General features: G+C 61.0%; 5 protein-coding genes across 6 annotated transcripts in view; 2 read left to right on the top strand and 3 right to left on the bottom strand.

Annotated features, from left to right (window-relative positions):
* RABEP1 (rabaptin, RAB GTPase binding effector protein 1) overlaps nucleotides 1–6,649 on the top strand; it is an 88,321-nt gene extending 81,672 nt beyond the window's left edge. For both annotated transcript variants that reach the window (XM_032840034.1, XM_032840035.1), the window contains 5 exons: nucleotides 3,064–3,253; nucleotides 3,739–3,794; nucleotides 5,170–5,268; nucleotides 5,758–5,874; nucleotides 6,392–6,649. In XM_032840034.1, the coding sequence (XP_032695925.1) occupies nucleotides 3,064–3,253; nucleotides 3,739–3,794; nucleotides 5,170–5,268; nucleotides 5,758–5,874; nucleotides 6,392–6,493 (564 nt within the window). In that variant the 3' untranslated portion in view covers nucleotides 6,494–6,649. The remainder of the gene's footprint in view (nucleotides 1–3,063; nucleotides 3,254–3,738; nucleotides 3,795–5,169; nucleotides 5,269–5,757; nucleotides 5,875–6,391) is intronic.
* A 2,136-nt stretch (nucleotides 6,650–8,785) lies between these two features.
* NUP88 (nucleoporin 88) lies at nucleotides 8,786–28,050 on the bottom strand. The gene is made up of 17 exons (XM_032839920.1): nucleotides 27,747–28,050; nucleotides 25,371–25,540; nucleotides 24,508–24,633; nucleotides 21,602–21,688; nucleotides 20,359–20,535; nucleotides 16,986–17,172; nucleotides 16,519–16,666; nucleotides 13,570–13,668; nucleotides 11,421–11,511; nucleotides 10,705–10,806; nucleotides 10,187–10,345; nucleotides 9,799–9,924; nucleotides 9,652–9,717; nucleotides 9,484–9,564; nucleotides 9,265–9,391; nucleotides 9,057–9,175; nucleotides 8,786–8,898 (listed from the first exon to the last, which is right to left on the bottom strand). Exons 1-17 carry the CDS (start codon nucleotides 28,026–28,028, stop codon nucleotides 8,835–8,837), a joined length of 2,211 nt encoding a protein of 736 aa, XP_032695811.1. The 5' UTR covers nucleotides 28,029–28,050; the 3' UTR covers nucleotides 8,786–8,834.
* A 504-nt stretch (nucleotides 28,051–28,554) lies between these two features.
* RPAIN (RPA interacting protein) lies at nucleotides 28,555–35,184 on the top strand. Its single transcript, XM_032839834.1, has 7 exons — nucleotides 28,555–28,649; nucleotides 29,806–29,976; nucleotides 30,973–31,033; nucleotides 31,772–31,883; nucleotides 32,013–32,076; nucleotides 33,105–33,245; nucleotides 34,967–35,184. Exons 1-7 carry the CDS (start codon nucleotides 28,569–28,571, stop codon nucleotides 34,994–34,996), a joined length of 660 nt encoding a protein of 219 aa, XP_032695725.1. The 5' UTR covers nucleotides 28,555–28,568; the 3' UTR covers nucleotides 34,997–35,184.
* A 70-nt stretch (nucleotides 35,185–35,254) lies between these two features.
* Nucleotides 35,255–39,929, bottom strand: C1QBP (complement C1q binding protein). The gene is made up of 6 exons (XM_032839833.1): nucleotides 39,644–39,929; nucleotides 38,933–39,083; nucleotides 37,100–37,193; nucleotides 35,913–36,008; nucleotides 35,621–35,743; nucleotides 35,255–35,529 (listed from the first exon to the last, which is right to left on the bottom strand). Exons 1-6 carry the CDS (start codon nucleotides 39,846–39,848, stop codon nucleotides 35,380–35,382), a joined length of 819 nt encoding a protein of 272 aa, XP_032695724.1. The 5' UTR covers nucleotides 39,849–39,929; the 3' UTR covers nucleotides 35,255–35,379.
* A 3,283-nt stretch (nucleotides 39,930–43,212) lies between these two features.
* On the bottom strand, nucleotides 43,213–55,325 carry DHX33 (DEAH-box helicase 33). Its single transcript, XM_032839832.1, has 12 exons — nucleotides 55,052–55,325; nucleotides 52,884–53,044; nucleotides 51,884–52,111; nucleotides 51,549–51,719; nucleotides 49,579–49,764; nucleotides 48,892–49,003; nucleotides 47,733–47,892; nucleotides 47,549–47,637; nucleotides 46,823–46,950; nucleotides 46,262–46,465; nucleotides 44,653–44,739; nucleotides 43,213–43,805 (listed from the first exon to the last, which is right to left on the bottom strand). Exons 1-12 carry the CDS (start codon nucleotides 55,302–55,304, stop codon nucleotides 43,497–43,499), a joined length of 2,088 nt encoding a protein of 695 aa, XP_032695723.1. The 5' UTR covers nucleotides 55,305–55,325; the 3' UTR covers nucleotides 43,213–43,496.
* Nucleotides 55,326–57,540: the final 2,215 nt, after the last annotated feature.

Here is a 57,540-nt window from a genome sequence, read left to right as displayed (position 1 = left end):
GTCCCATCCTGGCTGGTCCTGTCTTGGCTGCTGCCCATCCCTGCTGGTCCCATCCTCGCTGGTCCCCATCCCGGCTGGTCCCGGTCCCCACTGGTCCCGTCCCTGCTGGTCCTCATCCCCGCTGGTCCCGTCCTCACCAGTCCGTCCTGGCTGGTCCTCGTCCCCGCTGGTCCCCGTCCCCGCTGGTCTCTTCCGCTCTGCTCCCGTCCCCGCTGGTCCCCTCTCTACAGGTCCCATCCCGGCTGGTCCCTATCCCCACTGGTGCCCGTCCCCACTGGTCCCGTCCCCGCTGGTACCCGTCCTTGCTGGTCCCATCCTGGTTGTTCTCTGTCCCCACTGGTCTCATCCCTGCTGGTCCTGTCCTGGCTGCTGCCCGTCTCCACTGGTCCCTGTCCCTGCTGGTACCATCCCTGGTGGTACCCATCCTTGCTGGTGCCTGTCCTCACTGGTCCCGTCCTGGCTGCTGCCCATCCCCTCTGGTGCCCGTCCTCAGTGGTGCCCGTCTCACTGTTTTACTCCAGCCAGCGCGGCGGGTGTGGAGCGGCGTCTTGTGTGGAGCGGCGTCTTGTGGTTCTTGTGTGTTCCGTGCCTGCGCGGCGGTAGTGTCTTCCCGTGGGTTTATCGGCCATTCGTCTGTGTTCCTTGGAGAAACGTCTGTTCAGATCTTGGGCTCATTTCTAAGTTGGGTTGTATCTTTTTTACTGTGGAGTTACGCATGCTTGGTCTAGACCTAAGCCCCTCACCAGAGCAGCGATTTGCAGAGCCCCGGGAGGCACTGTGGAAACGGGAGTGCGTGGAGGGCTTGCTGGGCTTGGTTTTCTGTAGCCTGGAGAGGGTGAACGGCACCTGCCACCCTCCTGCCCTCACTTCACTTCACTGACACGTGGGGTTGCTCTGTTCCTGTGAGGTTGGGTGGATGTGGCTATGAAACTGCCCACTTCCCAGAGACACTCGTGACCATCTCCCGTCTGGGTCCCAGGCGGGCCCGAGATCAGGCGGGCTGGGTGCGCTCGCAGCCCCGCACACGCTCCGACACTCCCCACCCTCGTGATGCACCACTGGCAGGTCCTTCAGCGTCAGCAGCTGCATCTAAGGCCAAGCCCAGGAGATGCAGACAGTATTAGGCAAGGAGCAGTTGTTACTTGTGAGATCTTTTGTTTCCGTTTTTTTTAAAAAAAGAACTTACAGTAGTTAACTATCTAAGTATCAACACTACAGAAATTTATAATTTTGTAACAGTTTTCCCTGATCCTACCCTGCAGATCCAATCTCTACAGCTTGGGCCTTCTCCTCCCCCCCGTGTACATATGAACACGACCACTGGGTGTTATTTACTCACGGGGCCGCCTTGCTGACCTGCCACCAGCGCTGTGTCTGGCCCCTGCCCTCCCTACCTCTTGTCTCCATGCAGGCCGCTGGTGCTGCCCTTTGGGAACTGGTGGCTGATCTTGGCAGAGTTTGGGGACCCGTCTGCTCGCGCTCTCCCCACCGTCCCCCCGATGAGCGGTTCTGTGCCCGGGCAGGCTCCTCTTTTCCGGGCTCTCTAGACTTGAACTCCTGGACTGAGCACACTTCCTGGAAGGCCCGAAGGCTGTGTGACCAGTGCGGGCGGGGGCCCGAGGCTTAGACCTGCTCCAGGAGGAGATCTCGGGGCTTTCCTCCCATGGTCTCTGGGTGGTCTTTGCTCTGCCCGAGCTGACTTAAGGTGCTGCTGGCGGCGACCTGAGGAGTCCGCGTTTACCTCACAGTTGCCTTAGGGTGTGATTGGACTTTTTTAAAAGGAAGACAACTAGGATTTAGGGAAGTAAGATTTTTTTTTTTAATTTTATTTTTTATAAACGTATAATATATTTTTTCCCCAGGGGTACAGGTCTGTGAATCGCCAGGTTTACACACTTCACAGCACTCACCATAGCACATACCCTCCCCAATGTCCATAACCCCACCCCCCCTCTCCCAACCCCCCTCCCCCCAGCAACCCTCAGTTTGTTTTGTGAGATTAAGAGTCACTTATGGTTTATCTCCCTCCCAATCCCATCTTGCTTCATTTACTCTTCTCCTACCCCCTTAACCCCCCATGTTGCATCTCCTCTCCCTCATATCAGGGAGATCATATGATAATTGTCATTCTCCGATTGACTTATTTTGCTAAGCATGATACCCTCTAGTTCCATCCATGTCGTCGCAAATGGCAAGATTTCATTTCTTTTGATGGCTGCATAGTATTCCATTGTGTATATATACCATGTCTTCTTTATCCATTCGTCTGTTGATGGACATCTAGGTTCTTTGCATAGTTTGGCTATTGTAGACATTGCTGCTATAAACATTCGGGTGCACGTGCCCCTTCGGATCACTACGTTTGTATCTTTAGGGTAAATACCCAGCAGTGCAATTGCTGGGTCATAGGGTAGCTCTATTTTCAACATTTTGAGGAACCTCCATGCTGTTTTCCAGAGTGGCTGCACCAGCTTGCATTCCCACCAACAGTGTAGGAGGGTTCCCCTTTCTCCGCATCCTCGCCAGCATCTGTCATTTCCTGACTTGTTAATTTTAGCCATTCTGACTGGTGTGAGGTGGGATCTCATTGTGGTTTTGATTTGTATTTTAGGGAAGTAAGATTTAAACTGAATTTATTATAGAAAAATAGGCGCTCCCCTTGGAAAGCGGCTCTTTGGCCCACGGTGTCTGGCCCAGCGTTGCCCGTGGCCTGTGGCCAGCGCTCGGCAGAGCGTGTCAGTGCGTGTGTGAGGTCACTCTGCGCCGAAGCCACGCTTGCTTGGGGGCATGGCCTGCTGGGGCCTCACCCCGACTCCCCCAGGTTTGACCAACTGACCGCGGGGCTGCGGAGGCCTGCACAGCCTGCCCACACTGCGCGTCCCATGTGTTCTTGCTCTTCTGCTGAGGAGGCAGTCTTGGGGGAGGCGCATCCCACCGTGCCCATTTCTGGCCGGAGCATCGGGTTCTGCCGCGGATCCGGAACGGCGCCCGCGGATTCGGGGGAGGGAGCCGTCGGGGGCTTCTCGTGTCGCACAGCCGGCGAGCCCGGTTTCTCGGCTGCAGGCGCTGCGGGAGCTGGTCCTCAAATACCGGGAGAGCATCGTGCACGTGCGGACGGCAGCGGAGCACACAGAGGAGAAGCTGAAGGCCGAGATCCTGTTCCTCAAAGAGCAGATTCAGGCCGAGCAGTGCTTGAAGGAGAACCTCGAGGAGACCCTGCAGCTGGAGATAGAAAACTGCAAGGAGGAGCTGGGTGGGGCCCGGGCCGAGGGCGGGGCCTGGGAGAAGTGGGTGGGGGACCCGGGGCGCCAGCGGGCTGACTTTGGGATTATATACACGTGGAAGGCAGCAAACGGGCAGGGGAAGTGTAGGAAAGAACGAAGGGGTTTTCAGATGTTCTGATATTTCCGGAGTAAATTCAGATTTAATTGGGACTTGAAAATCCCCTATTCGGGGAGTGGAGCTGGCCGCTCCTGGCAGAGCCCTGGGGTGTCACCAGAGCCCTGCTGGGCTGCACCGGCCCCGGAGTTCGACCTGGCGCGGGACGCACTTTCCATGTGGCCTCTGCCTGCATTAGAGCTTTGAGCCACTGTGGGGGCTGGGGCAGTTGAGAGAGGGGCGCTGGTCTGCTCTTGGGGTCCGACTGCTTTCCTTGTTTGAGATCGAGCTTATGGGAGAAGGGGGCATGAATGAAGAAGACCTCAGCAAGGCTGACGCTTCCCCCCCCTTCCCTTCCAGCTTCCGTGTCTAGCCTAAAAGCCGAACTAGAAAGAATAAAAGTGGAAAAGGCACAGGTGAGTCTCCTGAGGTCCACAGGGGCTGCACCGCAGCTGGGAGTCGTGTGTGGGAGACGGGCGCGTCCCGCCCGCAGGGAGCTCTGCCTGGTGTCCGCTGGGGCTCGGGGACAGGCGGGTGGGGTCAGGGCGTGTCGGTGTGGAACAGGGGCTCCTGCAAGGGGGAGGGGGTTTTACAGCTGGCTCAGTCCTGACATCGACACTGCTGCCTGCCGGCCCCACCCTTCGTCCCGCGAGCCCGGCCGGCTGAGTCCCGTCCGCTCCCCTCCTGTCTCGCTGCCCGCGGTTTCCCCGTGGCTCTGCCGTCTCTCCTTCCCGGCTGCTTGCCCCTTCACGCGGTCTCTGGCGACACCCAGGGGCCCGGCTTCTGTCCGTCTCTGGCCCGGGCTGCCACCGGCCCTGGCTGAGCAGCCCTGTGTGTCCCGTGCCCGGCCGATATCCCCTCCCCGTCCCCCTCAGGCCCCTCACCCTCCAGCTGTGACAGTCCCGCCCGCCGTCCACATGACCTCGCTGCCCGTGGCCCTCCCGGCCCGTTCGGGTTCCTTCAGGGAGGGGACAGCTTCTGCTGGGTGTCGCACCGCCCATCCCACCGTCTGGGCCCCGCGTACTTGGTATTTCCCTCCCTGGAAACCGTCACCTCCTGACAGTTTTCCACCACATGCTGCGGCCCCTGGTTTGTCCCCGGCGCCACAATTCCGGCTCCTGCGCTGCGGGGGGCAGACGGGCAGACTGCACCCGCTTCAGTGCGCATCCGTCTTGTCCGCACGCATCGCCCGTTTGGGCTCAGACTTAAGTGCTTGGCCTGCGCACTCTGCCAGCCTGATGCCTCCGCCTGCCTCCGACACGGAGCCCTCCGGGGTCCTCTTCGTAGTAAAGCCCCCGGGGGTCTTTCAGGACCACTAGGACGCAGACACGACTGTGTCGCTGTCCACCCCCCTGTGGCCCCTGCCGTTGCCAGGATGGAGCCCGTGTCCCCAGCCCAGCTCAGGGCCTCTCCCACGTCCGCCCGCAGGGCCCGCTGCAGCAGGGCCTCACCCCGGTTCCGAGCAGTCTTACACGTTCTTACACATCTACCCGCCTTCACCCCTTCCCACTCTCCTTCCCTGGAAAATGTTTCTGTTATGGCAGGACGACATGCTGCTTCTCCGCGGTCACGTGCCGTGACTCACGCGCGTCTGTCTCCTGCCCTCTGTCCCCAGGCCTCAGGACCTAGTAGGGACCTGATGGGTGTCCAATGGGGCAGGAGGTCTTGGGGGGCAGCAGTGAGTGGGCGGGGCTGGCGCAGGCAGCCGGTGGCCACGGCCGGGCGTGCCTGAGGGCGGGGCTGCTTCTCGGGGCCCCGGGCCCTTTGCAGCTCGGCTTTCCCCTTTCCCAGCTGGAGGCCGCCCTGAGGGACAAGTCACAGCAGCTCGAGGGCCTCCAGGAGCTGAAGGTGACTTTGGAAGAGCAGTTAAAGAAGGAGACAGCGGCTAAGGTGACGTGGCGCTGGGAACACAGGGTCGCATGGTGCCCGTGTGGGAGGACGTGGCAGCTTGGGGCCGTGTCCCCCAAGGCCATCTGTGGGCGGAGGGGAGAGGACCCTGTCAGCTCCCTGTGGCAAGCGGTGCTCTGGGCCGTCTGTGGGGCCTGTCCCCCATGTACGCGCAGCCTGAGGCCAGCCCGGCGAGGCCGACTGTGGCCACGGTACTGGAGGGTGCTGTGTCCCGAGAAAGGCTCCGGTGATGGCTGCGAGAGGGCTCCCCAGCCGGGCGGACGGGCTCATGGGCGCCGCCGTGGCAGGTGCCGGGCCGTCCCCGCTGCTGCTGCGGTAGCTCCTCTCAGCCGCTGCTTTCTGCTGACCAAAGGCGGTCCCGGGGCGGTGGCTCTGTCCTTCGGCCGCAGGGGCAGCCGTGCGGGGCCGGTGTGGGGCCGCGTGGCTGCGTGGCCGCGGCTTCCCGGGCCTCACGGCGGACTGCGCTCACAGATGGCCGTGGAGCAGCTCGTGTTTGAGGAAAAGAACAAGGCACAGCGGCTGCAGACAGAGCTGGATGTCAGCGAGCAGGTGCAGAGGGACTTCGTGAAGCTCTCGCAGACCCTGCAGGTGAGGTCCGCGGGGACCCCACTCCCTGGCGGCTCCTTGAGAAAGTGGTCAAGGGCACAGATGTGAAACCCTTTCCCACTGGGCCGCTGCCTGCGCTCGGTTCCTCTCCCAACCCCCAGCACCGCCTTCCTACCGTGGGCACCCCATGCCCGTCCCCGTACCCCTTCCTTCGAGGCCCAGCTCGGCGTGGTCCTCCCCGTGGCGTCTTGTCTACTGCTGCAGCCGGCTGCGGGGCGCCTGTGGCCTTGGGCCCGGCGGACGCCTACAGGGACATTCGGGAGGTTGGAAACAACCCTTGAAGCTCATGGTTCGTTCGTGTGCCCCAAACTCAACCCGTGGTGTCCACGAGGCCAGGGGTCGGGGGTCATCTGTGTTGCGGTCCCAGCAGTCAGCCTGGGCCTGTCGCACGGCAGCCCCCAGAGGGCAAATTGCTCTGAGAGGCCCTGTCGCCTCGAAACCGAGTCCGCTTGGGAGAGTCCGGCCTGAGGCACATGCACGTGTCCCTGTTGCTTCCCAGGTGCAGCTGGAGCGGATCCGGCAGGCGGGTTCCCTGGAGCGGATCCGGGCCATCCTCAACGACACCAAGCTCACCGACATCAACCAGCTCCCCGAGACATGACGCATAAGGCAGACGCCGGCCCGCACCCTGGGATTTTACCTTCTCTTTAGAGCAACGTTAATTATTATTTAACTCTTAACTGAAGAAGTCACGAGGAAGGAGCCTGCAGCCACGCTTGCTTCTGGTGGGAGATGATACTACGGCACGGGAGCAGTGACCGGCGGGGGGACGTGCACGGAAGGACTTCCCGTGGCGACAGACGGACACGCTGGACTCCGGGGGGCTGGGGTCCGCTTGGTGGCGGAGGAAGTGCCGCTTTCTCCAACGTTCTCCTGCCTTCAAAGTAACATCCCGATCGTGTTTGGAATTACGTGTTCTGTCCTAGACCCGGGAGGAGCGCACCGGTCACCATGTTCAGCTCCGGAGGGGTGTCGTGTGCCGGACAAGTATTTTATATTAAAATATGCAGCTGGAGAGCAGGCCGGCGCTGGGGACTGCACTGCTTAGCTCAGCGCTTCTCCCTTTTTACTGTCCTGTCTCGTGTCGGAGGACCTTCAGCGCGGCGGAGACCTGCCTGAGAGCCACGGGACGGTGGCGACACCACCGACGCGGGCGCCAACTTGACTGTGAGACCCGAGGGCGTGCGGGGACGCCCGCACCGGAAGCCGAGGTTCACAGAGAAGCACAAGAGGCCGCGGAAGCACTTCCTGCCCCCGGACGTGCTCTGCAGGCCCACAGGTACCAGGGTTAAGCCGAACGGGCACGTCTGCTCTTCCGAAAACTGTTTTAGTTTAGTTATTGGATCAGTGGAAAAATAATATTAATAAAACGAGCTCTGTCTGACATCTAGTATGAACTTCTGCATCCGCTTATTTCCACCTTGAGTCCGCGAGCCCGTGTACCCTGTTTCCGAGCGTCCCAGACAGATGCCTGGTTTGTGTCCCTCTTCGGATGTCGCTGGGGTGTGGGGACTGCCCGTGGGAGCCCGGCCGGTCGCGTCTGTGCCTCGGTCCCCGCCCCGCTGCAGAGAGCTTGGAGAGCAGGTGCCGGGCTTGTGCTCACCTGCAGGGGGGATGCTGGGGCCCGGTGCGCACACGCGTCCTTGCAGACCTTCATGCTTGTGCCGCACGGCGGGGTGCGTGAAGGAGTCTGGCGGGCGGGAGTGGCTGCGACAGACTCTGGCTTGGCCGGTGTCGACTCACAGGTCCGAGCGGGTGGTCTTGCAGGGTGGGCTGCCCTGAACCCCTGCGCCCCCAGGACAAGAGGAGGACCGCCGCGCTCACTCCTAGGGTCCCGCTGCCGTTCTTAGCTGTGAATCCAACGGTAACTGCTGACTGGGGAAATGGTGCTCTAGACACGTCATGCACAAAACATTAAAATCCGTTTTTAAAAATCTCTGTCAAGTTTCTGTAGAAGGTGCTACTTTAAGGAAAGGAACCTACACCCTCACTCGGTCACGATGACCCGCGGGCGGACTTCTGAGGCGCGCAGCTGGCCACCACCTTCTGGAGCTCATCCACCCACTCCTGGGGATGCTGGCCCCGTGCCGACCGATTCCTCCTTCGGGCACCCACGGCAAGCTGGGGGAGCCCTGCTGAGAACTTCCTAGACGAGCCCCCATGGAGCCCTGGGGTTCTGCTCTGAGACTGCAGCAATGCTACCCGGGGAGGAAGCACTTCCTGCAAGCAGGCCGATGGGACCCGGCCAAGGACGTGGGGTTCAGTCCCCGCAAAGGACAGGTCAGCTGAGCTCCCCGGGCGTCCCTGCGCTCGCGCTCCAACTGGACATTCGTGTCCGCACACAGCTGACTTGTCCTTCCCTCTTGGCTTTCTGTGGTGGTCGCTCAGCCCCGCCCACCTTCCAGAACTCCCGCGGGCAGGTGCTAGAGGCGGACAGACCCATGTCTGGCGAGGCTCCTCTCCCGCTGAGGTCTGACCCACCTGGTGGCCGTCGGGGACCATGCACAGCTCAGTGCCAGGCATCAGTGGTCCCTGTGCCGGCTCTGAGCGGGCTTCGGGGGCGGCCGTCTGACCGCGCTCGACATAGTGTTGGCACGAAACAGCAGCCGCCTCTGTTCCGTCCCAAGGTTCTGTCCGCCACTCTTGGACACCGCGGCTGCTGTCTGGCTGGAGCATGGAGATGCGGGCCGGCGTGGGGAGGCGGGCAGTGCACGGCTGCGGTCCCGGAAATCCCTAGGTCCATGCCGCACGCAACCCTAAGCCTCAGCTTAAACGCAAAATCCATTCCAACTTCTATGTAAAAGCATTTATTTGGTAATTATACACACGGGCGGGAGAGATGCACCAGCAGGGCCGAGCGTGCCATCAAGGCCTCTTCGTGAGTCGGGCGCTAGCCCCCGTGGGAGCCGTGGCCACGTCTGCCCGTGGGGACCCGCCGCGGCTCAGAAGTTCACGTGGCTGCGGATGGCGTTGATCTGCTTCACCATCTCCCGGATGTGCTCGCCCCTGCGGGACCACACGGTCACTCGGGTCCGCGAGTGTGAGCAGCGAGCGCGCCAGTGACACCCGCGCGTAAGGGCTTCAGCGGAGGCGCTCGGGCGTGTGGAGGATCCCGCGCGTTGCCCTGGACCGTTGGGCTCCCGCCACCCCTGCCCGGGACTCACTCCTCCTTCAGCACCGACTGGATGCAGCTGCGCTGGTAGGCGCTGAGGGCCATGGCGGGCTTCTGCGGGCTCAGAGCGCGCGCCATCTTGCGCTGCTGGTAGTCCTTCTTCATGGTCACCTGCGGGGCGGGACGGCCCAGGCTCCGTGTGCTGCGCCACCGCCGCTGGCAGACCCCTCCCCGCCCTGCCCCGCTCCCGCCCTGCGCACCTGCTTGATGGCGCGGCCCAGGTGGCGCAGCTGCTCGGGGATGCGCTGCAGCTCCCGCCGCATGTCGCGCTCGCGGTCGGACAGCACCGGCAGTTGCGCGTGGACGCGGTGCAGCACCGTCTTCATCCTGCGGTGAGGCAGGTGGGCGGCTCAGCCCGCGGCGGGCCCGGCCGACTCCGGCCCAGCATCCGCGCCCCGGCGCACTCTGCGGCCACTGACCTGTTCATGAGGTCCTCCTGCTTCTCCTTGGCCTCCTCGTACTTGTCGGCCAGGCGCTCTGCCATCTCCCGCAGGTTCTTCCTGGCGGCACAGACCAAGGGGCTGCGGGCTGCACCCAGCAGCGGAGACGCGGAGACGCAGCCGCCCGCCCTCCCGCCCGGTGCTTACCTCTCCTCGTGGCAGTGGCTGAGGTCCTCCAGCTGCTTCTGCTTCTGGTCGCACAGCAGCCGGACCCTGTGGGGCCGCACGCTCGTCAGGGGGGCCGCACGGGCGTCGTGGGGGCCGCGCGGGGAGCAGGGGTGCACGGGCCGCTACCTGCGCTGGATCTCCTCCTTGGCCAGGTCCTGCTTCAGCACGTATTGCTCCCGGAACACCTGCGTGGCGCGGCTCAGCAGCTGCAGGCACTCCTCGGGGGGCGGCGCCACAGCCTTGTCCGACCACCTGCCAGCGGCCGCCGTCACCTCTCCGGCTTGCGCCGGGGTGGGGCCCTCGTGCCGTGTGTCCTTCCCGGCTGCCCCGCAACCCCTCTCCCTGCATCTGCGCCACCCCCCGCCCCCCGTGTCTTGCTGACAGACCACGCCCGGTTCCCCGCACACCTGGCTGGCAGCATGCAGGGGATGGGGGGGGTGGCCACGGAGGACGGACAGGCAGGAGGAACACGGGACGGGAATCTGGTGGAGCCCCGATGCCCCGAACCGCGTACTTCAAAAAGGCGGGATTCGCAACGCTCCGTTGCAAAATGCTTCTGATGTGCTTCTCGAAGGAGTCCGGGCTCTCGGTCAGGATGCGGAGAGGAGACTCGGCCGCGGCCTCATCTTCTCGGGTGCAGAGCAGGGGCGGAGACGCCGGGTGGACGGTGCTTCTGCAAGACACAGGGGATTCCGCACTGTCTTCCGCGCGCGCATCGGCGTGAGCCTCCAGGGCATCGACGCGGAGCTGGGAAAACACGGCAAGCCAGAGAGCGAGTCTCCAGGGACAGGACGAGAACACAGCGCTCTGCCCTGCAGGCCACCCTGGGGGAGCCGCCCCCCGCCCCGCTCTCCCCACACCGCCGCGGCATGCGTGCAGGGCAGGAGTCTGAACTGACCGGGGCGGGCACCGTACAACCGTCCGTCACGCAAACAGACTGTGCGTTTCCAGCAGGGTTCCCGGATCCACCCAGCCTGGCCGAGGGCTCCCCCAGCAGGACGGCGGAGCGTGTGGGGACGCGAGGGGACTTACAGCAAGGGCCGGATGAGGCACTCGTAGCTGCTGGTGACGCAGACCATCGTGGGCCCCAGGATGTCAGGCACGATCCAGAACCCTCGGATGGGCGCCGGCTGCCTGGAAAGACAAGGCTACAGGGCTGTCGCACACCCGGGATGCGCCGCCCCTGCAGGAGCATCGAGCTAGGGACCAGAAGGCCATCCTGCTGAGTCCCGGTCACCTCCCGTCCCCATCCTGCACCCTCTCCCGCTCTCCTTCCCTACGAGCCCAGCTCTTGCACCCACAAGCCCCGCCCATGCGCCTTCCGCAACCAACCCTTCCTCCTGGGGCCCACAAGCATGATGGCAGGACAGTGATGCAGGGACCCCGGGACTGAGCTGGGGTCATTCTCTACCCCTTCGTTCCCCGAACGTCCACAGACCAAGTATCCCTCAGTCACAAACTGAGCACAGTGTGTGTGACAGATGCAGTCTGTGCCCTCACGGACTCACTTTCAGTAGCGCACCCTGGAGCACACAAGGAGGGCCTCCGGCAGACGGGCCCACGGGAGCCCGCGCTGAAGCCCTGACATGAGCTCGGGGTCACACGTGAGGACGGGGGCACATGGCGGGTGGCCATCAGGCAGGTGGCTTGACCCAGAGCCCCTCAGGTCAGCGGTCGTGTCCGCGGGTGACCCGCGTGCACCCGGCAACGTGAGTTCAGTGGCCCGTGGGGAGGGGACACGGCCTTACCTGCAGGGCAGCGGCTTGGTGCAGAGGATGTGTTCCACGAAGCACTTCTGCTCGGCAGCCAGCTCCTGCAAGCTGTCCTTGTCCTCCTCGTCTGTGGGGGAGGGGCCCAGGGACCTGGGTCAGCGACCCGCGCACATAGCGCAGGCGCCCGCCAGACGTGGCCAAGTGCCTGTGCCAGAGCCCGGCCTCGTGTGGGCTGTGCTGGCAGAGCGGCTGTGTCCGGGCAGCGGCCTAGACGCAGGCCGGCTCTGCATCGGCTCCCCGAAACGCGACCCCAGCAGCGTGCCACCGCGGCACATCATGCTCTGGGGCGGGGGGAACAAGAGCCATACACCCACCACCAGAGATTTCAGTCTCTTCGCGAGGGCGCCTGGGGGGCTGAGTCGGTGCAGCGGCTGCTTTGGCTCAGGTCACGCTCCCGGGGTCCCGGGGTCACGCCCCACGTGGGGCTCCCTGTTCAGCGGGCGTCTGCTTCCCCTCCCCATCTGCTGCCCCCCGCTTGTGCGTTCTCGTGCTCCCGCGAATAAGAAATCTCAAGTCTGCTCAGTTCCCGAAAGGAAGCCGCACGCACATGAGCAACCACACGAGTCCGGCCGATTGGCCCCCCTCCCTGCCCCCGTGCGGTGGACCATCAGTGTCGTGCACCAGCCTGCTCTGTGCGGTCCCCAAAGGCAGAGCCACGCAATAGGGAGCCGCAGCTGCGTCGGACCTCACCCCTCCCCAGTGCTAGCGGACACCCTGTTGCACGGCTGTATGGCTGCCCACTTGGCGGCAATGGACGCCCGGCTGTTGGGCTACTGCGCCAACGCCGCTGCCAAGAGCTGCTTACTGGCGTGCGTGTGCACCGAGGAGCGAATCGCCGGGTCACACCATGCCGGATAACAGTGTGGGTCACCCGGGGAGGGTCTCCCTTCTGGGACCGACGCTGCCGAACGCGTCTCCCCGCGCTTACTGGCTGTGTGCGCCTCATCAGCCAAACCATGTCACTCAAACCCCCTGTCCTTCCCTGAACTGGGCTCTTATCTGTCTGCGAGTCTCCACGAGCCCCTCGCGTGCTCCAGCTACCACGTCCGCGAGCAGATCTGGGCCGGGCGCTTCCCCCCACCCCGTGGACAGTCCTTTCGCTCTGTCACAGGGTTTTCTTCCACGAGTTTTACAGTTTCACTTCTATCACCCGTCTGAGTCACTCTTGTGTCATGGTGTGAGGAAGGGGTCCAATTCCGTCCTGTCGCGGCTACATGCACACGTGTCCCAGCACCGCGGGTCAGGAAGACTGCTCTCCCCGGGCCAACCTGTGCTGGGCCCTGTGGAAGCCAACAGGGCTGTCCCCCCGTTCCACCAACCTACGCGGGTCTCCTACGTCCGCATGGCGCTGGGATCGCCGCACCTTCTGGGAGAGGCTCTGAAGTTGGCAAGTGTGGGTCCTTAAACTGGATTCTTGTTTTTCAAGACCGTTTTGGCTATTGTAGGGCCCTGGGATTCCAAACGAGTTTTCGGACCAGCTTCTCAATTTCTGCCAATTCAGACCCGGAGGGCACGGGGTCTGCACACCGACTCAGGAGTGTTGCCATTTAAAAGTACTAAGTTTTCTGATCCATGAACATGGGATTTTTTTTAAAGCTTATTTCTTTCAGCAACATTCTGTCATTTTGCGCTTATACTTTCACTTTTGTTAAATTCATTCTCAAGGGTTCTCTTCTGAAGCTAGTACAAATGGGACTGTGTTACTCTCCTTTGGATCATTCACTACTAGTGCGCGGAAACACGACAGGTGACTGCAGCCGCAAGCCCTCGGAAACCATCAGCACAAACGCCCTGTAACGGGTCCTCTAGATTAACCGCACAGAAGACCACGGTGTCAGAAGGGAGAATTGTGGCTCTGCCTTCCTAACGTTGAAGGCTTTATTTCCTTGGCTCCTTTCCTTGCCTGCCCGCTCGACGACGCTGAACACGGGGGCCAGAGCTGCAGCTCTTACGGGAAAGCGTGGGAGGCAGAACCTGTCACCCACCAGCCCGGATGTCTAGCCGAGGACTCCTGAGCCGGAACCAAGTGCCAGACACTCAGCGCACTGAGCCGCCCAGGCGCCCCGACTCCAAACTACTTTTGGAGAGAATCCAGGAAACACACTGTAAAGTACAGAAAACTCACCTGACCCAAGAAATTTGTGAAGTTTATGAATCCAAGTGAGCCCAACACTGTGCACGCCGGCCTCGTGAGTGCAGTGGTATCTTGAGGGACACTTGGGATCTGCAAATGGAAGCACGAATGATACGATGGCAGCCATCAGAGTACGGACAGTCGCCCCAGCAGCCGACAAGCACAGCGGGGGACAGAAGTGACCCTTGGTCTGCAGGACCGTCACACTACTGTGTCAGTGGTTTTGAAACTTGAAGATCTGAGTTCCATTTTCAAATACATTTTAGGTATTTTTAAAATAAACACAAGTCGTATTTTTCAACCAAAGAGTTCACCACACGTATACACGTGCTGCCTTTCTGTCCCCGCTGTGCATTTATTTACCGCTCTTCAAAATAAAATGGAGTGGCCCTGCAGGAACGCCTGTGCCTGCACATGTCCCTCCACTAAGCTACTCTAGCCAGGGCACTGGGCATAGCGCGCGGGGACGACCGCGGAGCCAGCAGCCCCATCACCACGCGTCCAGGCAGGTGTCAGCTCGCGGGTGGTTTTATGTTTAAACTTGAATTCTTTTTTCTTCCTTGAGTAAGTTTACTCCCAACAGGGGGCTTGAACTCATGACCCTGAGATCCAGAGTCACTCGCTCTTCCAGCTGAGCCAGCCAGATGCCCCAAGTATTTTGGGTTTTCTTGGGTTTTTTGTTTTTTGTTTTGGGTTTTCTTGGTTTTTTTTTTTTTTTAAATACAATTCTTGTCTGACAATCTTTTGTATTTACTTTTTTTTTTAAGAAAAGGTTTGTTTTAGGGAGCATGTGTGCATGCCTGCGAGAGTTAGGGATGGGGAGACTCTCAAGCAGACTCCCTACTGAGCATAGAGCCCAACGTGGGGCTCGAAGTCACGACCCTGTGATCCCCACATCAACCGACATCAAGAGTTGGACGTGACTGACTGAGACACCCAGAGAATGCTTCACATTTACACGAGGAAGTACGAGGATCCGCTCGCAGTTTCGATGAAATCTCCTGTACTTCTGAGCCCTAGTACCAGGGAGACCAGCTGACGCTAAAACACGAGTTCCTGAATACTTACAAATAATTATCCCTGCGACTTGGTACTTTCAAAAGGTTAAACAACTAAAACAAGATACAGAATAATTTACACGCTAAAGCTGATTCAAGATGCAAGTGTCGAGGGGCACTGGTTGGCTCAGGGGAGCACGCAACTTGATCTCGGGGTCGTGAGTTCAAGTGACCAGGATCCTGGGATCGAGCCCTGCATTGGGCTCTCTGCTCAGCAGGGAGCCTGCTTCCCTCCCTCTTGCCTCTCTGCCTACTATCTCTGTCAAATAAATAAAATCTTAAAAAAAAAAAAAAGAGTGGGGGGCACTGGCTGGCTCAGTTGATAGAGTGTGTGACCCTCGCATCAGGGGCAGGAGTTCAAGCCCCACATCGGGCATGTAGCCTACTTGATGAAGAAAAAAGAGGCAGCTGTCCTCCATAAGCCCTGAATGAAAACCTCCTTCTGTCTCACAACCCTTCTCACTGTTGACTTCACGGTAAGTAAATGCTGTGAAGCGAATGTTAACGTTTTTGTTCTATTTTATATGTTGGGCTTCTGCACAACTCCCTCTCCAAACAGCATTAGACTGTTACAGAGTTTTAAAAGCCCTGCTCTGTGGCAGTCCCCTGTCTGAACAATAAAATACTAAAAAGCTTCTCTTCAACTGCCCAAACTTGAGACTTTATCTTAGGCTCAAATCATCTCATTAGGTCTATGGTTTCCAACGGCTTTTCAAAAAGTGTCCGCGCTGAAGTCAACAGCAAAACCTCAGTGCTGGGAAGGAACCAGAATCTGTCATGGAAGAGGCAACATCCGTCACTGAGCGGGAATCTGCCAACACCCCACTATTCGGCAGCCACTCACTCAGTCATTAAAAATATGGGTACATTTCAGTGACCGTGACGTGCTGAGTATGAACACGAATGAGTCAAAAACTTCCAAGTCATACAACACATGACATATCAGCTCTCAGAAAAACGAAGACAAGATCGCCTCTAAGGTCTCCCAGACACCTGTTCTCTTCGTAAGGAACCAAGAAGCGTGTGTCCCTTACCTCACCGGGTCCCCGTGTCCTCGTCTCTAAATTCTGATCCCTAGTCAGATGTGCTCAGTGGGCTCCCCAGGCTGCTCTACTGCACGGGAGCCCCAAGCCCTGAAGGCTTGCTGTCCGCTCTGCAGAGCTGGACCCGAGCCGGCAGCTCCAGGGCCGGCGAACAGCAGTTCCTGTCCCCGCCCGGGCCCAGGAAGCCTGGAGGAGATTCCGGGAAGCGGTGGCAGGACAGCGGGATCGCAGGGACCGGTGTCCACGGGCCTCCCAGGTCATGCAGGGTCACCCAGACCGTTTCAGATGAGAAAATGGAGCTGGAGGGGCTGATGGGAGGCCAGCTCGTGTCAGAGCTGTCCCCAAACCCAGCAGGAGCCCGGCTCCTTCCGCTCAGCCCTTGGCACCCCAATGGCCCCGGCTTCCAGGGGTTCAGCAGTCTCGGCAGAAGCTCCCCAGACGGGCACAGAGAAGCCAGAAAGATCTGGTACCAGCCCAGGTCAGTTCACAGAGAAAAAGGTAAAAGGACCGCGTTCACCCGGTCTGGGAGCAACGACATACTGCGATGTGTCTAGAAACGAAACAGGTTTTAAAGCCGAGCGACTCAGTGGCCTGTCGTGACCTGATTTTTAACATTTACTAAGGTCTGCGTAGATTTCAGATTTGAATCATGACATAAGCTTTCAACTAGACCAGGAAAATCCCCTGCTGGGTCTGGACGGCTCCAGACGGCAGACCGGCTGAGAACCTGGGAAGCCCGCCCGGCCTCTCTTGGCCCTGGAGGGCGCTCGGGGCTCGATGGGCCTCCACATGCCCGGGAGCGACCCGGCCCCGGCCCCGTACACGCAGGACCCCGTTACCTCTGTGCAGTCTGATGGGACAAGAAAAGTCAGAATCGAAGGGGTCATCGTCCCCGGCGGCGAGCGTCAGGGCAAGCTCCAGCTCCACGCACTCGAACACGTACAGAGACGGGACGAGGTCGGCCCTGGAGTCCCAGGACTTCTCTGACTGCGGAAGCAGCAGCGCCATCTAAGATGATCGAGTCTGTCCTGCCCGACAGCACCCCCGCCCTCACCTCCTGACCAGAGGAGACCAGAGGATAGAACGGCCTCTCATTTCCTGGAGATGCAAATCAGGTTCCGAAGAGCCCACTTGGGGGCTACCCGGATCCCTGCGTCTGTCACTGGAGGCCACACCTCGGGACAGGCTGGCCAGGGAAGCCGCGTCCCCGTGCAGAGATGCAGAGCCCGCCTGCTCCCGGCCTTTGCCCCGCCCAGGACGCCTCCCCCTGCAACTCCCCACCCCAACACCCCCGCGCCCGACTCACTGTCTGGTCGTCCTCCTCCTCCCCCTCCAGCACGACGCAGTGGTACAGCACTCCAGACTCGGTGGCGATCACCAGGATGTTGGGGACGCAGGGCAGGCAGAGGATGGCGCATGCGTCGTAGCCGTAGTTATCTTCCGCTGCGGGGTGCATGGGCAGTGGGCCCAGCAGCTTCCCCACACCCCCGGCGCTGTGGGAACAGGGACACACGCTGGTGGGCGTCTGCAGAAGGAACCATGCCACTCCCAGCCCGGCTTGGATCAAGGTCCTGCGGCCCGCACACCCCGCCCCGCCTGTCCCCGAGCTTGGCACCTGGCTCTCCTGGCTCGGCTCTCCCCCCGGTGCTTCTCAACCAGAGACGTCTGCACCCAAGGGACAGGAACAGGAGGGAAAGGAACAATGTCTGAAGACATTCCTGATTGTCACGGGGTGGGGGGTGCTTACTGGTGCGTGGGGGGACAGAGGGTGCTGGTCAGCTCAAACGTCCCTACTGTGGAGACTGAGAAACCAGGCCCCAATCTAGGCCACTTTCCCTTATCGCGCCACTGATGGTCTACTAACCGACCGCTGCCATCCGCCCCAGGGAGACCCTCGCTGCCAAACCCTCAGCCGCATCCTGTGGCCACTCAGCCCCCCGCACCTCAACACCTGTGCTTGGTCCCCTCCCCACCTCTGGCCTTCTCCAACACAGTCCCCTGAGGGCCAGCGCTCCCCGGATTCTGTCGCAAGCCCCGCCCCCTCCCGCTGCACAATGCACAAGAGCACGCTGGGCTACACCCGCTTCTAACTACGGCCTGGATTCTGCACTTTCCCGGGGAAAGCAGCGGCTCTCCGGGGCTTCAGACACAGTGTTCCTGTGGAGACGCCATCACTGAGTGCTGGGGGTCACCCCGAAGGACAGAAGTTCAGCTGGGGAAGCAGATGTGTAGTGAGAACTACCACACATGGGCGGAGTGTGACAACATGGGGCCTCACAGCACGAAAGGAACACGGGGACGGACGGTGAAGGAAGGCAGCGCCTGCGTGGCTCGGGGCGGGGGGTTGAGCGTCCGACTCTGCATTTGGCACAGGTCATGATCTCAGGCTCGTGAGATCGAGCCCCGCACGGGCTCCGCGCTCAGTCTCCCCTTCCCACTGCCCCTGCCGCGTGTGCTCTCTTCCTCTCTACGAGAAACATTTTCCCCTAAGACTTTATCCATGTATTTGAGAGCAGGGGGAGCAGCAGCAGAGGCAGAAGGAGAGGCAGGCTTCTCAGTGAGCAGGGAGCCCGATGCGGGACTTGATCCCAGGACCCCAAATCTTAAAAACAGAAAACCACCCCCAGTGAGATGAGAAAGGGGTCAGGAATGAATGAGATCAATGGCGAAGCGGGTATTCCGGGAGGAGGCTGTGAACGCCGCAAGCAGCAGCTCTGGAAAGTTCTGAAAGCACGGATGTCAAGTGCCCACAGGAAGGAGATTCTGCGTAGCGGGGACAGGAGCGCCCCAGGAGGGCGGCCCAGGACCAGCGGACACGGGCGGTCTCCGGGGCGATGCTCAAGGCTCAGAGCCACGCATCTGCAGGAGGAATGTGACAGTCGCGAGGGCAGGACATGGAGGGAGAACCGGGACTCGAGGCCGCTGGTGGGGAGAGGCTCTGCGCAGAAGACGCGGAGGGTCCAGAGCCAGAACAAGGGGATGGAGAGAAGGGGGTTTGCACTCCAGGAATTTTCAGGGTAAAATCAAGAGAATTTGGGACTGGCCTAGACTAGATGTAAGAGCACGCAGTAGGCGTCCCGCTGGGTGGCAACAGGCTAATGGCGTCAGCACAGAAGCCCCCAGACGGGGTCCTGTGTGGAAGCTGGAGCACATTTGGGTCACGGAGAACCCGAGGGGAGCGAGTCCTCACAGACCTGCGCCTGGCGAGCTCTCGGCCTTTGTCACCCTTGTGGCTCTGCTCCCCCTCCTTACGCTCTGCGGTCACTTCTGCGGCGTCTGCCCGCGGATGCCCCCAGTCCAAACTCCCGTGTCAGTAGCGACCCGGTGTCGCAGGCCGCCCAGGCCCCCGCCCCCCTGCAGCGGCACCCATGACGCCCCACCCGGGTCTGCCGCGGTTACTACCTGTTGAGCCCCTCAGGACGAAGTGCAACGTTCGGCCTCTCGCCAGAGGCCTTTCTGGTTACAAACCAGCCCCCAAATATCTTCCCTTGACTGGCCCATCCTGACATGGGAGACTCGGGTCTTAAGCTCCAGAGTCTGCCTCCTCTCCCAGGCCTGCGTTTCCGGCTGTCCAAGGAGCGCTCCCACGTTCCCGTCCCACATGCGGCCCGACGAGCCCTCGGTACCAGCGCCGCCCACCGCCCCATTAACTGCCCCTATGGACCACAGCACTCGCGTGAGCGGGTCGCCCCTCGCCCGGCCAACAGCCAGGTCTCCCGGACCCTCCCTCTGTGCTGTCTACCATGGGCACCTCTCCCCGCTTCCAAACGGCGCAGTCCGGGTCCTGCAGGCGGTCGGCACCGTGTACAACTGCACCTTCGAACGTCTCTCTGCCCCCGCGTGTCCCTTACCAACCACCTTACCCTTCTGTTAAGAAGCCGTCACTGGCTTCCCACAGCCCTACTCCTATACAGGAAAAACCCATGTTGCTTTCCTCTTCTTAAGATTTTTTTTTTTTTAAAGATTTATCTGACAGACAGAGATCACAAGTAGGCAGAGAGGCAGGCAGAGAGAGGGAGGAAGCAGGCTCCCTGCTGAGCAGAGAGCCCGATGTGGGGCTCGATCCCAGGACCCTGGGCTCATGTCCCGAGCCAAAAGCAGATGCTTAACTTAAGACTGAGCGGCCCAGGCGCCCCGACCCCACGTTCCTTAACCAGGTGTCTAACTCCACCAGATTCTCCATGGCCAGATACTTCCAGCTCTGTGACCTGATGCTGCGTCCCTGGAACCCCTGCTCCTGTCACAAATGTCCCATCGCTGGGCCGTGACTGACACGTGCACGTACTTTCATACTCCCTGGGGCGCGCCTCGCGGGCCCTCGGGAAATCCCGCACTAGACACACGGCCTCTCCACGAAAACGTCCCTCCCTCCTGGGTGCGACCCATCTCTCCCTCCCGAGTCTCGCTGTCTCTGTGCCACTAACGCTGTCTGGGTACAACCGGAATGTTCAACACCAGACTGCCGTGTCTGCCCTTCCCGTCGGCGCCTCGCTCGCCTGCGTCACCTTGTTCACAGTACATCTGTGGCTGACGGCGAGGCAGTCAGAGGCCAAACGCTTGGAACCAGTCTTTCACGGAAACCAGGCCCTACAGGGCTGCCACGCTCCCGCAGCCTGAACACCGCGGCGCCCAGATCCCGCGGTGGCAGATGTGCTCCGGGCAGCGGCGCCCCCACTCACCTGTGCACCAGGCTGACGTACGTGAGAAAGGTCTCCCCATTCTCACACAGGATGTACAGCGGGTGCGCCACGACCTCGCCCTTGCCCTTCTGTGCAAACACGCTCCTCGGGACGGCGCACAGCGGCCCGAAGTCAAATGCGACGGCTGTCTCCCCCAGGGACGCTGAATACGCCCGCCTGCAGGGAAAGGTAAAGACCAGCCCGTTAGGAACGAAACAGCAGCGGCAGGGAGCGGGGATGGAATTTGCGTGCAGTGAAGAAGGGAAAACAAACCCCACCCAGATGACAGAAGCAGCGGCCCACAGCGAGGCTCCAGCTCCAGCAGCGTAACCCCGCAGACGTGCACGGACCAGAGACAAGAAAGCCGGAAAAGCCGCTGAGAATGGCACAGGTTCCTGCCACACATCTGGGAATCTGACAGCCCCGCCCGCTCGTGACAGTGACGCCCGAGACCCAAGAAAGGAGCACACGACGCAGTGTCAGCGAAGGATGTCAGGAAGGAAGTGACGGGGAGGGACCCCGACAGGCTGCGATCTGAGCGCCGTGCCAGAGGACAGGCGGGAGCACGGGCAAGGGCGGGGATGCAGAGAACGAGGGGTGAGGTGGCCGAGGTGGCTGGGCCCGGAGCCGGGGCACAGGGCGGGAGAGGGGCGGCGGGGGGCAGGCAGGGGACGCCCGCCGGGAATCAGCGGGGTGGGGCAGCAGGGACGCACAGCCCCCTGCTTTATACAAGTGTCCCCCCGGCTGCTGTGTGAGGAGACACAATGGGAGACCACGAGACATTTCATTTTCTCTTTAATATTTTCCCATAGGCGTTCCTGATTTCCTAAAGAAAACACATACGACCTTTGCAATTACGGCAGACAAACGATAAACATGCTGTCTTTGGGGGCGCCTGGGGGGCTCAGTCATTAAGCGTCTGCCTGTGGCTCGGGTCATGACCCCGGGCTCCTGCTCAGTGGGGAGTCTGCTTCTCCCTCTCCCTCTGCTGCTTCCCCCACCTGTGCTCTGTGTCAAATAAATAAAATCTTAAAAAAAAAAGACACCCTGTCTCTGTCTTTTGAAGGCGGCTGTAACTGCTCATCCAGGAAGACCACAGCCCCACACAAGGCTCCGAACACGGGTGTTTTCTCACCGCCGAGAGCGTGCTGGTCAGCGACGGAGAACCTTGAGTGTCTGTTAAAAGCACATCTGTGATCCCAATAAACTGAAAAACCATTTCCGGACACGAAGAACAACTTACCCTTTATTGAGTATCAGGCTTTCCTCCTCCGCCTCTGAAAGCACGATGACACTGGCGGGGGTCTGAGGCTCGCGCAGAGAGTAGACCCTAGGAGAGGGGGGAGAGAGCTGCACTCAGAGCTCTGCCATCCCAAGTCCGCCCTCGGCCCGGCCGGTCGCTGCTTCGGTGCCATCCTGCCAGGCTCACGACCGTGTGTCCGCCAGAGCGGCGCGCGGCACCTGCTCTCCGACGACGGCACCTCCAGAAACTCTCCCCGTCGTCACGAAGTCCCTCCCGGCGTCCTGCAGGCCATCCCGGCCCCGCTCTCCCATCCTGAGGCCCTGGGCGCAACGCCCCATCCAGGCACCGCCCGACCACCCTGAGCGGCCCAGCTCCCCCGCGCCACCCGCCTCTGCCCAGCGCACACGAGCCTTGTCGGAGGAGCCGCATGTGCGGCAGCCCTGGGCCGCGGGGAGGGACGCTGCGCCCCAGTCTACGTGCACTGCCCTTACACAAAAAAGCAACATCACATCACCCCTACTTTCCCAAAGGGAAGTATAAAACGGGAAAAATTCTTTCTTGCCAACATCATTTGAATTTAAAATAATGTAAACTTTCACAGCGTGTGGCTACAGTGCAGAGAACTATCAAAAGGCCAGTATCGTGGTTAGCGACCCGATGTCACCTACAAACCCTCACCGAGTTAATCACTCACCTTGACAACCCTGAGAAAACCCGAACTTCGTTTGTTCCACTACCAGTAAAATGCCTTAACAGGGTTTCTGATGAAAACGTGACCCAACAGCACACACACCGCGGTCTCCCTGCGCGTAAGCAGCACTGACTTCAAATCAAATGTGCCTGCCGGACGGGATGCGCGGCGGGGTGGAGGCCCGGGGTGGATGGGGAGAGCTTGGTGCCCGGAAACTGTCAACAAGGTCCAAAGCTTAGGATACACAGTAACTACCCGCATGTGTTTTTTTGTTTCTTTTGAGAGGAGGAGGAAGGGACTGAGAGACAAAGAGAGAGAACCTCAAGCCGACTGCGCACTGACCACAGAGCCCGACGCGGGGCTCAATCTCAGGACCCTGAGATCATGACCTGAGCTGAAATCCAGAGTCAGACGCTCAACCAACAGAGCCCCCCCAGACTCCCCATGTTTAAAAAAGAACCTTCAACAGCTGAGACCAGATACACCTCCTCTCAAGCTTAACTTCAGGAAGGTCTGGGCCAGTGCCCTCTCCTGCCGCCCGGTTTCCCAGGGGAGGGGCGCCTGGGGGCTCAGTCGTTGCAGTGTCTGCCTTCGATTCAGGTCATGATCCCGGGATCCTAGGATCGAGTCCTGCATCAGGCTCCCTGCTCAGCGGGGAGTCAGCTTCTCCCTCTCCCTCTGCCCCTCCCCGGGCTTGTGCTCTCCCTCACTGACAAATAAATAAAATCTTTAAAGACAGACATGCAGAAAGACCAAGAGAGGAGCATCAGGAGTCCTTCCTCGGACACTACAACCTCTGCAGGAGGAGAGTGTCCAGCTCCAAATCCAGATGGGAGGGGAGACATTCCACCAGATTCCAGGGGGCCTGTGATGTGGGGAGACCGGCTCTCATGTCCTCCCGGAATCCAGATGTGCTACAGGAAGCTGCAGGCCCCCAGGTAAAGAATCCCTGAGTGAACCGGACAGGTTACAGCCTGGGGTTGGGGGCTTGTGAATGCTACACAATATCCACCACTCACACATCACACATCAAGGGGTGGGCTGGAGCAGTGTGAGAAAGGACTGTGGGACCGATGCCCAGGTCCCTGGGGCCGTTGGAGGGCAGAGCAGTCACCCTCCAGGACAGCAGGGTGGTCACCACGATGCCACAGGAAAGACTGCAATGGCGGCACGAGTGCAAGGACCCTCACTCCCCAGAGAGGCCCCGACCACGGACAGAGCCAGTGGGAGACAGTGCTCCTCAGTGACGAGCAGCCCCTGAAGTGACACATAACTTTTGTACAGAGGAGCCGTGTCAATGGAGGCCACCAGTAGCAGATGGGACCAGACGACCCAGAAATCAGGGTCAGGCCCACCAACTGCCAGCCGGCCAGCCTCAGCTCCCTTCACTCCTGAGGAAGCAGGAGGCAGCCCCCTCCCCGCACATCACCCCGCCTCCAAGTGCGGGGACAGAAACAAGAGCCAGACCAGGTCACGCCCTCTGCACAAGTGTCCCCTCCCCTGGGGTCTGGCCTGTGCGACGGGCCAGGACCCAGAGCTGGTATGGACTGGACATCAGAGCTCCGAACTGGACAAACCGAGTTGAGCAGCTGAAAGTAACCAGACAGCGATGAGATCTGTGTAAGAGGCCCGTAAGGGGTCAACAGCCAGCAGAAAAGGAAGAGGCGCAGGGCACGGTTAAAAGTGGTGAGGAGAGAAGACGAAGCTGTCCGTAGCTCAGCGGAGTCCCGACACAGCTTTTACATAAGGCAGATCCAGAAAGCTAACTACGTAAATACCACAGAAGTCTCTGTAGGATTAGGGCCTTTAATCACAGAGTTCAAAACCCGTCAGATCAAACCAGCTCGTTTTACAGAGCTGGAAACTGAGGCTCCTCTCAAGTTTAAGATCTCCAAGACAGAGTGGCGTGTGAGGAAGAGAATTCAGATCTCTCAACTCCCAGTTACACTCTCTTCTCCCCATGGGGCATCGCCTCCAGCAGAGCGCCAGGAGAGGGGTTAGGGTTAGGCTCCTGGGCAGGTTAGTGAAGGAGTGACAAGGCGGGAGGCCCGGCTGGGCAGACGAGCAGTAAGGCCTCGAAGTTAGCGCAGTCGGACAGCCCGCTGGGCCTGAGTGCCAAGAGCAGCCTGAGACAGGCGCTGCGACACCCGGTGACCCGCCTGGGGGCCCACTGGCTGTCCCCGCGCGAAGCTACAGAGACAGAAAGACACCGCACCTTATCACATTGTCTGACGTCAAGAGCACGATGTGGGGGTCCAGCAGCTCACTGGGGTACCAGGCGGCGTGCTTCAGCGTCAGAGACGGAGAGCTGGTGAGAAACCGCTCAGCGATGGGCGTGGTACTGAAACGAAGACGGTAGTTTGTCCAAAACTTCCTGCAGAATGTGGACCAAAGACCTACGGGAAAACCTATCTTAATGCTCTGCTCTCATTCCCTTCGCCATCTTTCCTCCTCCCACATCTTGCCGAGAAGAGCACTCGAAGCCCCCATTCAGTCAGCATGTGTGAGGACCCACACAGAACCACCTTCTGAATCAGAGCTTCACACTGGCCCTCACGAGGGCCTCCACATACACTAACTGCTACGGCCGCCTTACTGGCCTGGGAAGAGAACCAAACACGATGCTCCAACTGCGGAAACGGGGCAACGGATTTTTTCTTTTTTTTTTTTTTTCGGAAACAGATTTTAGAAACGGGACATTGCAGAACTAAAGGCGGTTTCTATCTTATGCTCGTCAACACATCTTTCAGGCTCTGGCTTTTCCAGATTGTAGAAAAGATACAGAAATTAAACTTGGTTAAATTAAATGGACTTATACGTGGTAACTGCTTTTCAAAAGTTACCTTATTTCTACGCACACGAACGAGCTGAACTCCGGTGAGCCGGCTGTGAGCCATCAGGCAGGGCAGGCTCGAGGGCAGGCGAGGATCACATCAGCAGGAAGCCTGGGTGCGGCCCAGCTGGCGGCCTGTGCCGTTGGATCCACGGCACAGACAATGTAGCTTGCGAACCAAGGGGCCTGAGCCACCGCCCGCGTGTGTTCCAAACTGACAAACGATAAACGGAAATACAACTTACCTGCAGTTCACTGTTGATTTTCCGCCTTCAAATTCAGAGTTCTTCCCCCATCTCTTAGGCAGCTCTAACACTGTAAGTCCTTTGGTTCCCACAAGCGCTATGTGATGCTGCGTTGGACTTAACAGGACTTGGTAGACTTCAAACAGGGGCGGATTTATGCAGAGCAATCTCTGGAAAACAAAGCAAACTGGTCACAGTTCACGTCGCAGTAAGTATGCGGTAAGTCCTAGAAAGCACGACTGTCCCAGTGTAGTTTGGTCAGGCACCCGAGGCAGGCGCTGCTTTCCTCGCCGGGAGCTGCAGGGCAGTGACGCCTTCTGGGTAAGCGTTCACACCTGGGCTAGGAACTCACTGGAGATTTTTAACCACTGAGATCCGGACGTAACATAAACCACACCAGACTTCCCTCCCTTGAAAAACAAACACTACACATCGATTGCCTTTTTATGGCCGAACTCCAGCCTGCCCCGGACAGTCTCTATGCCAGCTCAGGTCAGCCTGTGTCCGCGAAGCCACCAGGCTCTATCAGCCTCTGCGTCTCTCGACAGCTCTTCCTTCTTCTGCGGCGGCTATCACGGTCCGGGAGACCTCCTGACACATTACCCCGATCTTCCAGCCAGGGGTACGTGCGTCTCCTCTGCGCTCTGGATGACTGTCGCGGTCCTTGTCAGGCTGCACTGCGGTCACCCTGACCATCCTGCACAGGTAACCGAATTCCTGACACTGTGTCCTTCCTTGCATACCCTCGGCACAATGTATGGCATAAAGTTGGCTCCAGGTGTTTCAGCGCAGCAAGAAATGAACTCAGAACGTTCATAATTGGCGGCTGCTGTTCCGTATCAGGAACGGGACGGGGACAGAACGGCTTTAAGAGCTCGCGCAGCCGGACCCACACGGCAGAATCACAGAGCCACGCATTTTCGGGGGTTCTCAAAGCTGCTTGTCCCAGTGTCACCAGCCCTCACAACAACGCACTTCCTCAGAGCGGCATGTCCTGCTGCTTCTCTCCTGACCACCCACACTCCCATCTTCTGTCCTTTCTACTTCCACTCATAAACCGGGAGACGCCAACGTATCACTCACCCTCCCGTAAGGAGACACCCTCAGCTAGGATCTTTCCACACACGACCGCTCTACACACAACACACAAGGAGGGCTCTACCGCCTGTCTCCCTGCTGCGGCTGAGCGGCCCTTCGCCGAGTCCAGCCAAGGGCGTGTGTCTCCCGTGGGTGGTCCTCGCTGACCCCACCGTCTTCTTGTCTGATCGGGTCCATCTCAAACTGAACAGAGGCCACTCCGAACACCTGAGATCACGTGTGACGATTACAAACTTAGGGGATTTTGTTTTATTCTGTTTCTGAAGTCACTATTCTCCTTTCGTCAACGTTTACATCTGCAACTCACGGTGAGCCGCTTTCCTGCCGGTGAGATTCTGGCAGGCTGAGAGCCACTCAGCCCTCAGTTTCCTGAGCGCCACCCCGCTCCGGGCAGCCTGCGAAGGACGGGGATGCAAAAAGCAAGACCAACAGGCACGACCCCGCCTGGGTGGCTGCGGAGCAGAAAAGAGGGACAGCGAGCACCATGGACATAATCAGGGCCGCTCTACGTGCTGCTGAACAGGGCCGCCGAGTGCCTCCGATCACTCTGGCGAACAGAAGTTTTACAGGAACAGACGGTCAACTTGGGACCGGTCTTCAGAACCGCAGAAACACCCCCGGCACCTTGATAAAACCCATGAATTTCTCCCCCGCAGGCACCGGGCAGGGGCCCACGACAGAAGGCACGAGTAAGACGGGCGACACGTCTGCTATGTTTCCCAGTCTTTAGAAGACCCGCACCCGTGTACCACGGACAAACGTTCCCTCAGGCCAGCGCTGGGCCGCAGGAAGCCTGGCGCGCCGCTGCCCGCGTGCACGTGCCCGCGTTCACCCAGACCCCGCGCAGCTCCCGCCCCACCCTGCGGCGGCTCATCCTCTAGCGGGGGGAGGAAGCAGGACCGGGGACCCCCTCCTCCACGTCGGCACGAAACCGCGAGCGGCCGCTTCCAGACCGACCCCGACTCGGCGCTCACAGCGACCGCGGCAGGAGGTCGGGTCTGTCCCCGCGACCTGGCGGGTGTCGCCCCACGAAAGCGGAGTCTCAGACCCAGCCCGCCGCGCTCGCCTGCCGGGTTTCCCCTCGGAGCACCCGCACGCAGCTCCCCGGCCTCTGTCCCTGGCCCGGGCCCCCGAGAGCACGCGGGCGTCCGCAAGCCTCCGCCGGGGAACGGAGCCCGGCCACGACAGGCTACGAAGCTGCCGCGCCGAAGCGGAAGGGGAGACGCGAGGAGAGCCGGCGGCGCCGCGCCCCCGCCCAGCACGCGCGGCCGGGCCCACCTGGTACTGGGACAGGGACGGCTCCTCGCCCGCGCCGCCGCCCCGCAGGCGCACCACCAGGAACGAGCCGCCGTCGCCGTCCCACATGAAGAGCTCTCCGCCCAGCCCCACGACCAGGCTCCTCGTCAGCGGCGGCGCGGACGGCGACGGGCACGCCGGCTTCTCAGCCTCGCCGGGGCTCTGGCTCTTCAGCCCCTCGCGGAGCCGCAGGAACACGACGTGGTTGGGCAGCCAGGACTGCCACGGCTCCGCGTCGCCCGCGGGACCCTCAGCCGCTGCCATCTTAATCCGACTGCGTGCGTCGCCCCCGTGATGCGGCGCGCCGCTGAGCGCAGCCAATCCGCGGCCCGCCGGCGCGCTCCGGCCAATCAGCGAGCGGGCAGCCGGGGCACGCGGGCCTCGGGGGCGGGGCGAAGGGGGAGGGCCGGCCGGCAGCTCTCCGGCCAATCACCGGGCTGGCAGCCCGGGCAAGTGGCCTCGGGGGCGGGGCGAAGGGGGGCCGGCCGTCAGGCGGGACCATCGCTGAGGGAAGGCCAGCCCCCGGGGACAGCCTGAGAGCGGCGTCTGACCGCTGCGTGGACATCTCCGCCTGGCTAAGCCTGGACATCCGAAGCCTTCCCTCAAGACCCACTTCCCTCACTCCAGGTGGGGTTGACCTCACAGATGCCGCTGCAGCCCCGCCTCCTCGGGGTCGCCGGACGGGTCGGCACCTCCCAGAAGGCCTCGCGGGCGGGCGCGCGGAGCGCCCGGAAACTACAGCTCCCAGGATTCAGCGCGCCGGTGGGGGCGGGGCTTCCCGGCTGCGGCGCCCGCGGACCGGAGATGGCGGAAGCGCCGGGCTCGGGGCGCCGCTCGCGGTACAAAGCGGTGGGCTCGCCACGGTGGAAGGAGGCTTTCCGGCAGGTGCGCGCGGGCTTGGGAGGCCTCGGCGGGGCCGCCGTCCCTCCCCTCGTCGCCCCCCGTGCGAGGCAGGTGCGGGGCGCCGGGCGGCGGCGGCCCCGGGGCGGTACTGGACGGAGCGGGCCGGGCGCTGCGGGAGTTCCCGGGCCTGCGTGCGTGGGGGGTGGGAGCCGGCCCGGCCGCCGCGCGCCGCGAGGCCCCCGCGCGCCCCACCCTGCTGGCGTCGGGGGCCGGGGGGACCCGCTGTCCTCCCGCCGGCGCAGCCGTCTGCTGCGGACACGCCTGCCCGGCCGGTGCTGCGGAGTCTCGGCGGCCCCGCGCCGCCCCGGACCGTTCCGGCGGCAGCGCGTTCCCGCGAGCCCGCCTTCCGGGAGCCGCCGCCGAAGCCGGGGCCCTGCGTCGAGGAGCGTGTAGCGGGTCCCGGGGCTCTGCCGCGCGGCTGGAGGGTCTCGGGCGCTGCCACATGCCCGCGAGGGATGGTCGCCCCCGGCTGACTTCGTGCAGGAAGTCCCGCCGGAGCGCAGCGGAGGCCGAGCCGTTACTACCCGACCACGAAGGACCCTGCCGCGGAGGGTCCCACCCGGGGGGCGCGGGGAGCGACTCCTCTTGGTTAGGCTTAGGTCACGATCTCAGGGTGCTGGGATCCGGTCCGCATCGGGCTCATGCTCGGCTCGGCCTCTGCTCGAGGGTCTTCCTCAGCCTCTCCCTCTGCTCCTCGCCCAGCTCACACTCTCTTTCACGCGCTTGCTGTAAAATAAAGTAAAATCCAAGTGTGCTGAACCGAGTATATAAACCGTGATGACTTCTCTTGTCTGCGAATAAGGACTGCGCAAAAATAATGCAAAAATAGTAATTAGGATTATGGTTGGAATTTTGTGTTTATAAGTTTCAGTTGATGTAACAGTTTAAGAAAAAAAAACTTTTTTAGAGTTTCAGAGAGAGTGCATTTGTCTGGAGGGGAGGAAGGGCAGAAGGAGAGGGAGAGACAGAGGCCCCACTGAGCAGGGAGCCCAGTGTAGGACTCGATCCCAGAACCCCAGGATCATGACCTGAACTAAAGGCAGACGTTTAACTGACTGAACCACCCAGACACCCCTAAGTTTGTTTGTTTTGTTTTGTTTTGTTTTTACCGGCTCCGCTCCCTGTTTCTCCTTCCAAGGGATGCCTGGAGAGAATGAGAAACAGCCGGGACAGGCTCCTGAACAGATACCGCCAGGCTGGAGGCAACATGCCAAGGAGAGCTCAGAACCCTCTTCTGGTGCAGGAGGTGATGGAAGAAGAGTGGAGTGCTCTGCGGGCCAGGGACAGCTGTCCAGAGGCCTTGACCCAGGTCAGAATGGGACATGTGCTTCCAGGGAGGGTGCTACAGCACCGAGAGGGCCTGCCCCGTGTCCCCAGGTCCTCTGGTCCCAGTCACCCTCCACCCTCCAGCCCCCAGTCAGGATTCCAGCTGCTTGGAATCTAGGCTCTTCTGTCTTTTAGGTTAGACTTTTCTAGATCCGTGGTTCCTAAACACCAACATTCTACCAACATTCTGTGTCATTGCATCTTACAAAACTAAAAACAAAGACGTCTGGGCTCCCCCGCTGGAAATTCTGACTTAGCAGACCTGCGCTAGCAATCTCTGTGCAAGAAGGCGTCCAGGAGCTTTCTGACTCTCGCCTCGGACAGGGTCGCGGGCTGGGTGTGGATCGGAAACCGTTTACTGTGTGCGAGGAGGAGCCCTGGCTTGGACATCCCTGGTTCTCGAATTCCAACCCTGGTTTGGCGCTGGGTCCTTACCTGTCCTTTGCCTCTGAGCTCTGCTTTCGTGGAGTTTCAGCCCTACCCGATGCAGAAGAGAGTGCGGTCCACACTGTGAGGTCGATGTGAGAAAACCTCGGCCAGCTGTCCCAGGAGCATCAGGGCCGTCTGTAGTCATGATGCGTTATCGGGAACCTACTGTGTGTCCTGGCACAGGCCAGACTTCTGGCTACACAGTCCTGCTTTGTGCTCACAAGAGCCCTTCAGGTCTGTGCCTGCTTCACAGAGGCCCGAAGTGAGGCAGGCAGGCTCAGGAAGGCCCCAGCGGCTCTGGAGCTTTGGCAGAACAAGTACTTAGCTGCTGCTCTCTAGCATCTCCCCCAAATGTGGGGCCCTTATCTTGTTACTGGGTGGTTTAATCATTTGTTGATGGCTTTCTAGTGGGATGCCATGGCCGCATGGGCGGCACCTGCTACGGAAGGACCGGGTGGGGCTTCTCTGTGGCACCAGAGCTCTTCACACCAGCCTCCTGACCCGTGTCACCGGGACTTGCTGGCTGAGGGGACTCTGCTTTCTCTTGCAGTTGGAGGAGCTGCTGGACCTGGCTGTGCTCGAGGAGATCCAGCAGGAGCTGGCTGACCAAGGTGACCTCGGGCAGGGTCCCTCCACCTGCCTCTAGCGAGCCTGGCACTGAGCACTTTTCAAAGTAGAATGCCTTCCTGACTGCCCCCCTCCTCTATGCTCAGCTCTAGGCGGGTGTCAGGAATCCCTGCTTTGACCGTGAGGTCTTGGCTCTTCCCCAGAATGAGTCTTTTGTGCCTGGGCCTGGTGCTCAGGCTCCGTGTCCCGTGTGATCGCCTTCTGCTGTGGCGTGAAAATGGACACAGGCCTCACGGGTGCGGCTGTGTTCCAGCAGGATGTGATTTAGAAGACCGATGGCTGGTGCAGCCGTGTAGATACCGCGTAGACCTGCAGCGCAGGGACCCGTCTCTGGCACAGCTGCCCCTCCTTCCTGCCGCATCCTTGGTGTGGTTGTGTGCTCACCACGCGAGCGAACACGGGTTGTGAACAGCACAGACTGGGCGTACGGTCGTCAGGGAACAGATCGCTTTAAACTCCGCCCTTAGTGCCAGGCAGGGTCCAAGCTCTCCAGCGACCCCCTGAGCCCGATGCTTCTGGGGCCGCATGTCTCGGGCTCACGCACACGTGGGACAGGCGAGAGGGGCGGGAGCCAGCAAGACGAAGCCGGGCAGAGCAGTGAACGTTTGTGCCGGGTGGCGGGGTCCTGCCGGGCTCCCTGTCTGGTGTGGGTGAGGCTGGGCTGCGGGACAGGCCTGGGGCAGGAGGCAGGAAGGGCGCTGCAGCTGGCCTTTGCCCCGCAGAACGGCGCCTCCTCAGCGAGTACGAGAAGAGCCTGCAGTTTGATGAGCGCTGTCTCAGCGTCATGCTGGCCGAGTGGGAGGCGAACCCTCTCATCTGTCCCGTGTGCATGAGGTAAGAGATTTCAAACCCCTTTTAGCATTACGGGTGGACGACGTGTCTCGCGCAGGCTGGCTGTCTGCAAGGGTCTGGGGTTCCTTCGGTGCCGGCCCCGGCGCGCTGTGATGCCAGCTCTGCTTCCAGGTCCAACCTGAGAGTGTCCGGCGGTGTGGTCACGTGTCCGTGTGGCCTGTCCCTCCCCTCGCACGTGAGTGTTCCACACGCCCATCCCGTGTCCCTCCTTCCCACATGTGTCTGCTTGCTGGAGGCCCTTTGCTGGCGCAGGAGCCGATGGGGTGCGTTTGCTCCTGGCGCCCTGGCCAGCTCACGCAGGTGTCTGGGAAGCGGCCACAGAGCCCACAGGGCCCACAGGGCCCACGGAGCTGGCCCGGGGATGGGCACACACTGTGGCTGTCCCAGCCGTTTGGTCCCTGTGCTCAAGACCTTTACAGGGAGAACTGGAAACACTTGTATCTGCCTTCGTGTGAAGTTCCCACGTAGGAAGACTCAACTAGACTCGAACATAGGCCTCAGTGGTCCCGAAACACAAAGGCACCCTCTTACTGGGCGTGATGGGGCTGAAAGTTTGCAGCGGGGAATGGGGACAACGAGCATCTTGTGGTCCGCTTCAGACACACCCGGACTGGCCAGGCCCCAGGCAGGGCTCTGCCAATGGGAGCAGAGTTGTGCCCGTCTGGCCCCGAGGGGGCAGGTCTGCCCTCCCAGTTCCGCTTCTGTAAAGTGCGCCACGGAGCGGAGTGTGGACTTGAGTTTGTCCTCTCCATCGTTGACGTGACTCAGCAGCTTTTTCTGTTCTTTAAACAAGCCCTCTTTCTGAGCGTTTGCTAAACATTCCATTCCTTACCTTTGAAAAAAAGGAAAAGAAAGCGTTTTCATTCTCGTTGCTGGGTTCCAACGCATACAATGGCATGATTAACACAGAGTGATACCACCCCGAGGTGCTGGCTCCTGGGAAGGACACGGCAGCCGTGGCGGGGCAGAGGGACCAGGGAGGTGGCGGCCCCATGCCCTCTTGGTGCTGCTCACGTAGGAGTGGGGGACGGCAGTCACCCAGAGGGGTGCTGCAGTCATGGAGTTTAGCGCAGCCAGGAGTGTGAGCGCGTTGGAAGGCTGCGCAGAGCCATCCCACTGGGCGGCTGGAGGAGTTGGGATTTTCAGGCTGTCGGCTCAGACGTGAGTGGGGTCAGGTTGCAGCTTAACTGGCTTATTTACTAGTCTCCAGGGTTGACGGAGCAAAAGCTTCGAGCCTGCTTAGAGGATTGCGTGAATGAGCACGGTGCACACTGTCTGCACATGCCTGAGTTCTCGGTCACGGATGGGACGGAAGAAAAGCCCAGTCTTCTCATGAGCTGCGTGGTAAGCCTCCCATGGGACCCCGTGGTGGAACCGGCCATGGTTGGCGTTGTTCCCACCCCAGCAGAAATCATACAACCGGGTAGATGTTTCTTCTTCTTTTTCTTTGTTCGTTATGGCATTCTTTTGAGGCGGAGAGACGTTTACGAGTGCAGTTTAGTCTCTGAGGAATTTACTGGCATGGGAGAGTGGAGGTAACGTGTCACTTACATTAGGAGGTCTATGGTCACCCCAAGGGCAGGGACAGAAGGGGAGGCCCGGCTGACGGGCAGTGGTGCACTCAGACCCGGCCGATGGTTCCGTGCTCGGGACACCCAGAGAGGACGTGCCGTGTGGGCCTGCTGGAAGAAAACAGGATGGCGTCAGGTCGCCGAGGGAGGGCAGGCCTACAGCTACCAGACGGCTGGACGGTGGGGCAGGAAGCGGTGGGATTGCCTGCGTGCTGTGGGCCCCGTGATGTCATCATGAGATGGGTGTGGGCCCAGCTACTGGGGACAGCAGGCAGACTCTGACCGGATTGGGTGTTGGGACCCCTGCCGTTCCCTGCTCAGTGGGGGTCTCAGTGGTGGGGCCCTGCTGGCCTCTGGGTGGGGGGCAGGGAGCACAACGGGTGGAGTTTAGGAACAGGCGGCCACTCCCTTTACTCCAGACGCACCCCCCGAGCCTCGAATACGCAGGGTCTCCGGCCCACATGCTCTCGGTCCCGCGGCTCTGGGTCTGAAAGACCTTTGGCTCCGGGATGATTTGCACACATGTGTAGTGAGCCCGGCTGGGCACCACATCCTGGAAGCCTGACTCCTGCTCTCCCTGGGCCTGAGGCTGTGTCCCCGCAGCACTATCATAGGGACCCACCTGTGTGCTTGTCCTATGTGGCAAGATCACACACAGGTGTGTCCTCCCAGCCCCTGGCCCAGAGGCAAGCCCCTCATGTGTGTGCAGACGGGTTCAGGTGGGGAGTGGGGGCTGCGGAAAGCACAGGTCTGGGGGCAAAGGATCCTCACGGACCCCAACCCAATCCCAGGGTCCCCTCCCTGGATGGCCTGGGCCCCACAGCTCCGAGCAGTGGGATTAGTAGCGCTGGGAGGGACGACAGGGAGTCACAGCAAAGATGAGACAGGAGTGAGGGAGGGGCAGAGGCGTCCATCAGCGTCTGAGGTCACTAGGCCTCTGGTTTCACTTCAGGGGACTCGGGTTCAGAGTGGATGTGGAGGAGTGGGTGCAGGTTACCGTGAGGACGTGGCCAGGTGAGGTGTGGTCACAGGATGGAGTGCGCCAGAGCCGGGGTGTCAGCCGTGCGGGTGGGTGGCCTCCTCTGCGTGGTGGTGGGGATTGAGGGAGACCACTTTGTGCTCCGACGAGCCCCGACTGCGAGGGTAGACCCTGGAAGGCGTGCTGGCACGCGCGGGCAGTAGGCTCAAGTTCTGCCTGCAGCGGGCACGCCCGTCCATCCCAGGTTCAGGCAACAGAGCCTCACCTCCCTGCGAGGCCGTGAGAAGCCACTGGTGACCTGCGGGGAGGCTGTTCGGAGTCCACGTCTGGGACCTGCTTCGAGCTCCTGGCACACGTGCCGCTGTCCTGGGATTGCAGGGTCGGGTCCTGTGTGCAGACACCCCACCAAGGCCACCTTGTGATGGCATCTGAACGCCACCCCGTCGTCCCTGCTGATGAGACTTGGACGGCATGGAGATGGTGTGTGACCGGGGCTCTCTTCTGTCCAAATCCAGGCTTGCGACACGTGGGCCGTGATTCTCTAGTGCCGACCTCCACTCCCCACTCTTCTGGGGCACATGACTCGCTCCGCCTGGGACAGGGCCTTGTAAATACTAGCGTTTAACTTATATCGGATTTTGTACTAAAACTCTGAAACCTCTGTGCTCTCGGTGTGTTGGGACACAGGCTGGAGGGGAAGAACAGCAAAGACAACGGAGGAAACTGACTGATTTTATTGTCCATCATTACATTAGACAATCTCGGAGCAGGAGGGTTGTAGAGACGCAATAAACAAGGGTAAATGAGACTGCAACGGAAGTCATTTAAATCTGAATCACTCTCCATGATAGCAAGAAGGAAACCATCTCCAAGCCCCCGTCCGTCTGGCTCCCGCAGGCTTGTGCCCCGGCAAAGCCGGGCGCCTGCTCTACTGGGTCTTGACAAAGCCCTGGAGGTCTTCGAGGAAGGTGATGTACTCCCGGTGCTCCAGGGCCGTGCTGAGCTCCACTAGCTCGTCCGCGAACGTGTTGTCCACCCCTCGGTCGGCCAGGAAATCCATCAGGTGGTCGTACAAGGCCTGTGAGGACAGAAGGGCCTTCCTGGTCCCAGGCCGCTCCCCTGCCAGGCGCCGGGCCTCCCCACCGCACCACACCCCTGCCCGCACTCACCCAGTCTAAGGAGTCGGTGTTGAGTGTGTAATTTGTGTCCTTCCACTCTGACTCACCGACGGCCTGAAAGCTCACCTCCCTGATGGAAAAGATGTCATTCTCCTCCTCCTCCTCTTGCCCAACCTGAGAAGAGATGGGGTTGGGGAAAGTGAAGGCTTTCCCAGGACAAACCCACCACTTACCGCTGCCAACTCCCCCAGTTTCACTTCTGCCCTCCCCCCGCCAGCTTCCCTGGTCTCTGCCGGACAGGCCAGCGCCCTTCCTCCCCTACCCCGTGCCCCATCCCACACACCTCATCTTCTGGATAATGACAGTCCAGCACCAGAGCCTTCTTGCCGCCGTCCTTGATGACTTCCACCACGAAATTGGGTGTGGACGTCAGTTCAGGCTGGGGACACGAGAGCACATCAGTCCATTGCCTGAACCGGCTCATGGTTCCGGGGATCTGACGACTACCACCGTTAGGACAGTCCTTAGCCGCTTCTAAACCCCTCCATGATCCTGCCCCTTGATAAGGAGCCTAGAACCTTCCACAGCACTCAAGCCATGTACCGGCCTGTTCCAGAGACTGGGCTACACTGTTCTCATGGTCCCTCCCCGAGTTCTGAGCCCAGTTTTAGAGGGTGGAGGCTCACACATCTACGGGGTCTCACAACTGTTAGCCCCTGATTACTTACAGAATGTCCCCAGTTTAAAGTGCAGAAATCGGAGCCAGGGTCCAGCTCCGTGAATTGGTCTGCTCTCCCCCAGGCCTGTTAGTCCACCCGTGCACCGCGAAGCTGGGCTCGACCTCCCAGATGTCACTCCCGCTGCCCATTTCGGGCTCTTCCTCTGTCCCAGGGCAGGCCCCAAGCCAGCGCATTGGGCTAAGTGGCCGTCCTAAAGCTGAGCAATCCCAGCAGCCCTCCCAGTGGTGGTGAGCCGTCCCGTGTCAGGGAGGTTACGGTCGGGGTGGCGGAGCCAGGAGTGCCGAGGGGTATCCTCTCTCTGCTCGGCCCAGAGATGGTCCTGGTACCTGCTTAGTCAGGAGGTCCAGAGACCCTGCGGCCCCCATGCTGGCTGGTCCCTAGACCAGGCCCGCGGCCCCCCACAACGTGTGCAGACCGGGCTCCCTCTGGGTCCATGCAGGAGGGCCTGTGGCCAGAGCAAACACCTTGTCCACCTTTCGGATGTCAGTCTGACGCCCCAGCTCCCCAACTGGTGTTATAGCCAGCCTGACACGCTAGAACATTCCTCCCTGGCAAACACTCGAGATGAGCCTCCCGATCGTGGGAAGGCACAAGTGGGTTCAACTCCTCCCCACCGAGCGAACACAGGCCCTGGCACAGAGCCCACACCTGCGGGGCCCACGGTTCTGGTGCAGGAGCCCAAAACCGCGGCTTAGGGAGTCAAGGCCCAAGGGCAGCCGTGGCCCTGCCTGTCCCCAGCAGCAAGAGGAGCAAGGGAGACCCAGGCCCTCCCCGGGTGCAGTCTGCTTACCTCCTGTTCTTCTGCCTTCTGCCCCTGGGACGGCTCCTCCTCACCGTCAAACGTGGGTGGGATGCTGTTGTTGGTGTTGAAGGTGACGGTGACCCTGCAAAAGCAGAGAATGGCCCAGCGGGACCCTGCAGCTGAGCGAACTAGCAGTGAGCGTGGCTACAGTTACAAGGGCGACCGAAACTATGTGTCTGAACCACAACAATATGTCCGAACTGTGAGCAGCTGCTGGAAGTCAACAGGCCCCACGTCATCTCTCCAAATGCAGTCCCGGTGGGGGAGGGTGGGCTCCCGTGGCTGTAGCCAGCGCCCACCCTATCTTGGGGGTAGGGGCCCTCCGCGGGCGTTGAGCAGCCCAGAGAGCGGTGGTGCCCAACAGAAGCTTCCTTTAACACCTTTCCTCCCTGCAAAAATCTGCCCGTGGCGGGAGGGGGAGAGAGGCACCCAAGGGCTGCCCTCAGCAGAGGACCCAGAGGGGCCGCGGGGAGGAGGGGGGCTCCCCGACACTATGCTGCCCTACAGAGCCGCTCTTCTCCCTTTTTTTTTTTTTTTAATTAAAGAGCTTATCCATTTGAGAGAGAGAGCACAAACAGGGGAAGTGGCAAGCAGGCAGAGGGAGAAGCAGGCTCCCCGCTGAGCAGAGAGCCCGATGTGGGGCTCCATCCCAGGACCCCGAGATCATGACCTGAGCCGAAGGCAGACGCTGCACCCACTGAGCCCCCAAATTCATTCTTCAAAAACAGTGGTTTTATAACCAGAAGTTTTATAACCACGAAGCAAGGCGGAAACACTCAACTCCTTACAGTTCAGCTCCAAGAATCCTCTGCCGCCCAACCCTGCTCCGGAGCCGGGAGGGCAGCAGCAAGGAGGGGACGTGCGGCACCAGCTCGCTCAGGATCCCCAAGCACTGCCTTACCAGGAAGGTGCTGTCCCGCCCCCGCGATGCTAGCAGTCACGGTCAGTCACACTGTCTCCTCTGCCCTTGTGCTGACCAAGCCAAGCTCCTGGGCGCACAGGTGCAGTTCTAGTCACGGGAACACGATCCACGGTGACCCCAAACTGGCTGTGACTCACCCCAGGACGAGGGCTTAGGATGTCACAGGGTGTGTGTGTGGGTGGGGACTGACACACACCAGGGGCAGAGAAAAACAGAACCCTCCTTTACAGCAGGTACAGAAGTTTACTCAAAGAGCGGACAATGAGCAGTGGAGCGAGGTGGGAAGTTCCCCACCTTTCTTCCGGGTACACTCACGGCCCTGTGTCCTCATCTGCTCACACAGGAGGCCCATGGCTTGCGTTGCGTGTTCCCTGCTATAAACATGGTTTCCCTCCCCAGTGCGAGAGTCTGCACCGCAAACCTGAGGCCAATCTGCTTCAGTCAGCACTGTACGAATTTCTTAATCTGGGGCAACCAGGTGGCTCCGTCGACTAAAGCGTCTGCCTTCAGCTCAGGTCATGATCTCAGGATCCTGAGATCAAGCCAGGCATGGGGTGGGTGGGTGGTCTCTGTTCAGCGGGGAGTCTGCCCCTCCCTCTGCTGCTGCTGCTGCCCCCGGCCCAGCCCCGCTTGTGCTCTAATATGTCTTTAGAAGAGGAAGAAGCGTCTGAGTCCGTGTGTCTGCGTTCAAGCACAGCCTGACCAGGGCGACAGCCTCTACAGTCCACGAGACCTCCAGCGACACCCTTTCCTGCCTTACCGAGTAAGCCAGCTCTTGGCACATCCGTGTGCAGCCAATGACCAACCTGGACATCGGGCGTCCAAGGACCTGCTCTACTAAAGGCAGTCCTGGGAGAAGGCAGGGCAGTCTCCGCGGCCTGCAGGCTCCCCGCACTTACTTTTCCCCGGCAACTCTCCGCACAAGCTTGGCTTCCGTCCCGTTCACTTCCAGCTCCCAGCCTCCCGACATCTTGGGGAGGGACTTGTGCTTCTGGATCTTCCTTTCCTCCTTAATCTCATCACTCAGGAACTCCACGAAAGCCTTATCTCCTACAGTGAAAGTCCGAAAAGAACAGAGAGAGAAGACCCTGTTCAAATCCTAAAAAGGAAGGGTGGGGGGCGGTGACGGCAGCCAGAAATCTGGCCTCGGGGCTGTTCCTGGTAACTCCTGCTGGTGAGGGGACTCCGGCACTCGGGAACGGGCCGAGTCCCGCCCGCTAGGCTTCAGGACGCGGACCGGCGGCCGTGCTGGGTGCCCGCGGCACCAGGCCGAGCCCAGTTCTGGAAAAAGAACTCCGACAGGGAAGTCCCACCGCCACGCTCCACCGCGAAGCCAGAAGCTCCCAGTTACGCACAGACATGACCTCCTGCCCTCGACCCCGACCGCCGGACCCCCAGGACCCCCTTAGCAGGCGCGGGGCGAAGCCGGCCGCCAGGGACTGGAAGCGGCGCTGACCGAAGCGCCGACCTGCAGGGGGAAGGCGGGAAACGCCACCCGCGCGGCCGCGGCCCGGCGTGGTCCACCGGCGGGGCAGGCTCCCGACCCCGCCCCGGCCCCGGCTCCGCCCCGGCCCCCGACCCCCGACCCCCGACCCCGGCCCGAGCCTCACCCTGCGTGTGCAGCGCGCCGCAGCCGCAGCCGCAGGGCCCGCGGGAGCGCAGGAGGCCGGCGCGCACTCGGAGCGACCCGAAGGGCCGCACGCACGGCCGGGGCGCGGGCTGCAACAGCGGCCGAGGCGGCGGGGCGGGCGCGGCGCGGAGCACGGCGGCCGCGGAGCCCAGCGCGCGGGGCACTCGGCGCAGCAGAGGGAGCATCGCGGCGGCGGACACGTGCGGGTGCGAAGGACGAGCCCAGGCCCTAGATCCCGGCCCGCGCGCCGCCGGAAGTCCCGCCTCCACCGGGAGCGTCTCCGCGCCGGCGCAGTGCGCGCGCGAGCCTCCAGGTTAGGCGCGCCCCCTGCTGGACGCCTCCGAGGTCAGCGCCACCGAGCCCTGCGGGCAGCTCTGCTCTGGGGCGGACCCTCTGAATCCCTGCGACCCCGGCCCAGTGTGCACCCGCCTCTGCGTGCATCCCGCGGCGTTATGCACAACCCTCCCCCGGCGTGCACCCCGCCGCCACGTGCGCAACCCTCCCCCAGCGTTCACACACCCCTTGCGTGCACAACCCTCCCCCAGCGTGAGAAAACCCCACTGCGTGCACTCCATCCGGACGTGTACCTCCGTCCCCCTCCACCCTATGCACAAACACGCTTCCCAGCATGCACCCAGTTCCAAAGCCCTGGCATTGCTCTGGGGCCAGGAGGCTGGGAGCAGCAGTGAAGGGCCCAGAAAAAGAGAGCTTTCGAGACACCAGCGAGGTCACTTCAGGCCCCCAAGCTATGCTCAATGACCTACACCTTACTCCCCGCAGCAGCTTCTGGCAGAACCAGGCTGCGTCAGAATGGCAGAGTTGCAAAAAGCCTCAGTAGTCAAGGACTCAAGGTAACAAAGGGGAAGCAGAAACTAAGCCACATCAGAAATAAGAAAGGGAGGACTGGGGGGCTCAGTAGGTTAAGCGTCTGCCTTTGGCTTGGGTCATGATCACGGGGTCCTGGGATCCAGCCCCATGTTGGGCTCTGAGCAGGGAGCCCGCTTCTCCCTTTCCCTCTGCCTGCTACTCTGCCAGCTTGTGCTTTCTGTCAAATAACTGAAGTTTAAAAAAAAATTAAAAAAAAAATCGTAGTAAAACTCTTGGGCTGTTTCAAAAGCAGTCAATGAGCCCCAGAGCCCACCCCATTTACACTGCCTCTGCAGTGGGCCACTGGCACCTTGCTTCAAGACTACAATTCTTTGCCCTGGGAGTTGCACAAGATTCATTAACATAACACAGGATGCGAGGAAAGGCCGTTTTTTTTGATCTCCCGCCTGCACTGCACAACCTCACATCCACCTCTACCTGCCCAGACAAAACACCCCTTTATGAGTAAGACTGCAACAAACCAGTCTGCGCCAAGGTGGGAGCCACAGTGCACCCCAGCGTGGGCCTTTCAATGACCTTCTCACATTATAACACTGAAAATCCCTTGGGGTGGACATTTAACATGCTAATTAGACACACAAGAAGAAAGGTGACCTTTCAGTGCACAGGCACTGGTACATCCCTGCCTCTCTCTCTCTGTTTGGAGGGCATCCTTTTCCCACCCTGATCTCTCCCCCAGGGAGTCAGCCTGAGAACTCCCCCGTTCCCAGCCCTCCTGGTCAGGTTCTAGTGTTCCGAGAGCCCGTGATCCTGTGAAGAAAGTCAGTCCTCCCAAATGGTGGCCGAGATCAGACGAATACTGAAATACCTTCTATGCACCCGGGAAAAGAGAGCCACACACGCGGCATGCGAGACTGATCTTTAATGGAGCCCGCGGTCTGGCTGGAGTGTGACACTATACACAGGGCCAGTGGTCTCCCCGCAGCCAGCCCTGCCAGCAAGAACAGGCCTTCAGAATACAAGGAAACCTAAACAAAGGTGGGGTTTTCTCCTACAAGCTTAATGTTCCCATCAGACTATAAAACCCTTGCTTCCCGTCAGTGTGTCCCATGCTCACAGACTAACGTCTCTGGGAGGAGAATTGGGCCGCATCCTGCCCGCCCCAGCCGCCTGCGGAGATGCCCCCCGAAGACAGGCCCTTATCGGGGACTGGATGCTGGTGGCTTGTCCCTCGCGGTGGCTCTGTGCTGCCCTGCTGGCTGGCCTCCGGGGAGGGCATCTCCCTCCACAAAGCTGCTCATGGGACGTGGTGATTCACCCTGAGTGGGCCCAGGCTGGAGAACAGGCAGCTGGCCTTGGAGGTCTCTCACGGACCGCGAAGCAACGTCACCACGAAACGTGGAACTTTTAAGAAAGTTTCTTAAGAGAAAGCGCAGTGTCCGCCACAGGTCGATGCAAGCAGCACTTTATTTTCTTGTGGTGATTCATGGTCAGAACAGGGTTTCCAACCTGCTTCACTCCCTGAGCAGCTAGGTTAAAAATGAACTTTTTCAAAAGTCCAGTAAAAAAAAACTACTGTATCAAAACTCTGCCAGAATGTTGCAGCAACTAACTTCTTTCTGTAGAGAAACACGAAAGCTGCTGGCAGCTCTGTGCCCCGTGCTCCCACTCTGAGCAGGACACGCACTGCCCTCGCCCAAGGAAGCCCAGAGAACGTGCCGGCACATCACCAACCACTCCCCACTCTTAACAGCACGATTCCCATTTTATTAAAAATACAATGTATTCTTTTCCCCAGTCAGCTTGAACGTCCTAGGCCTCTATTAAGAAGTGAAAAAAATACACTTAAAAATTTTTCTGAAAAACTCGTCAGAAAGGCAGCAACTATAAACAACGAGGTGGTCTGCAGAAGAGCCAGCTGAAAGTCTGAGAATGCGGGAAGACAGGTATCTGGGACCCCGCGGCCCTGGCCAGTCGCTGGGGGTGCTCCGGCCACATGCGGCGCATTAGCGGGATAGACCGCAGGGACGTTGGGGAGGTCGAGCCCGCACCCCGGAGCAGAGACCGCCCGCGGTCCCTACGCAGTGTCAGGCAGTGCGGCCCCCTTCCTCGGAACCCCATGGTCCACTTGGTAAGGAATGACGGAGACGCTGTACACCGGGGTTCTGACCACAAAGCCCAAAACAAATGCTAAGTCAGCTTCTCTTACGGCAAACACTCTGAAAAAGCTGACTTGCTTTTGGTGGTCAAACAGTGAATAAGAACCTTTGGTGTCTCTCCCCTTCCCAGAACAGGAGGCCGGGAAGAGACGGGAGACTCTGGGACTCCCACAGACGTGCAAACTGTGGCCCAATGGCGGGGGCCGGCTCACGCAGGAAGCCAGGCTGTGTCCCCTTGTCCCCACGAAGAAGGAAGCAGAGAGACGACGAATGAGATGGGACAGCACAAGCCCAGGGGCAGCAGACAGGACCCCAGGTGTGGCCGGGTCCTCACGGGCCCTCCCCCTTCAGCCACCCCAACAGCTCTCTGCCTAGGCCCCACCGGGACAGACTTGGCCGGTCCTCGCGCCCGTGGGGTCACACGTGCCCAGCTGGGGGGAACAGCGGCCAGTGGCCATGCTCGACAGTCCCCTCGTGCTTGGAGGCGGCGACGAGGAGGCTGGCACCCTGGGGTATGCAGTTCAGAAGGGAAGAGAAGACAGTACGTCCCTCCTCCAACTTCTACAGACCTTAGGACACATCCAGGGACAGCTGAGCTCTGCGACCCCGGAGTCCTCTCCCGGGAAACCTGGCCCCATCACAAGGACTTGGGGAGTCTCACGTTAGAGAGCAGCACACGGGGCGGGACAGCCTGCGTGTCCCAGTCACGCACCCGCTGAAGCCACCTGAGCCAGACCCTGCAAGGGCCATCCCTGCGCCCCCACGTGGCAGGCGGGGAACCCTGCTGGGACCGGGCTCTGCGCTCCGGGCTGGGGGTCGGGCGCTCTGCAGTCAGGGGCAGTGGGCTCAGTCGCGGGCGGCCCGCAGCTTCCTCCGGAAGTAGTCAGGGGCGGCCTCGTGCAGCCAGTCAGCATCCACGACGCACACGTCACGCATGTAGCAGCGGCTGGTGTGCAGCAGCTCCGTGTACACGACGCAGGCCGGCCGACAGTGGAAAAGCACGGACGAGGGGTGGATGGCCACCGGCTGCCGGCTGTCCGTGGTGACGTACGTGCCATCGGGCTGCAGCTCGGCGGTGCTCATGAACAGGCTGTGTGCCAGGCACCGGCGGATGCTCTCCCCGTCCCCGCGGGAGGACACCATTGGCATGGACATCTGCGGCGGGAGAAGTGGGCGCCAGACACCAGCCCTGGTCAGGCTCAGACGCAGCCCCAGCGCCAGCCCGGCCTAGCGGGCGCTGCTGCTGCAGGAGGCCGTTGGTGGGGCCGCAGGGGTGCAGATGCACTCGGGCCGGGGAGGGGGATGGATGGCCAGCTGTGGCCCTCAGGGAAGGGCCTTTCCCGCACTCCCACTGCAGCCAAATTACCCTTCCTGCTCTGGAGCGCCCCTCCAGCAAGCACCTCCCCGAGCCTCCCCTGTCTGCCTCTTGCAGTCGTCCCCCCAGCACCAGTTCCAGAAGATCCCGCCCCTCAGCTGCACCCCCGGGGGCACCAGCCAAGCAGGCCGCTGGTGGACACCGCCTGACCCCGCCATCTGACCACGGTCTGCGGCTCCCCTGAGGGGAGAGGCCTGGGACAGCAATCACCGCGGAGGCAGAAGGTGGGAAGCGGGAGAGGCACTCACAGGGCGGCCAGAGAGGACCTGCCCCCATCTCTGACCTGTCCCTGTGGGGTTCAACCATTTCCTGTCCACAGCCTCCCAGAGAAACCTCTCTCCCCACTTCTCCCTTTAAGACGCCTCCAGGGGTTTTGGTTTCTGCAATCTGCTGATCCCCGCCTGAGGGGGACCCTCTTCATCTCAGCTGTTACCGCCTCTGAGGAGTCCCCCAGTCCTGCCACTAACTGCTGCTCTCTCCTTCCACTGGCCGTGGTTTGGAAGAAACTACATAGGTATGTAGGCTCCAGTCTCAGCGACCGTCAGGTGAGCCTGAAACCCGACAGCGGAGAGGCAAGGACTTTGGATGAGGGGCACGGGGGCGCTCCCCGACGCGCAGGACAGGTACCTTCAAGCAGATGTCCCTCAGCTGTGCTCGGACCTCAGCCACCAGCGCCATGTTCTTGCTGTTGACGAAGTTCTCTCTGCACCAGTCCTGAGTGGGAAAGAAAGGGTCAACACACCCGTCACTTGCACAGAGGAAAGAAGTAAGAGAACTTTGAGAACTGAATTCGGAAACAAGACATCAGTCGCCAAAAATAAATAGAGGGAAACAGCTTTCTGTCAGAAAGCATGAACCGTAAGGGGACACAGACGAAAATTCCCTCATGTCCTGGATTTATGACCCCAGAATGCATTTAAAAAACTCCTACGTGGCGACGAGACAATGACCAGCAAGTCGGCAGGACAAAGGACAAGGATGCGAACAGCCGCCCCGCAGACACGGGCTTCGAGCGTCCGGTACAGGTCGGGGGAGCCCAGCCTCAGGAGCGCTCCCGGACGGCGGCTTAAACCAGCTGAGAGGTGCACCGGCTCAGCGAGAACGCAGCATCTGAGCGTCGGACGGTGGGAGTGGGAACCTGCCCTAGCCGGGGTGGCTGGGAAGCCACTGCGCACCGGGCCAGAGTCCGGCATGCGGCGGCCCACACGAGACGGGCCGCCCACCCGCAGGCCGCGCTTTCGCCGGACGCACAGCGTCCTATGTCCTCGAACAAGCCGAGGCGGACGAAGCAGGACGCTGGCCACCACCCAACCCGGGCGGCAGCTTGTTTCCTTCTGAGACCCGACTGCACGATGCAGAGTTGAGGCGCACACGCCGGGCGGGTTTCACGGACGCGAGACCCCGCGGGGTATTCGTGACGCCCGCGTCTCGCCATCGCACTTGCCGCAAACAACTATTTTATACTTGTTTCCGCTGACCTCATGACGCACAACAGCATTTTCGCTTCTACGGAAAAGGGGGGAAGCAAGAGCAGCACTCGGGGGGTGTTCTGTTCTGCAGGGAGCCCCGCAGAGGGGCCCACTCAGCCCCCGGCCCGGAGCGGCGTGGATGCCCGAGCTGCGCTGATCCCCGGGAGGTGTGCAGACCCCCTGGAGCCGTGCTGACCCGGGAGCCGACCCGGGAGCCGCGCCGGGCACCCTGGCCTCAAGCCGCCACAGGAGCTGCCCGGGTTCGGCTGCATTTATCTCGCGCACCTGTTCGCAGCAGGGACCAGGGTACCAGGGCAGCCTCAGGCAGGCTGCCTTCCGGATCTGGGAGCCCGGAAAGACACCTCCGCGCGAATCAATGACCACAGCTGCTTCCCCGTCTGCTGCTCTGGCTTGCGGCAGGGCTCACAGATGGCTCTGCCTTCAGACACGGGGCTCTAGAATGCTGTTCCCATTCGGGTCTGAGGAACCGCAATACCCTCCAGGCGCACGCTACCGTGCAGACAGGCCGGCGGGGCGGGGGGAGCTCATTTGTAGCAGAGAAGCCGGGCCACCCCACGCACAGGGCCCCTGCCCAGTGAGGAGGAGCGGGGCACGGGCGGGGCGGAGGCCGGAGCTGCGGGTCTCCCCAGTGAGGCCTGGGCACACTGACTGGGGCTCGGGATGTTCCACTGGCTGGGCAGGCGAGTGCCAATCTCAGACATGTGGGAGGAGGCGCTGCGGGAGAGAAGGCCCCGGCTGAGACCCACCTTACTTCCGCCCAGGTTCTTGAAGGCCCGGTAGATGTTGAGCAGCGTGATATGGTCCCCCTCGCTGGACACGAACTTCCTACGGACGGCCTGCACCTCGTCCCGCCGGGAGGGAGGGTCGTACAGAACGCTGTCCACCGACAGGAGGGAGACGACAGTCAGGATCTCCTCGGTGCAGTGGAACTTGGGGGACAGGAGGAGGGTCTGCAAACAGGAATTACAACTGTGCACCCTGAGACTTCTCCCTGCTGAGCACAGTCCGTCCACACTGCCCGTGCGGCAGCCCCACTGCGACCTCGGAGGCCAGGTGCCTCCCCAGCCACCACCGCCTGCTCTCTGGAACCCGATGACCCGCCCGCAGGCTCCCACAGTACTCGAGGAGGGCTCCTGACTGCGTGACTCTGACTCCCACACCGGACACCAGCACGCGTCAGACGCAAAGCAGGGCCACAGCTGCTCCGAGGCAACAGCGAAGGTGGAAGCCAGGGCACCGGGGGCGCAGGTGACCGCCGCATAAGCCGTGTCGGAGAGAAGGGGCACTGAGTGGAAGGAGTGACTTACTTTGGCGAATTTGGGGTCTAAAGGGAAAGCGGCCATCTTTCTCCCCACCGGAGTCAGGGTGAGCTGGCCGTCCTTCTGTTCGAGAGCACCTAACAGGTCCAGCTGGGCAACCGCGGCCTGAACGTGATCTGCAGGAAAACCGGGAGAGAAGGACGCAGCTGCAGCCACTCTCTGCTTCGGGAGCCGAGGGCCCGGCATCCAACCCCGGTCCTCAGGGTGCAGCGGCCAGGGACACTCCCGTCTTCAGCTCCATCCACATCCTGTGATGTCCGGCAACGTCCTGTGACCCCGCTGCGTCACACACACGAAACCTGCGCACACCCACACTCGTGGCGCCACCAGGACCCACGTCGCCAGAAACAGAGACGCACGGCAGTGGAACAGAAGCCGTGCGAGGCCCAGCTGAGAAACATTTCTACTGTCTCCTTCATACGGCCTGTATTTCCAACCCTGGCCCCACGTCACCTGCTGAAAGATAAAGCTGCGCTTCTCAAGACGTAACACAGAGGAAATGACCCCCGAGGCCTGACGGGAAGTGACAGCTCTGGCACAGGAGGCGCTATGGGCACAGAACCCCACCCTGGAGGTCCTCTGGCCCCCGACAGCCACACTTATGCATAAAATGAAATGAAAGAGGAGGCAGCCCCCAGACGCGCTTCGGAGAGCCCAGCCATTTGCGGGTCCCGTCCTCCCGCGGCCCTGGCCCTGCATGAAGACCCCACCTACCCGGAGAGGGCTTGGACATGAAGTCGAAGGTGAGCACGTCGGGGACCTTCATGGCGAGGAGCTGCAGCAGCACGCTGGCCAGGTTGCACCTGCGAGGAGCAGACGCGCAGCTGCCGCACCGGCTCCAGGTCCCCCGGCTGGGTCCGCGGGGCGGCAGGGGCGGCGGGGGTGCGGGGGTGCCCACCTCTGGATCTCCGGCACGGTCATCTTCTCAAACTTCTCAAACTCGTCCTCCGTGTAGAGCCGGTAGCAGACGCCACTGCCCTCCCTGCCGGCCCGGCCCGTGCGCTGCCATGCCTGGGCCTTGGACACACGCTGCACGGCGAGCACCTCCAGGCCACTGTCTGCGGGGAGAATGGCCCGCATGAGGCCTCGCCCCACAAAGGATCACATGGGCTCACCGGCACGGGCACAAAGCAGCGCTCCTCAGAGCCCCAGTGAGTCTTCCTGCAGCACGCAAGTCCGGGAACCCCGAGGCCGTGTGGGAAAGCACAGAGCGGTGCACCCCACACTGAAACCGCGGGGTATGAATCTTTGGAACATCAGAAAGCCCGCATGCCCGGGGCCACAGGTCCCCGCCGAGACCACAGGGCCAGAGCTGCGCCGGTCTGCTGGGTCCCAGGCCACCAGGCTTTTCAATGCCCAAACCCCACCTTCAGGAAACTAGGGTAGCTGGCCAGCGGTCACTGCCTCGGAAAGGAGATGTCAGGGGCCCGGCCTGCACGGCCCTCCCGGCTCCGCTGTCAGAGGATCTTGAGGTGGTGTGATGGAGTCACGTCCAGGAGTCGTGTGGGTCCTGGATAAAGGTGTCCTCTGCACCAGGCCCGAGGGGACAAGTCCTTCCACACGCTACCTCCGAGTCCGCACCCTCGGATGCTTGGTGTTGCGCTGTCCTCAGACATCCCCGCTGCCTCTGATTCTCCATAGCACCAAGCCGGGCAGAAAGCAGACGGGAGGACCGGAGCATCCAGCAAGCTCCCAGTGCACACCCTCAGGGACAGCGGACCCTCACCCCAGCCTGGGCGGTCTCCTTCCTGGGACGCCTGGAGCTCGAATGTCCATTCCAACAAAGCTCCTGCCCTGTGTCAGGGGTCCCTGGCCGCACAGCCCCCTCACCCAGCTGCTCAGGAGTCTCAGGCCCGTCCTCAAGCTGGCGAAGCCTGGGCCCCGGCCTGCCCCACCTGGCCCCTGGCTCTTGCTGCCAGTCCCCTTCCTGGACACGCCTGCTTTTGGCCCATGTCACCTGCGGGGCTGGTGCCACCCTGGTCACAGCGAGTCTGAGCAGGAAGCGCTTGCTGGGAGAGGCTGTGGGGAAAAGAGGGGTTCGTGGGCGCCATCCTCACCAGGATTATACGTCTTTGCCTTCACCATGCCTGTGTCGACCACGTGCTTTATCCCCGTGATGGTTATGGACGTCTCAGCGATGTTGGTTGAAAGGATGACTTTGCGACAGCCCTGCAGGGAGGAAGAAACCGGAAAGTGACACACACGACTCAGGTTTCACAGCACAGTGCCCACCAGGAGCTCCCACAGCCCACGTGCACGCCAGAAACAAGGATCGCGTCACTGATGGGAATTCCTCACACTGAGCGGGGAGGTTCCCGTCCTTAAAGCTTATTTGAGAGGATGAGATGCAGGGAACCGGCAGGTGTGGCTAGATGCCTGGTCCCACCGGCCGCTGCCTGAGCACCGTCTCTCCGCTTCTCGGGGCCTCCGTGTCGACACGACTGGACCACCCCATGCTGCCAGCTCAGCAGAGGGCGGCCAATGCTTGTGATACGCGGTGCGGCCGGCGCAGGCAGCTGGTCTAGGTCGGACTGGGGAGAGCCCCTCGTGCGCCAGTCACCTACCGCCTGTGCCCACCCCACCCGCCGCGGTCTCCCCGCTCCCCCCGTTCTTACCAGGCCCGGGAGGCCCGTCTGGCCTGGGTCTTCCAGTCCCGCGGCTTGGCGGGTCACACATCTGGTACCCGAGCACCCCGCCCCACAGGTGCCCAGGGGCAGGGCCACATAGGCGGGGTGCGCGCTCACCTTCGGGGCCGCCTGGAAGACGCGGAGCTGCTGGGCATAGGGCAGGGAGGCGTACAGAGGAAGGACCAGCACGGGGGGGCAGCCGTCCGGGAGGTGCTTCGCGATGTCTCGGCAGGTCTTGCTCATGGCTTCGATCTCCTCCTGCCCCGTGAGGAACACCAGGATGTCCTGGGAAGGAGGCGCCTCCTGCAGGAGGGGAAGCGCAGCCTCAGGAGGTGCCTGCCAGAGCTCCGGCTGCGGCAACAGAGAGCGGTCACCAGCGAGCTTCCCGGATGGGTTTTCTTCACTGTGGAGAAGCGCGTGGGCCACACTCGGGTGTGTCCTTGGGGAGCACGCCCCCGCCGAAGGCGCCTGGAGCGGTCACCCGAGTGAGCTACGGTTAAATCCAGGCCCACCTCTAGTGTATCTGTGGCCCACGTGGGCCTGTCCCTCCCTCTACGCACAGGGAGGCGGTGCGCCCAGAGCAAGACACCGTGGCAGAGAAAAAGCTTGGACCCGTGTTGAGAGACGAGCGACGAGAGATGGGAGACGGAAGGACTGGGCCAAGGGTGCTCCAGCTTGGGCAAGGTCTGAAGGGTCTCTAGGGACAAGACCCGGTCCCACTCCCTGGAGAAGACAGGAAGGCCCGGGACTCGGCTGTGAGGTAGGGGTGGGTCACGGGAGGGGGAACCCGACAGCCTGCCCTCCTCTAACCGGCCAGAATGGATTTCAGCGCGGAGGCACGGGACCCGTCCACACAGTGGCGCCAAGGCTCGGGAGCTGCCCACCCTGTGGAAAGGCAGCATAAGGCGCTCCGGGGGAAGCGGACGGCATGCCAACGCAGGAAAGATACTGACAACAGGCAGACAGACCATAGATGCTGGAACACCTGGGAGGAAATGAGCCACGGGAATGCAGAAAACTCGTATAACTATGTCACATAAGGAAGGAGGCATCAGGACAGGCCCTGCTGGCAACGGGTCATGATGCTGTAATGCCCCCCACTGGCCTGAAAACCATGAGACGCGTCTATGCTGAGAGGTGTGGGGAGCAGGAGGCCAGGGAGGCTAAGGGTGTAGCCTATCTGCCTGGGGGGAACCAGCAGCTCCAAGACCCGCAGTGTAGGCCGGTACTGCTGGAAACACCGAATCCAGAGGAAACAGCTAAGAGAGCCACCAGGTCCCCTGAAACAATGGGATCTGAACCGGGGAAGTAAAAGCAGCTGCTGGGTGGCTTGTTTTTTTAGACCGACTGACTGATTTGAGAGGTACAGAGAGAATGTGTGTGCACAGCGCCATGCAGGAGAGGGGTAGGCAGAGAGAGAGACTCTCAAGCAGACTCCCGGCTGACAGGAACCCGCCACCTCCAGGGGGCGGAGCTCCTGACCGCGAGATCACGACCTGAGCGGACATCGAGATCCAGAGGCCTCAGGGGACCAGCCACCCACAACCCCAGCTGCTGTTTCTTATGACCCTCTTAGAACTACTGCCCTTTTTGACTTTACACACGCACCACTCAGATTAAAATAAAAGTTGTTTTTAAAAGATTTGCCTCTGGATTTTTTCAGAAAGTTAACGGGAAGGTACGAATAGTCAATTTTATGAGGGGAACCAAAACGAGGGAATTTAATCATTCTAACTTAAGTAAAGGAGAAGATTTTGAAATGCTTCTGTAATTGAGTTTTTCTGAAGAAGCGAAGAGCTCTAAAGGACCACCCTTACTGGGAGGACAGCAGCTTCTCCCACAGCGAGGCCGGAGCGGCCCACATGCCTTCCTTGGGGGGCAGCGCTGCGGGGCGCGAGGCCGATCAGAGCCAAGTGGTTTTCCCCTTTAGAGCGGATGTGAGACGCCGCAAGAAAGCAGCAGCGGGACAGGGCGACCCTTGGCAAGGGCCCAGCTCCCAGAGCACCCAGGACGGCAGCGTTTCCTCTCGCGGGGAGCGCACCCCCGACGGTGAGCTGAGCCCCACCTGTGCGGGTGCGCGGCTGTACCTGGTGGATCTGGAAGACGGAGACGAGCGCTGCGTGCAGGTAATCCTGCTGCGGCTGCTTGGTGTAGAGCACCTGGATGGGATGCTGCCGACCCTCCAGGTAGAGCACTGGCGCCCCGTCGAAGTACTTCGAGAACAGGTCCACGTCCATGGTGGCAGACATGACAACCACCTGCGCACGGGAGGGAAGAGCGCGAGGGCCAAGCCACGCCCACCCGTCCCATGGGTGCCCCTTCCCGCCCCGCGTACCCCTGGTGACCGACCCCTGTTCCAAGCAGGGCGGGCAGCCACCGGGAACACAGGCCTCTCCCTCTCCCAGACATGAGCCACACCTACTTTGAGAGGCGGCTTCCCCAGTTCCTTTCTCCTCTTCTGGGCGGTCTTCACCACCCCGAAGAGCACATCAGTGTGGACCGTCCGCTCGTGGGCCTCGTCCAAGACCACACAGCTGTACTGGCGCAGCAGAGAGTCGGAGATCGCTTCCCGCAGAAGCATGCCGTCTGTCAGGAACTTGATCCGGGTGTCTTCTGAGCTGACATCGTCGAAGCGCACGGTGTAGCCCACCTGCACGAGGAACCACGGGCTCAGTGGGCCCCGGCTGAGCAGCGGCTAGGTGCCCAGCACCCCCAGACACGTGTGCCCTCCTGGGGATCGGCCCCATGCCCTCGGGCACAGACAGGCAGTGGACGGGTCCCTTTAACTGCAATCATGAACACCACTAAAACTCGGGGCGCTGGGGGCTCAGCCGTTAGCCCTCCACCTTCTGCTCAGGTCATGACCCCACATTCCAGGATGGAGCTCCTCGTCCCACTCCCTGCCTAGCGGGGAGCCTGCTTCTCCCTCTCCCACTCCCCCTGCTGTGTTCCTTCTTTTGCTGTCTCTGTCAGATAAATAAAATCTTTAAAAAAAAATAATCTGAAACTAGACTCTCACCCCAGCTGCTGAGAAACTTAAGGTGACGCTCCGGACAGACAAGAAAAGGTAAGATGTTTTAAAGCGAAGTGCGCAAACGTGCACGAAGCTGCCGTACCCACAGGTCTGGGGCTCGATCTCCGCGCGCACTGTAAGCTAAAGAAATGCTTACGATCTCTCAGACACACAGAGGTTTCACAGAGGTTACTGAAGCCTCAAGAACACTCGCGGAAAGCAACTAATTCATCCGACTTGCCGACAGACCCTGAACACAAAGCAAACGCACAGACAGGTGACGTCGGAGGAACGAATGACAGGCTCAGGCCTGAGCGAGCTGGGGAAGAGAGAGCCTCCCGGCATCCCGGAGCCCGGCTCAGAGAAGCGCCATGCGGGCGGGCTGTCAGCAGAGAAGGAGGTGAGGTACCAGCTTCCCGAGCTCAGTTCTCTTCTCATCGGAGACTCTAGTGGCCAGAGAGATGGCAGCCACTCTGCGCGGCTGGGTTACAGCGATGACGCCCTGGCGGCCGAACCCCCCTTCGTAGAGGTACTGTGGGAGCTGCGTCGTCTTCCCGGAGCCGGTTTCCCCTGAGACAGAAGAAGACTCTCACTTACGTGCAAATTAAACACAAAGTTCACCAAACTCCAAGTTGATAAAGCCCCAGGAAAATAGGCACTTGCGTGTGCCACTGGACCAGTGTTCTCGGAATTGGTCTCGGATGGCCACATTGTATCAGAAACACCTTTAAAATGTTTATAGCCTCCTGGCACACTTCCACTTGCAGGAATTGGTTCTGAGGAAATAAAGAGGCACAGAAAAATGTAGCTTCTTACTGGGACTAGTGCTATTCAACTTTGTTCCAGGCAGCAAAAAGCTGGAAACAATGTAAATATTCAGTAACAGGTAACCTGCATAGAAAACTTAAGGAGGGAAAGCAACTGTTATAGAAAATGGTTACTTCTCAGAAAAATAAATGAGCTGTAGTCGGCACACCCAGAGCCATGCCCACTCCACGCCCCCCCCTTTCCATTCCAGATTCTGTCCTTTCCTTCCGGCCCCGCCCCAGCCCACACCTGCCTGCCTTCACTAGGTCTGGCACCAGGTCTGCCCACACACTTTACAGGATGAGTCTGAGCCCACACTCTCTCCTTGGGGCTGCACTGGTGGCCTCCTACTCTATCTCTGGTACCTTGGGCACCTCTCCTGCAGCACGAGCACCTCACACTGTGCACCAACACCGCAAGCCCTGGAGGGCAGGGAGAGTCTACCTGTCTCTTCCCTGAACTTGAACATCCAGCATACACCACCCTCAGGGGGTTCCTCTAACTGTCCCCAAGTGGAACAAAGAACTCGGTAAACCTGGGCATCGTTCTCCTCCAGCGACCACTAAGCATCTCTGACCTTACAGCTCTACATGCCATGGCGCTTGCACTTCCGGCTCTGCTCATCCTCCGAACTCAGCCAAGAATCAAGACTAGACTGATTATTCTGCTGCATTCCTGCTGAATCTACCAGGCAAAACCCCAAATGCGGATCGATGTCTCTCTGCCCAGCTTTTCTGCTCTTCCACCACAACCCTGGGCATGGCTAAGCAAAACAGCCCCTCAGTGCAGATGAAGACAGGAGTCTGTAGTGGGGCCAATGCCCCCCCGCCCCGGGCCAGCACTACCCCGGATCCTGCTCTCGCTTCTGCAGCCTGGCAGGGTCCCCCTCTTCCCCAAGGGGCTACCTGAGGCGCCATGACTGCCATTCCCAGCAGAGCTCCCGCACCTATTCCACAGAACTCAGGTCCTCTCGTGGGCCCTCCCTCTCCCTCCCCTCCAGCCTCCTCCCAGTCACACCCATGCTCCCCTCCTTTCGCCAGCCCTGGGCCTCCAGGACTTCCTTCCCCCTGTTCCTGGCCCGCTCCGCATCTGGTCTCTGTTTCCAGGCACCCCACCGCCCTTCCACGCCCCACCCCCGGCTCCGCTCTCTCTCTACCGGCTCTCCGTCCTCGCTTCCTTCGCCTTGGCCTCCACCGAGCTCTTCCCCTCCGCTCCCTTCCCTCCCTCCTGCGGAAGCCCGCTCTCACCGCCTTCCTCCCCTGCCCGCCTACTCGGTCCGCAACCCGGTGACGACCCGCGCGGACCCCGCCCCGCCGGAGGAGCGCGCAGCGGGAGGCACACTCAGCACCTCCCACCCCGAGTCCAGGGACACGTTTTCGGCTCCCGCAGGGGCCCCGCGGCTGCATCTGTCCCCCTTCTTCCTGCGACTCCAGCCCGCTGACCCTCGCCCTCCCGGTCTCCCTCCTCCTGCGGGCTCATCCGCTCGGTCCTCCGGGCGCTCGTCCCGACTTGGACGCTGGAGACCCCTGCCCCGAATCCCCAGGCCACCCCAGAGGCTGCGACCTCGCGTCAGGCCGGCCCACTCCCCCGCCGCAGGCTCCCCCGCCTCAGGCTCGCCCCCGCGCGCACCGCCCTCCCCCGCCGGCCGCCCCCCAAGCCCCGGAGTCCCCGGCTCGCCCCTCTGCTGGGCAGGTGCGGGACGGCATGCGGGCTGGGGGGCGCCGCGGGGGCGCGGCGGGGCTCCTCCTCCGAGCCCCTCGGGTCACTCACCGATGAGGACGGCGCTGTCCAGGGCCCGGAGCTGGGCCAGCAGCTGCCCCCGCGCCGCGAAGATGGGCAGGCTCCGGCGCTGCCGCTCCACCGCCTCGGGGTAGACGCCGGCCGCGGGCTGCGCCAGCGCTGGCTGCGGCCTCCGGCGCCCGCCGCCGCCGCCCGCGGTCAGCAGCATCAGCACGCGCCCCCCGGGGGGCCCGCAGCCCTGCCGGAACCTCTTGGCCGGCGGGAAGCCCGCCTCCTCCGGCATGTCGAGCGGGCGCCGCGACTGGAGGCCTGCCCCCGCGGCGCGCAGCAAGCGCGAGCGCCCCTTCCTGCCCGGCGCCGCGGCGCGCACCGATGACCTCACGGCCGCCATCGCCGGCCTCCGCTAAAGACTACGACCCCCGGCATGCACTGGGGGCCTGCGGCGGCGAGCGCGAGGCGGGGCCAGAGGAGGCTTGGCCCCAGGTGCGTCAGAGGGAGGTCGGGAGCAAGCGCGGCGCGGGCGGGAGCGGGCGCCGAGGGGATGCCCCGGGGTCTACCCTAACCCGCGATGTGCGGGGCGGCCGGGGTCGGGTCCGTCTGCGCGGGGTTCGGAAGCCGGTTCCGGCCGAGCGGCTGCTGCTGCTGCTGGGACAGTTACCGGCCGGTGAGCCCCGTCGGGACGCCCCGCGGCCGGTGTGGCCGTAGGCCTGGGGCCGGTTGCCCGCGTGTGTCTCGGGGGTTTAGGGATAAAGGAAGTTCCCAAAGGAGTTTTTACACGTTCAAGTGCTTCAGATTCCGGGGCTGGGCTGGGGTTGCCCCGTGTCCTTAGCAAGGTGTCAGCCCCTGAGCCCCTGAGGGACGGTCACTCTGCTCCGAGGACTCCTGCAGGTGCTGAGGAAGTCCGGCGATTCTCTTCTGCCTTTGCTTCCCGCGTCACCTGACCCTCCGTGCCCGCGTGTGCTGCATCCCAACCCCAGCCTCGAGGACCAGCCTCTGACGCCCGGAAAGTCACGAGCCGGCTCTACATCCCAGAGCCCTCCAAGGGTGCTGGCGATCCCCTGCTGTCAGGGCAGGGGACGGTCTTGTAGCATGTGCTGCTGACAACCCAGTGTTCCCAGGACGGGGGTCTGTGTGACAGCAGGGATAGGGGTGCAGTGGCTGGCGGTGACTGTGGTTCTTGCTCCCCCCCTCCAGCTCCTTCCCTGCTCCCTCCCAGCTCCCTCCTTCCCGAACTCCTTTCCCAGCACCTTCCTTCTCCCCCAGGCAGAACTCTTCAGTGAGGACGCCTGGCCCATGGCACACCCCCTATCAATGAAAAGACTCAAAACTTCAGCAGGGAAGACAGGATGAAACCAGCAGATCATCTCCTTCCAAAGCTCTCAGCAGCTGGTTCGTGGCAGAAACAGTGGCAGGAAATACTTCCAGAGAATTCTTGGCGAGCTTCGATCCCAGGATGCTTCAGCCTCCTGAAGAACTTTAGACATCCTCTGGAGTCCAGCTCGAGGAAACACATCCTATATGTAAACCTGTTAAAAATCCTTCTCCTTTCCTCCAGGAAGGAGATGATTTTCCTCTAGTTGCTGACAGTGTCATGATCAAGGATGGTTGAGAATGTGCGTGCTGAGTTCACAGCACACGCGTGTTCAGAATAAACTGAGAAAATGCCACTTCCTACCCAGAAATATTAACTTAGAAAGGCAGCTCACCCACAAAACAAAACAAAACAAAACAAACAAAAAAGAAAAAAAGAGGCAGCCCCAGACTGCCAAAACTGAAAGGGAAGGAACTGGTCTGTTCAGGTGGTGGTAACAAAACCACCGCAGGCTGAGGGGCAGCTGCTGCTCACAACCCAGGAAGCCGGGAAGCACCAGCGTGGCTGCCCTGTGGCTCGTGTGGCTCATGGCCACTGCCCGCTGCCCTGTCCTCACCGCAAGGCGGGGACCAGGAGATTTCTCTGCAGCGGTTTGATAAGGCGTCCATCTGGGCGTGAGGGCCGCTCCTGAAGGACTTCAGCCCCTCCCCAAGGCCCCACCTCCGAATACCATCACATCAACATAGGAGTTTTCACATCATGGCAATATGTAAATGTTTACTCTCAGATTATGGACCTTGTGTCTAACAGACCCACATCCATGCTTTTTCCTGGGCGCTTTCCAGACTAACCCCCCGGAGGGAGACACATGTATGTGCCCACCGATGGCAAGAGTCTGGGAGGGAATGTGAACGAGGAAAATAGCTTCTGGAGGAGCCCATGGCCCATCTCTAGAAGCAGCTGTGAGCCTGTTACTTTTAAGCAGTAGCCGCCAGGCAGGTCCGGGCTTGCCATATCTTCCCAGTTTTTCAAGAAAAGCCCCAAATGAAGATTTTTTTCTAAGATTCTATTTATTTGACAGAGATCACAAGTAGGCAGAGAGGCAGGCAGAGAGAGAGAGGAGGAAGCAGGCTCCCTGCCAGGCAGAGAGCCTGATGTGGGGCTCGATCCCAGGGCCCTGGGATCATGACCTGAGCCGAAGGCAGAG

The sequence above is a fragment of the Lontra canadensis genome, unplaced genomic scaffold, assembly GCF_010015895.1.
Source record: "Lontra canadensis isolate GAN:19392208 unplaced genomic scaffold, GSC_riverotter_1.0 scaffold110, whole genome shotgun sequence".
Classification (NCBI taxonomy): Eukaryota; Metazoa; Chordata; class Mammalia; order Carnivora; family Mustelidae; genus Lontra; species Lontra canadensis.
This window is presented reverse-complemented; position numbering and strand designations above follow the sequence as displayed.

Excerpts from the sequence above, each read along its gene's own strand:
- NUP88 (XM_032839920.1), bottom strand. The coding sequence starts at position 28,028 with ATGGCAGCGGCTGAGGGTCCCGCGGGCGACGCGGAGCCGTGGCAGTCC. Across the intron at positions 24,634-25,370 it reads AAATCAACAGTGAACTGCAG|TACCACGCCCATCGCTGAGC; the intron begins GTAAGTTGTATT and ends TCTTCGTTTCAG. Across the intron at positions 9,925-10,186 it reads GCGAATCCCGCCTTTTTGAA|GTGGTCGGACAAGGCTGTGG; the intron begins GTACGCGGTTCG and ends GGCCGCTGGCAG.
- RPAIN (XM_032839834.1), top strand. The coding sequence starts at position 28,569 with ATGGCGGAAGCGCCGGGCTCGGGGCGCCGCTCGCGGTACAAAGCGGTG. Across the intron at positions 31,034-31,771 it reads GCAGGAGCTGGCTGACCAAG|AACGGCGCCTCCTCAGCGAG; the intron begins GTGACCTCGGGC and ends TTTGCCCCGCAG. Across the intron at positions 32,077-33,104 it reads GCCTGTCCCTCCCCTCGCAC|TCTCCAGGGTTGACGGAGCA; the intron begins GTGAGTGTTCCA and ends CTTATTTACTAG.
- C1QBP (XM_032839833.1), bottom strand. The coding sequence starts at position 39,848 with ATGCTCCCTCTGCTGCGCCGAGTGCCCCGCGCGCTGGGCTCCGCGGCC. Across the intron at positions 36,009-37,099 it reads AGAAGGCAGAAGAACAGGAG|CCTGAACTGACGTCCACACC; the intron begins GTAAGCAGACTG and ends TCGTGTCCCCAG. Across the intron at positions 35,744-35,912 it reads GTCATTATCCAGAAGATGAG|GTTGGGCAAGAGGAGGAGGA; the intron begins GTGTGTGGGATG and ends ATCTCTTCTCAG.
- DHX33 (XM_032839832.1), bottom strand. The coding sequence starts at position 55,304 with ATGCCGGAGGAGGCGGGCTTCCCGCCGGCCAAGAGGTTCCGGCAGGGC. Across the intron at positions 47,893-48,891 it reads GGCAAAGACGTATAATCCTG|ACAGTGGCCTGGAGGTGCTC; the intron begins GTGAGGATGGCG and ends TTCTCCCCGCAG. Across the intron at positions 44,740-46,261 it reads AGAACCTGGGCGGAAGTAAG|GACTGGTGCAGAGAGAACTT; the intron begins GTGGGTCTCAGC and ends TTTCCCACTCAG.